Raw genomic sequence first — 72089 nt, forward strand, 5'->3', positions numbered from 1 at the left:
TTTTGTCTTAGAACCTAACCAAATAAATCCTCATGCTTCTTCCCCTCTGTGCTGTAGATTGACTTTAGGTAGCACTGTGTTGGTTGACTGTTGATTGAGGTATATAGATTGTGGTAAGCTAAACCTAGGTGTAACCATTTCTTCTAGTCAAAATAACCATGGTGTTTATTACCCCAAGTCATTAGTGAACATGTGAACACTGGAAGCATTGCAGTGATGTTTATGGAGCACTGACATTTGTCTCTAAAATTTACTCAGGAAGAGCAATTTTCTTGAAAGGATGACTCGGTATATGAATGCCTGCATTTCAGTTTTCATCTTGATCATCTGCTTTGATTTCCAGACTAACAGAAGATTGAAACGGGAGGCTTTGTATAAAAGAAAAGTGGGATATGAATACGGTGATGATTCTGCCAGAGGTATGCCTTGCTTTACAAATTCAAAGCTTTCTTTGTTTTCTACCTCATTTAACTTCTTCCGTTCTGTTTCTTTGTCCTTCCTATTCAGATGTTCTCTTTTTTCAAATTACAGTGAGCTTTATTTTTCATTTTCTCATAACACCTTGAAAGATGATTCTGCAGCACAATTTTCTAGAGGACAAAAGCACACTGTTGAAACATTCTTTTTCCTGCATGGCTGTATTTTATATCATTACAATCCAACTCTGAGTAATACTGCTAATATGAAAAATTATTCATCACAATAATAAATCTCCTAAGATTTCTCTAATTACTGTTAGACACTCTCTTGAACATTACTTGAGTCCTTTGCGTGAATTAACATGTAAGTGAATACATATTAAACCATGGATTTTAAAGGCCATATACAGATGTAACCTTTATAAGGATTTACAAATGCCAAAGAAACTGCAGCCACATCTGTCATGACCAAATGAAACACAATGTAATACATGAGTTAATGCTGCCACAAACCAGGTCAGTCTGCCCTTTGGACACTTAACAGATTGTGCTGTTTGCTCCCAGACCCCTGGGCCTGGTATGTGTTAAGCTTCTGGAGTCTTGAAAAGACTCCAGGTGCTACATTTGTGTTTGAACTGTGAGGTGCAAACTTTAATGCTCCCTTCTGAAACCGAACATACAGTTCAACAAACTGACTTCTGTCCCTGTTGTTGACTCTCCAGGCTCCTTTGTTGTTTAAGCACACTTTAAAGAAGAATTCAATTTGCATGGACATTTTGGGCTATGTTTTAGTTCTTTGGGCATACATAGATGTGAAGGCAAAGACATAGTGAGTGTCAAAAGAACTAAAATTGATCTATATTTACATAGCAGCTTGACTGGTTAGAAGACAGTATCTAAATGCAATGCGCTTTTTTCTTTCAAATCACTAGTAGTCTGTTCAATGTGACAGGACTCCTTCCTGCAATTGCTCTACCTGCTTTGGGTGAAAATGCCGAAATAGATTAGTTATTATTATTTTTTAAGTTCTTAACCCCTCTTCCATAAGACTTCTTTCTCTGTTCCACCTTCTGGAACCAGGTGATATGTGAGTTAAACGCTCCATCTTTTTCTCTTGCTGCAGACTAGAAGGGGTGTTTTCTAATACAAGCATCTCCTTGTCCAAAAGATAATAGCCAAGATGTTACGATTTTATGCCAACTTCTCTTGGAATTCTGCTTCAAAATGCAGGTAAAAAAATGACATATGGGCGTACAAGCAATATTTTAAGTCCAAGGTAAACACAGTTCATAACCAGACAAATTATTCAAATCCTTATAATAGGTACATGAGTACAAATGTGTTCCATGTAGACATAGTACATTCGTAACAATGTTTAACAGTCGTCCAGTTTATCTGATTGGGTTCTATATTAAATGAACCATTTGATATTGGGGAGAAAGACTGACATGATTAGAAGTGTTTATGGCAGAAAGATATCACAACAAAGAAAGATTCATGATAAGGACACATGCGTACAGTGCTCATGAAGTAATGATTCATTCTTACTGAGACATTTTACAGGCTGACGTTTCAGAAAAACTTTCCTGCCATATATACAGTTGCTCTCCTAGTTTCTTTGCCTCCTTTTCTCTCTCCATTCTTCACATGATGATGAAAGGAGCTTTTTTCCTACTCTTCTCCCACCTCAATATGTCCTGTTCTGAAGGCCTCCAAGGCGTCATTCTTGGGGCTGTGTTTTTCAGGATTTCTTCCCCCAGTTCAAGATTGAAGCTTTGCTGAACAGACAGGTAGCAGCCTGGAAACATTATCTGCTGTTACTGAATGGAATGTCAGATTCTGGGTACAATCCCATCTGGTCTGCTCACTGAAGAGTTTGCCCAAGAGATTGAGCTGTCTGTTTCAGACAGTAACAGCAATTCCAGACCTTTTTCCAGGAGTGACCCTTATGATCTCTTTTAGTTCTACGGTTAGGGACTAACCATGTTTATAGTCATAAGAGAGAAATTTTGAGGAGACAGACAGGAGTTGAGGTGACTAAATAAATGGGTCTGACCAAGCTGACTGTGCCCACAGGAAAGAACAGTTAAACTGCCAGCGTTTTTTGGTTGTTTTTCTCCTATTTCAGTTTTGCTGGTGTGTTTATCAGCATAGCAGAGAGTATTGTTCTCAGACCTTGAAAGGAATGAAAGGAAATAAACGATTACTCTAGCATTTACAGATTGATCCTGTTAGCTTACTGGGTTGAAAGCCTCTTAAAAAGGGCTAAAACCTTCAGCTCCTTTTGATTTGATTAAGTGCACTGATCATCTGTTCTAACTTAAGTCAGTGAGAGGCCTGGGTACAAACACTTCACAGGCTGTTCTCTGTATCATTTATTCTCTGACCAAAGCCACAGTAAAGTCAGGCTGAGACAAGAAACTGTCCTAGGCACTGAAGGAGAGATTGCTACTTGGGAGCCAAGTTAGCTGTTCGTTAGCTAACCAACCAAGCAACTCTTGCTGCTGCCACTGTTGTCCAGAAGGGGGGCCATAGGAAGTCACCAATTCTGGGTGTGAAGTATCACCAAGACAGCTTGCAACAACAGCTCTGCTCCTAACTCTGGTTGGTAATGCATCCCATTGCGGATTAAAGCAGTTATTCTGGGAAAATATGAATTCTAAGTTCCTTAGAGATGTCTTTAAGAAAGTCTTTCAGTTAAAGGTGCTTCAGACTTGCACATCTGGCAAATAATTCCATAATTTTAACCTTTAGGAAAATGTCTGTAGTTTGATTAAATATTTGAGATTAGAGTTTTCCCTGGTTTTGAGTTGTTGGATTTAAGCACATTATGAACTGAAATAGAAATGTGGTTTGAGTCTGTTAGCTCTGGTCCATGGGTGTTCTCCACCAAAATACATTTTATAATTCTATACTAGTAAATGCCACCATGGTAGAATAACTTTATTTCATGTATATGACATAGTAATATTCTGTGTGTATAAAAGGTCTTCTGTTTCAACGCATTTTCCTCAAATTAAGTAGCTATAATAAAAAGAATGATTATTCATATGTTACAGAATGGGAAAATGGGAAACTGAAACACAGAATGACATGCCAAAAATCTTTAGAGTCGAGTAGAAATTTTGCAGATTTATTTAAAGTACTTGTTTTTCAAGGATGGTTAGCATCTACATGGCTTTAGTAGTTCTGGGTATTCCTCCAAAACTTATGTCAAAAGGTCTGATACTGAACAATAAGTACTAGAGGTATAATGTATAAATGACTTTTTCCCTTCCAGTGTGTATTTCATGATCCTTGTTCTGTTTTCTAACAAGCAGACCATACTCTTCTGGAAGCCTTTAATGTACTTTTTCAGTGGTGATTCTTATGAACCTACCTTTCAAAGTTTAGTGATTCTGAGGTAACTCACCAATCTATCTTTTAGTATCCATGTGTACGACACTTGTAGCTTGTAACATTTTCATACAGAATGTTTTTTTCCATCTTTTAAAGTTGTTGTGGGCAACATTCTATTTATGAATTATCTTGGAACTTGAAATTCTGTGTATTTGCCAAAACTGCTTAACACTTTCTTATTTTACACTTATTTTAAGAAAATAACTTTTCTCAAAATGTCTTTAGAAGAAATAATTCCTGGGGTAAACATCAGTTACATTCTCAAAATCTGCCATGGTTTTATTAGAATAGAATAGAATAGAATAGAATAGAATAGAATAGAATAGAATAGAATAGGACAGGACAGGACACGACAGGACAGGACAGGACAGGACACGACAGGACAGGACAGGACTATTTCAATTCTATTTCAATGACCATCTAGTCCAACTGCCTGACCACTAAAGGGCTGACCAGAAGTTAAAGCACGTTATTAAGAGCATTGTCCAAATGCCTCTTAAACACAGACAGGCTTGGGGCATCGACCACCTCTCTGGGAAGCCTGTTCCAGTGTTTGACCACCCTCTCAGTAAAGAAATGCTTCCTAATGTCCAGCCTGAACCTCCCCTGGTGCAGCTTTGAGCCATTCCCACATGTCCTGTTGCTGGATACCAGGGAGAAGAGATCAGCACCTCCCTCTCCACGTCCCCTCCTCAGGAAGCTGTAGAGAGCAATGAGGTTGCCCCTCAGCCTCCTTTTCTCCAGACTGGAGAAAAAGCCCGAAGTCCTCAGCTGCTCCTCACAGGACATTCCTTCCAACCCTTTCACCAGCTTTGTTGCTCTCCTCTGGACACATTCAAGGACCTTCACATCCTTTTTAAATTGTGGAGCCCAGAACTACTCACAGTACTCAAGGTGAGGCCACACCATCACTGAATACAGCAGGATAATCACCTCTTTTGACCGGCTGGTTATACCGTGTTTGATGTGCCTAGGATGCGGTCTGCTCTCTTGGCTGCCAAGGCACACTGCTGAATCGTGTTGAGCCTGCTGTCAATCAGCACTCCCAGATCCCTTTCTGTAGGGCTATTCTCCAGCCACTTCTCTCCCAATTTATACTTGTACCTGGCATTACTCCATCCTAGGTGCAGAATCCAGCATTAGGTCTTGTTAAATTTCATCCCATTAATCATAGCAAACAGACAGTCAGACTGCTACAGTTGTTTCCAACAGGTGGGTATGCTTGTGATACAGCCCTCTGTTTAGCTGTCCAAAAATCTTTTCAGGATGAGACAGATATTTTTCTCCTAAATGTGTTATTCTTAGGAGATGGATTTGCATGTTGAGAGCAATAAATTATTGAAAAGCACTCTAGTGGCTCACTTTCCGTTTGCGACAAATCAAATGACTGAAGATATTTCCGAGAGGGCTTTTCTTATTAAAATTTTTTTGTGTTTTACTGAAAAAAACTATTATTAAGCTAAATGATGTATGTAGTAAGTAGAAAACAGAAAGTGGTAGAATACTTGCAGCTTGTGAGAAAGCAACTCAATAGCACAGTGACATTAGAAATTACTTTGCAAATCCTTATGTACAATATATTTACTGTAGTTGAAAACCATCTACTCTCTTGGAAGGAACCTCCCTTTCAACAGTTGTGATTTGGCAAAAACAGTCCTAGGGACATTATGTCCAGGGATTGTTGACAAGTGTGAAAGTCCTCTGTATGTCCTCATCCCTAAGAAAACAAAGTGTTAGTTCACATTTACATTCTTTCTCAGCTTGTCTCTCCTACTGGGATGATATCTAAGAAGAGCTGGTCCTTCTTTGGCTGTAGGGTAAGAACTGTTGCATGTCTCTTCTTCATCTGCCCATGGCAGGGGGGTTGGAACTAGTTGATCTTTAAGGTCCCTTCCAACCCATACCCATCTATCTATGTTCTTTTGCTCACCTGACAGGAGCTGTAACTGCTCATCCTTCTCCCAGTTTTCTTCTCTGTCTTCCTGCCTGATAACCACCTTCTGTTCCATTCCTAATTCTAGAGATCCTAGCAGGTTTATTTATTTAGAGGATTGCTACAAGGTTTCTTTTTCCACATAAGGTCACATCCGGAGATATGGGAAAAAAAATAATAGTAGTTTTAAAAGTAGTTTTCCTCAAATGTTGAACAATTTTTATAGGAATAGAGAAATCACTTTTAAAGTTATCCTGTCTTTAGTTTTGCTTAACTAGAAAGTCCTCAGTCTAGAGTTTCTCAGTATGGCTCCTGATGTTTCAATAAACAATACACTTGTCCTTGTATCTGTCAAAGACTGATACAACAAGGTGGAATTGTATAGTACCTACATTTAAAATTAACAAAATTATATGGAATATAGACGTTTGTTATATAGATAAATATTTTTGAAGTTTTGAACATTGGAATTAGCACCAGATTTTTTAAGGGTATTAATTACCTAAAGACACAGAAAAGCATGCAGCAAAGTATTCAGGTTTCTAGGTGTATGTCTAGTTCCCAATCAAATTCACTAGCACTCCTGAAAACGTCAGCAGTCACCTAGGTCTACCTACAGTCACTGTGTACCTATAGGGTACGTGGATAGTCAATTATCTTCAGAAATCCAGTACTTAGCTCTCTTGTAAAGTTAACTTTTTTTGTTGTTAATGACAAAGAACAAAATAAAACAAATTAACCCCAAACCAGATAATCAGCAAACTGAAAGGCAATAGGCTGAATTATTTCTTATTCATTGAATGACCTCTAGTGGTCATCACAGCTTTTACAGGAGTCGAAATGCCAGTGCTCGGAACATTCTAGAGGACGTGCATTTTTTGCAAAACACGGAGCATGAAGATCAACTTTTTCAAAACTGCACACTATGCACTTTTGCTTTAAATCTGGAAGGCTTCCTCGTTTCACTATTAAAATAGTATTTTATTTCACTTTACAAAGCGAGCACCCTTGTGAACTCTGCACGAGTTTTAAGCCAGAATTCTAGTATCTGCACTACCAGTCGTTTTCTCTCTTTGCTAGCCAGAACCTCCCTCAATCTACCTCTCTTGAACTTTGCCAGAGACAGCCTTCCATCGGACAGCACAACATGGCTGTATGTCCTTTTACCTTGTACGACGTCTCTGCAGCTTCTCTTAACATCATTGTATTACCTGGAACCATCATCTCTCACTGCTGGCCAAAATAGACCACTTCATTCTGAACACTGACAGCACATGGAGTGAGTTTATCTGTCTAAAGAGCAAACTCAGCAGATGGAATACTGGCAACGTAATTGGGAAGAGAGCTCTAATCCTCAGTATTGTGGGACGTGAAAAGAAATCTGAGTTGAACATTCAGCAGTGTCAGAAAACAAATGGTATTCTCATCACTCAGGGTTTTTATTAGCATTTCTGCTGATCTTTCTTGTGGCTTCTTTAAACAGTTGGGCCAGATTGCTCTTCTGCTGGACCTACATATCAGTCCAAATATCAAAGAATTTATTAATAGCTTTAGCTAAAGACCAAAAATACCTCCTCTATTCCCATCTTTCTCAAATATGTAAGTTATATAAGACTTCCTGCATTTGCGTATTTTGTATGTAGATGAGCACACCTTGTCTACAAATCGAACATAGATTACAGTAGCTTGCACTGAAGTATCCACATGCTAATTTTGTTAATCTCAAGTAGTTTTCAGTGGTCATCTTTTCCACTACACAAACCTGGTGACAGAAGAAAAATAGCACCTTCAACAGGAGACCACTGAATAAGGAATTTATGGTTAAGAGCCATTAGAGATTGCTTCATGGTCCTACTTCCAGTGTCGAAAAACACTTGAGAAGAGCTTGAACAAAATGCTTCATCTGTTTAAAAGTCATTCTGAAGTTCTTACTTACCAGAATGGTGTCAAAAGAAGAGTGATTTATGCGAAAAATAAAGTTTGGAAACAATCCTGACAGAACTTTGATGAGCATTTGCTATGTAGGCAGCATCATGTACATTGAAGATGGTATCTTTCTTAAAAAAAAAAAAGCAAAACTGCAGACAGCCTGCATGACTACACGACTACCTGAGTTACACTGCTGTGGATATTTTTCAAGAAAAAATAATAATAGAATAGATGCATCTTTACATGACCATGACATGCCATCAGGATTTGATCAGAATGCTTACCAGAGGAGCAATTCCAGTATTAAAGGAATTCCTACCCTAACTTCTCATTTAATTGAAAGTGACGTCAGTAGGTGGATTCTAGAGAATGCTTCATCAATACTGGTTTTCTTCCGAGAAATAAGAGAACATGCATCTTAAAGATAATATTTATAGATAAGGCGTTTCTGGGTTTGTATATCAGTCATATACAAGTAGATGGTCAGTCTTTAACAGTAGAATACTGTGACTCTAATCTGTAGTCAAGTCTAATTCGGACATTCCATTTATAATTGATGTCTGGAAGCTACTCAAATAATCTTGTCTATTTTTGAACATCCTAAAGCTTGATTTAGCTCTGTTGTTTCAATTGACATTTAGGGGCAGATTGCCTGGTGAAACACTATATTAAAAAGTAAATATCAGACATCGTAATTTTTTAATATTGTGATTAGATAATAAATTTTTCTTTAAAAAGCTGATTTTTCCCCTGCAAATTTGTCCATGTCATTTGTACTGAGATAGCTCAGTAGAGAATTATTGTCCATGTCATTATCCCCATGTGGAATTGAAAGGATTTCCCTATGAGTTGGTCTGGTCAGCATTTCCATATGTAGAATTTGCTCTAGGCTGTCAGTCCTTCTTCAGTGGTATTATGTGGGTGCAGGCTGTTTTGTCTAAAACATCATCATCTGTGCTCAAAGCCTGTTTTTCTGAACCTTCAAATCAGAATCCAACACAGTTTCTTTAGTCCCTGTGCTGGCTATTAAAGACTCTAGTAATTCCTTTTTAACAAATATCTCTATTTTTATGTAATTTCCCTTTTTGAAATTAAGCAGAACAGCAGTGGATGTTTTGTTTTTGTTGCTCCAGCAAGAATCTTAAATCCAAATTTATTATGGTCATTTTACACAGTAGCTCTTTGACAGAAGTATTCAGCATCATCAACTCAAGAATACGAAATCCTGGTGGTTCTTCCAGAGGTAGAGTGGGTTTTCTTTTTGGGGGCTCAGACTAGCCAATGATTTAGCTCATAGTGTAATTTCTGCTGTCATTCTCTTACCAGACTTGAACATTTAATTAGGGCACAGGCATACAGCACATTAGTTCCATAGAGAAGGGATGCAAGAGCACCTGCTGTCATGAGAGCAGTTCTTGATCTCAGGTTGAAAGCAGATTAAGAAATAGCAGCAATTCATTAGACATTGTTTATTGATTTGAATTTCACTAAGGGCTCCCACATAAATTTGCTTTTTAAATTCAGAAAACACCTCGCTCGGATATCTAAATCAATCCATCATGAAATATTTCAGGAAAGTGGAATTGGAACTTACCCCTTAATAGCCATGCAGAACTTACACATAACCTTACAAAGAATTAATAGGCTGATCATTTTCCCCAAATCTTTGTATAAATCAACGTATCTTTGTTTCCTATCTTTAAAGAATTCTCATCTCTTTTTTTAATAGTTTAAGGAGGCTAAGATGTTAGAGAGGAAAAATGCAAGGTCAGTTCTGGATGGACTTGTATGTCAAACTTCTGAAAAACAAAAATATACTCACATTTTCACTGACACAGCGTTGGCAAGAACTGATTAAACTGATTAGCTATGCTTGTAACGTTAGCCTCTGTAAAATATGTAAATGTTAGTTATTGCCTGATATACCTCATCTACATATGCAGCTTTACAATATAGTTAATATTTTACTATACTGTATACGCATACATATGTATGCATTATTTCAGAATTTTAGTGTAATCATAAAAGGTAATCTATTTTAGGAATTGCTATTCAGAAATGTTTTTTTATTACCTTTAAGACTATGTCATCTATCTGACCACCAGTGGCTATATTTACAGTCACACTTCAGATTTTACTTGTACATGGTCCATTCATCAGTTTCTTTGTAATATTTTGTGAAAGGAATCATGCAGCTCCCTGCCTTCAGTCTGTTTGGGCAGTACTGTGCATACATCTTGATTATTACAACTGCATTTTCTTGTGATTTTCCAAACTGTAAATACTGTTGCCTAAAACTTCATCTGTGCTCAAAGCCTCGTTTTCCAAACCTTCAAATCGGAATCCAACACAGTTTCTTTAGAAACTAGCTGGCAAAAAATTCCCATGATGGGGTGGAACTCCTTCCTGGCAAACAGCTGACCAAGGTAAAACTCTGACGTGGACCATTTAGAAAACTGAGAGCATGTGCCTTGCTCCCGGTCAATGTGTGAGTATTACAGGGGGGCCCAGTGTACCCAGTAAGAAGTCACTTGCATAGTTAAGTGGTCTGCCTGTGTTTTTTGATTTAATTTACAACTCTTGCAAACTACCGTTTTCCCACTATTGTCTCTCAGACTGCAGAATGAACAGTATCAATCTATATCAACACTGTTAGAATAAAGTAACAGTACAATTTTTAAAAGAATGTGATTGCAAATAACATTTAGAATAACTCTTAAGCCACATAACACAAATGTGCAAACCGCAGTTAACAAAGCGTACCCTAGACATAACTGAATAGCCAACAAGGGAAAGCCCTCAACCCACTGTTCCATGGAAGCCTGCTGGTTCTCTTTCCATGCTTGGCAGAGCATTGTGTGAAAGATTTTGCTAACTAAAATCCAGGCCCTGCCTCTGTCACTGTTTGTCATTGTCAGAATGTCCGTATACAGCCAGGGACCACCTGCTGAACAGCTACTTGCAGGGCAGCATGCTGTACAGTCTTGTCATTCAACTCAAGACTAAATAGATAACTGCAATTGTATTTCTAGTTACGTTGTATTAATTCTATCTGACCTTCAAATTGCCTGAGAGCATTTCTAATTATTTTTCCTGAATTCAGAGAGGTCACCTACCTTGCGTAAGGATTTTAGGTTTTTAATCCGAATTTCAAAATGTGCTTTAAAACCAACACCATACTATCTTTGGAAGGATGTCTTTCTGATATAGCAGGAGTAAACACTCATCTACAAAGTGGGCCTTTTTACTTCCTGTTTAAACTGTCAGAGAATAAACAATCTACAGACGGATTGTAAATAGGCTAATATTTTTACAGCAAATGCAACTCATGTTAGTACAGTACCTTTTCCGCCTTAAGATCAGCACTTAAGTGCTAAAGCAATTACTTTTTTGAAGTAATGTAAATGGACTAATATTTATATAGCAAATATAACTCCTGTTGGTACTGCATCATCTCCACTTTAAGATTAGCACCCAAGCACTAAAGCAGTCCTTTCTGGAAGTAAGAATCCAAGAACTTCTGGTTCTAAGTTCACAGCAAGAGGCATTTCCTAGAAGGCAGCACAGGATTAGCTCCAGTTGTTGGGGAAATCTTTGTAAAGTGGGAGATTTAATTGGAACAATCCTTGCTTTCCCAGTCACTCCTAACCACATCACCACCAATGCCCACTCCGCTGCTTCTCGGTATCATCACCTCCAAGTGAAAGCTTGGAAGCAAATCTTAAAGTCAGGGGAAAGAGTGCTCTGCTTTTGCTGTGCCTTTAGCTTGCCCCTGCCACAGGAAAATGAGGCGGCCACTTGGCTCTCGCCTCCCCAACTTGTCCTGATGGCCTCATGGTCACAGCAGCCGCCCCTCCGCCGCTGTGCGCTGACTGGAGAAGGTGGGGAGCCGGTTACCGCTGCCAGCTGAGGCACCCTGCCAGCAGGCGCAGGCAAGCGGCCTCTTACTGCTGCCGCCGCCTTCACTTCCAAGCGAGCAGGGCTAACGGTGCCATCCAAGCCACCACACGATACCTCCGTGGGGCCGCCCCAGTGCAGCGTTACAGCGCAGAGCGGGCGGGAATAAAGCCAGTCGCGGGCAGGGGTAAGCCAGGCCTGGTCCCGCCGCCCGCCAGGGGCAGCAGCGGCCGGGCTGTCGCGGAAGTGTCTGCCGCCCGCCGCAACCGCCCACCCTGGCGCGCGTCGCGTCACGGCACGGCACGGCGCGGCGCGGCGCACGCACGCGCGTGGCGGCGGACCTCCGCTCGCTCCCCCCGCCCCAACTCCTCCCCTCCCTGTGAGCCGCGGCTCCTCCCTGCACCACCTTCGGCCTAGCCGCGGGCAGGGGCGCGCACACGGCAGCAGCTCCCTGGCGGCACCGGTGGCTGCATCTGCGCGTCAAGCATCAGTAGGACAGGCGCGTTCTCTTCCTCCTCCTTCTTCTCCTCCCTGCCTCTTGTCGCTGCCCCCGCGGCCATGGAGCTGCCCGAGAGCCAGTGCAAGAAAGTCAAGCTGAGCAACAGGGTGCCGAGCTGGGTGAGCAGGCGGGGAGCGGTGCGCCGCCGGGCAGATGGGCGGGCGGGGGGGAGCGGAACGGAGAGGAAAGGGAGGCAGGAAGGGAGGCAGAAGCGGCCGAGCTCGGTGGTGATGTGGCAGTGGGCGGCAGCGGGAGCCGGGATGTGGGCCCCTCCCGGCGCGCGGAGGGATGCGGGGCGAGAGGGAGCGCGCGGGGCAGCGCGAGCCGTTAACGCTCCGTTAACGGAACGGTCGCGCGGGTTCCCCTCAGGGAGCGTCGCCACGGAGCCCGGCGGGGGTGTCCCGTTCCCGGTGTGCTGGTTTTCCGTCGCTGCCCTCGGGAAGGCGGGGGCTGTCTGTGGGGAAGGGGAGGGAGCCCCTCCGGAGAGGACCGGGGGTCTGGGGGTTCCATCCCGGTCTCTTCGTCGTGAGCCCCTCAGCTTCCAGCGCTTTGGAAGGAGGGAGACTTAAGAATGCGATGTACAATGTGGCCATTCATAAACCTGGGTTGGCCAAAGACTGAGGTTCTTTGTATGGTGGCTGTTATGTGGAAAACTGTCGAGACAGGGCTTAAAAAAATCTAACCAAAGCCTTCATTCTTGTTCATAAAGATGGGGGAAGATCGGTTTACAGCAAAGACCAAAATGCAGCTATTTAGAAGATACATTGCAGCCCTTTGCTGAGAACACTTGATACTTTTGATGATGCAAGATGAGTGAAAAAAAAAGTGTGATTTCTTTCGAACAATGCTGAGCTGAAGCAGACAAGAGATAAAATCCAGAAAACATTTGATATTGAAGTAACAGTGTAAAACAATCTTTGAAGTCTTGCTGTGGGTAGTAGTACAGGCCACAACTTTCTTATTAAAATGACAGATCTATTAAAGAAGAAGAAAAGAGTCTCATGGTTGCTTCACAAATGAGGAAGTTAGTATTGTATTAAGCAGAGTTCAGTAGATGTGCCTGTCCCAGCCTCTTTAACCATGTACAAGTTCAAACTTGTTTATATAACAGAGTAATTGTTAAGTAACATTCTTTCAGTTTCTCTGAGGAAAAAGCAAAATCGAATGTTATGAAGATAGTGAAATAAATCACGTCTGGGTGGGGGTAGCAAAGTGTATTCAAAAGTTTGTCTTCATCATTTAATTTGTCAGAAGCAAAGCCAAGATGGATTTGTCCAAACCAGGGAGATCATATGTTAAAAAAAAAAGTTAACTGACATTAACCGTTTGCTGAGTTTTCAGTTGAGGTTAGCAACCCCCTATATGTTACGTGGCAAGCAGAGGAAGTCTTCCACTTCTCCCTTCAGAAGACCTTGGCTAAAATGTTCTTTATAACCCAATAAGCCTTACCAGGAAAAAAGATGCTGCCGATTCACACGCTCCACGACAAATGTTCTGGCACTTCTGACTCTGCGTCTGTTCAGCTGAGAGCAAAGTCAAAGCAGGCTATTATACCCTGAAGGAATCGGCAACCCCTAGGAGAGAAGGGCAGAGCCTTGTCTTCCAAACCTTCTCTGGGTATCCAGCCTATTCAAAATACACCTCTGTCTGTGGAAACCCCCTTACTAAGCCCACCCCTGAGCACAGCAAACTCCAAGTTATGGAGCAGCACACGACATAGCCACAAATACTGCCATTACACTAGCTTCATAGGAAGACTTGTGGAACACTTTCTTTAGTGTAGCTCATTTTGGAGGTAACTCCTAATGAGAACTTGCTCCAACTTTGGTTTCTGAGAATAGAGGCATTTCTGGCTTTGTTTTTGTCCATTCCCTTTGATGCCAGCCAATGACTCTGCTCCAGCACTGGTGAATAAGCTGTGTCTGCTTTTGGTCACGCTGTTTTTGCAGCAGGTGGCAAGCGAAAATATACTCCTTATAGTATGGTTATCACTGAGTTGCTTGTATCCACAGCACTGTAGAAGATTCTGGTTGCTTTCTCCTGCTGTGATTTTTGAAACTGTCCCAGCATTAGAACATCTGGCAAAGATGAGCTAGTCTGTGTACGTGACAGGAGAGCATGCATTTGGCAGATTGGATGGTGCTACACGTAAAGGTGTTTAGATGCCTTATTGTATCAGTATCACTGTGGCAAACTGTGTTCTGGAGGGCAATTGTGAGAATAAAAGTAAGAATTTTTGTTGTAAGTGGAAGAAAATGTAATGCTGTAGGCTATGGCAGAATATGGATTGGTGAATTGTTAGTTTTTTAGTAACTGTAAAACATGTTATCATTCAGATATAATTTCTGGGCTTATCCTCCTTTCTCAAGCATAGTTGTCCAAATCAAAGCACAAATTTTCAAACCAGAATTTAAGAAAATACCTATTGGAAGGCATTCCTGGCAGATCTTTTGGTTAACAGGTCCTGAAACCTTGTCTAAGTATGCAAACAAAGAGACTCTCAGGTGAAGTGCTGTTGTTTTAGCATCTGTGGTAGTAGAATTTTTTATGTTGGAACTATGCCTGTTCTCCTTGCTTGTCTTTGTATGTAGCCAAAGAAAACGGGCAATGCTCAGTCTGTTCCAGTTGCTGTTTGGCTGTTGAGGAGAGCAGTTTGGAGGGAAAAAACTGTCATTTGGTTGAGTTGTCAGTGCTGAAGAATGAATGTCCTGGCTTATAAGAGGCACATGGTGAGCAAGTTAGCAAATGGCATAGAAAATACCTGAGATGATTGGGAAATGGGAAAGGCATTAAAGATAAGACCACACCTCAGAGGTGATGCTGGATGTGTTGCTACTGTTAGCTTATGGGAGTTGTTAGCTTGGGGAATCAATACTGTCCTTTTAGGGCAGAAGAATATGGAATTAGTCACAGCTTCTTGAGTACATATGGTTAGCATAGAAACCATGCCTGTTCTTTACACAGTTCTTCCCTGATGCTTCCAACCTCAAAGCTCTCTCAAGTTGGTGCTGTAGCTTGGGGAGTCTCTCCTTGCCATTGAAAGCTTTACTTCCTACCCCAGAGTTCTTGCTTTGTGAAAAGTTAAAATTTGATATAAAGTTACTGAAGAAGCACAATGTTTCATTGTTGCTCTGAAGTAATGAAGAATAAATTCAGTTTGTGCCAGTGTAGTGGTTGGTCGTAACTATGGAACAATTAAGCAATAGTCTTTTCTTTCTGCTGCCTTTTGATCTCAGTGTTGTAACTTGGGTTTGCTCTTCTTCATCTGAATGTCTGATCTGAGATCTTACATCAAAGGTGTTTGGCACTGATAGTCAGATTTGGCTTTGGAAAAAATTATAGTTGCAACTGGGCAAAACATCAAGTATAAGGGAAAAAAAAAGGGTCAAGTCTATTGCAGCAAATCTTTACGTAGAGAAATTGACAGAGTTAGTATTTCCTTTTGGTACCCATCCTCTTCCAATAGTTCTTAGATGTCTGTATTCGTTTCCCCAGTCAACTATCTGCAAAACTAAAAGGTCACCTTTATGCCAAAAAAAGTAAGCTGTGGATTCCTCCTTCCTTGCTCTGTTACCATTACAGTTCTTCAGTGTACATCTGTGAAAGGCTTGTGACTTTAATACCCCCAATTTTTTTTATCTTCAGCACAAAGTTATTGGCCTATTATGGCACTTCAGATTTCATGTGAGAAACAAACTAGCATAGTAGGGGAGAAGAAAGGAAGGGTGTATTAGCGTTTTCACCTGACATTAGTGTTAAAACAAAACACAGTGGACTGAAGCATGATTTTTATTTAACATGGTGAGTAGGAGGAAAATATTAAAATGCAGTATTTGTATAAGTAGTGTGGAAGCACTTAAAGTGTAACACAGGGTGGAAGAAATATTTTTGTGGGCAAGTCAGAGTGGAAATTTCCAATGGTTGTAAAAAAAAAAAAAAAACAAAAAAAACCAAAAAAACCAAAAACAAACAAAAAAAAAACCAACCAAAAAACAAAAACCAAACCCCAAAACCCCACCAACCCCCCCAAACAAACAAACTAAAAACCCCAGATAAATAGGCCTTTGAGGTTAATGCCCTTTTTTTATTAGACCCTTTACAAAAATCTAGCGTGTCCTTTCAGTAGTGACTATTATAGCGAGTGTAATTAGGCTAAGAAATTTAAAATAGCTTTTTTAAAGAGTACATCACAATTTTTGTTACACATTTTCTTATCTTTAATTTCGTTTAACATCGATAATATGGGTCTTAAGTGAGTGATACTTTGATACAGTGTAAAAGGAAATGGCTGTTCTTTATTTCTGCTATCGTTTTGGATGGCCATTTAATTTCATCAATTGATACTCATCAAATTTTATGTACCGGGAATTTGAAGACTGGCTAAAAAATTTAAGAGCACAACCAATGTGAGCCAGTGATTTCTACTTCCGAGTATTTTTCTGTGCCACATCAATATTTGTAGTAAGTGTATGTATCAGGGATAGTAATTAAAAGCTTATGTTGTTGAAGATCCGGTGTTCGGCTTTTGTTGGCTATCTAGTAGCAAAGTGGACGTTATTAGGAAACATTACTAATGTTTCTAATACTAATACTAAACATTACTAGTTGTTTTTGTTTTTTGTTTTTTTTTCAGCAAGAGAGAATGACTTGCTAAATTATTAACTGTTTAGAGCACCTCTATGAAAAGCTGTTTTCTATTGGAAGATAAAAGAGGATTTTGCTACTACTTTGCCCAGGAGTAGTACTGAGCCGTCTTTTTTGTGTGCATGCACATGTAAACAAAGGGTGAGACTCCTGGGGACGGATGTGTTTTTGAATGCATGAAGACTGTTTGGGCACTTTAATCTTTAGTCTTAGGTACCTCTTTCTGAAGTACAGATGGATTATTGTCCTGCTTGCGTCCTGCTCTGTTGCCCTTGTTTGCCTTGTATTCTAGCAATCTGTTGGCCTTCTCATTGCTGTGATTTATCATCTTTGCTAATTCATTACTTGATACTTTTTTTTTTCTTTTTTAAAGTTGTGTCTTTTTCATCATTTTAAGAATCCCTCTTGCCTGCTTCTTAGGGTTTCATTTGTTTTGTAAGCCAAGGGCAATACCCTCACCAGTTTTATTGCAGCTTTGCTAGTTCTGGAAAACAAAGAAAACTGATATAACTTACTGAGTATGGACTGGAAGATGTCTCCTTGGATGAGACATTTGACCTCCAAAGTATTTGAGTTTGATAATAAACTCATTGCCAGGAGTCAAAACCAAAGCATGTGTGGTTTTATGTCTTAATGTAAAAGAGCTTACTGAGACAGTGGCATGGGAGCTGTGCTTTGAGACTGAATTCTGTTTATCCAGTGCCTGTACAATACAGTACAACTAGAATTAATGAGAAAGAATGTTGCTGTTAATGTATTAGTTTGAATTGCTGTACACGTTCATTATGCACAGTACATCTTTCTTTTAATTGAAGGTTAAGTACTTAAATTCTTTTTGTCGTTTCTAATTCCACAATTTATGCGTTTGCTCACTGAGACCTCCAATTTTATGTAGTGCATAACTGTCTCTACTATAAGAAGAAAGACTTTTTGATTTTTTTTGACTCTTTGACTTCTGGGTTTAGTTAATTGTATTGCACTGACTTCGTGTGCAAAACAGCTTTGTTTTAGGAGATAAATTATTTGAAAATAACACGATCAGCAAGTATAACTTCATTTTGCATGGTTATAACCTGTTTGCAGGTGTTGGCTTCTTATGTGTTGCTATTTAGTCTTCATTTAATTTAGATGCTGGACTGTCACCATTGAGTTACGGAGTTGTATTAAAAAACTTGAACATTTGTTCCTACCTTGAGTTTCTCTTTGTATTAATTATGAGCCCAGCTGTGTATAGAAGTGGGGACATAAAATCACACGAAATCATAAATTCTAATTAAGTTATAGATAAACTTTTGAAGTTTTTCTGTTTTTCTGAACATTTTTCTGTTAATCCTACTTTGGAGTATCTCTCTAAAACTATGAACAGCTCTCTGCTAGTACTCTGTAGATGAATATCCTCCCTTCTTTGTTTTGTATTAAGTCATAAGTGTTTTTCTTTCCAGTTAGCACTGATACAATAATGAAAGACAAGATAGTGTAAATATCTTGCAATATGTTTGTAAGCAAGAGAAGTCAAAGCAGCATTACATATACCACTAACCTCCCTCCCCGCCTTTCTTTTTTTTTGTTTTTAAGACTTCTGTTTGATTGTTCATGCTCTGATTGGTTATCTATGGTCTTGATCTTCTATGAACAAAGTTCGTATAACTAGATACCATTAAAGCTTAAAGGTATGATGAGGCTGATATTCCTGTGGGTTCCCTTGCCTTAGATAGTGAAATGTCTTCGACAGTGGTGTCATCTTACTTAAGATATTCATACAGCAGCTAATTACGATGAATAAACCATTTTAAGAAAGTCTGTAACTAGCTTTGTTTTAATTAAAATTATATTGCAAAAGTCCCATCTCTAAGTAAATTCTTTAAGTTGCTTAGAAATAGTACTTTCTTTAAACAGTCAGAATATATGATATTCTGGAGACTGAAGATATCATAGGTAAAGGCAGAGTGGTTTGGAGGTGTGTCTGCTGAACTGAACATTGGACCAGACATGCATAGTTTGCAATGAAAAGGCCACTTAAGAGTTGAGAATGAGCCAATGTCTGTCTGTTTTATGACAGAAACCTTTAGCTCAGAGAGAGAGAGAGAATCCATTTGATCATTTTAGATTTAAATTACTTGAAGTCAAGTCTCGCAGATCTAGCCGTTCATCTCTATTTTTATAGTTGATTTTTCTTAAACAAGTGGTATTTGAAAGTAGTAGGTGACTAACCTGGCAATCCCAAGTTTCACAGAAGGAGCACAAAGGATGTGGTTTGCTATGGGTGGCTTTTCTAATTTCCTTTGTGTCCTTTGATCTGTGTTGCATCTGATGGATTTGGTATTGTTTTTAGTTCCATTGGTCTGTCTTCAAGTCTTTCTTTGTGCCTATTTTAGTATGCTTTGCCAGCTCACCCTTTCAGAAGTTAAAGACCTAATCAACTACTTCTTTTACAGGGAATGCAGAGGGCAACCAATGTTACCTACCAAGCTCATCATGTCAGCAGGAATAAGAGAGGCCAAGTGGTAGGAACAAGAAGTGGTTTTCGTGGATGCACTGTCTGGTTAACAGGTACAGTCACAGATTTCTGAGGATCCTTTTGTTTTAATTACTTTTCTGAAAAGCTACTTGGCTGTAGCTCCTTTTTTTCATGCGAAGTTGAATGTTTGTGGAATCCAAGACTTTGATGCAATTTTATTACTACTTTTAGGTAGACTAGCAAGAAATTGCTCTGGGGCAGATAGTAACTTGAGAATGTATTTTGTTCAGTGATCTAGGAGCGTTGTTTATCTGGCACTGTCCACTGCTTAATTCCGGTTGAGTTTTGGAGTGTATGTGGGGTTTTTTTGTGTGTGTATTTTAACCCATTCTGGCTCTTCTTATTGTCCATTTTACCTATTAACAAATGAAACCTAACTTCTTTTTTTTTGAGTCTGTGTTTCTGAATCTTTTCTGTAAATCTCTCTTCTCTTTGGAATGTTCTTGTCTCCTTGGGTTGAAATAACAGTTCAACATAAACCTATGCCTTTGGACAGCAATTGCATGTTGAGACAGTGCATATTGGGAGCTATTTGTGGAATCAGCACTGTGGTTTTTCCACTGAATTGTTTTGATTGTAAAAAGAGGGGGTAAGTAAATTCTGGAAGACAGCTTTGTTTCATGACTGGGAGGGGATTTTTTTTTGTTCTGTCTTTCAAAGTTCCTGGAAGCTTTAACATATTTCCTTTGGAGTTTTTTTCAGTTAAAACTGAAAATAAAAAATAAATATAACAAAATGTATTATTTAATAAGTTTGTAAACCATTTAGAGCACTGTTAAATTGCTATACAAAAGATCTTCACAGAGTATTAGAGAAACTTACTACTCTAAGTAAAATTTGTTTCCACTAGAGTTAATGAACATGTGTGAAAGGTAAAGCAGTTGTTGAAAACAAATTGCTGAATGCCATTCCAAACAGATTTGATACAGTAGCTTGCTGTCACGTATTTCTATGGTAAAAGAACAGAGCCCTTTCTCTCCCTATTTCTGTCATGTAGCTCCAGCCTGTCTCTCAATGCTCGAATGATCTGGTGCGCTGCCTTTCTGTTTCTCCCTGTAATTTATTAATATCCTTTTGAAAAAGGTCATGATAAAAATATTTACTCAGCTATCTATACAGCAACATTTTCCAGTCATCATTCTTTTTAAACAAATGTAATGTTAATGCACAATTTTCTTCTTTTAAGAAGGAATAAGGGTGGTGGTGGAATACAGAAAAGTAGGAAGGCTGTAAGGTATTAAGAAGAGTGTGTTGGGGAAGCTAGGTTATTGAAGATGTTTGAGCACTGATGTTAAGTAGTGAAATAGAGTGTAGGTATTGAAGTAAGCAATACTACCCATGCTGGAATTGTGCAAATATAAGCCTTAAAAACTCTGCTAGATTTTAGTATAAAAGCTGAAACGGTCTTATATTCACTTCAAGATTCTCTCATCTCATCAGCATTATGGGGTGGGAGTATACAGAAAGTTATTTCAGGGATCACTTTTCATTTTTAAGCTAAGATTTATTTGAGAGCTAAATGCTAATGAATGTCTTGTGCTGTCAAGTCAGAGGGTCCTAGTAAAAAAAACAACCTAAAGAATGTATCAAAAATATGGAAGAGCATTACTTTCATGTGTAAAATAATATGCAATTTTGAGAGTGTAAGTTATTTTTAAGACTTGTCAGCCTAAAAGCTGTTTTTAAAATTCGTTCTTGTATAACCTTAACTTTTGCATTTCATTACACGCTGGAGACCAAATGGTGTCAGAAAGGCAAGAGCATTTAAATGAATTGCAAGCTAGATGAGGGAACAAAAATTGCAAGTCAAAAACTGCTTCATTGAGAAGTAAATGATGAAGTTGCTGAAATCTTAATTTGGATCACCATGCTTATCTTCTAGGTTGGGGGTGTACTTAATTGCTGACAAAAAAAGACTGTTCTGTTTCCAGCCTTGCTTGCTTTCTCTTGCCTTGCATGAGCTGTAGTGCTTGCCCAGCCCAACCTTGAGCTCATTCAACTTGCTAAATCATCAGTGAACTTAACACAGCCTCCCCACACACACACAAAAGGAAAAAAAAGAAAAGGAAAAAAAATTAGCAAACTGAGTTGGCTAATAAGCACCAGAGATAGTGGAATAATAGAGGTAGGATGGTGTGAGTGGAGAGAGGGGAGGGCAAGAGAGCAGGGCCTCCCCTTTTGGAAGCTGGTTCTGGCCTAAGTCATAACATTCAGCTTCATCATGTATAGCTGTTGCTCTTTTCAAAGTAGACAGGTAAGCATTGCCACAAGAAACTTGAGTTGTCCAAGAAGATGTAGATAACTTTTATAGATGATGATAGGTCATTATTCACAACTCTGCAATTTTTTGAGAGTTTTGAGTATGAGCCAAACCATACTGAAATCTGTGAGGTGGATGTGGGGGCCTTTCTTGAGAGAGAGGAATTAATTTAAATTCTTATGTAGGTCTTGTCCTACACACATTCTTATGTTTTCAGTAGACTGCTCTGCATCTTCGGGATATTAAATTGAGTGAAGGAGGAACCAATGCAATGACTCCTTTAAATTACCCTAAACTATTGCAGGTGTCAAGGTTTCCTTTCCACTTTATTTTATTTTTTTCTTAGAGCGTGCGTGTTAGCATGATTGTCATCCTTTGCTGTAAAGGTCTTAGAAGTAATACCAAACTGCGGTTTTGTGTGATTTTTTGCTTCTTCCTCTGAAAGCTAGAATAAATCTTAACCACCACTAATAAAGATCAAAACATTTTTCTTCACTCACTAATGCTATTCTTTTTAATTTTATTTTTATTTTTTAGACTGTCATTACCCTTTTTTTTTTTTTCTTACTCAAAGAATTAAGGTCATCTCATGAAGATTTGACTTTGTGTCCCATTTATGAATTGATTGCTCTGTATAAGCTGAAGCACGTGCTCCATATAAACTCTGGAAATCTAGTCTGGAAAGTTATTTCAGTACGTTTCCATCTTAACACAAACAGTAGACTTTTTAATGCCAGGAAGACCTCTCAATTGCTTAAAGGTTTGTTGCCAGAGATTCTGAAATGGACCAAAGTTTAATATTAAAATTGTCTGTGCTTGTTGCTAACACATTATTGAGCCTTCAGTGAGTGAGTTTTTTTGTGTCTGCAGTGTCTAATTCAGTGCTGTTATTCTGCAAGGAGTAAGAACAGTGTGGTTTGGTCTGATCCCATTTCTTTTCTTGACTGAAATTCACTTCAGTGTGAGATCTTCCTCTTCTGATGTAAACGTAACATCTTAACTGGGTTTCTGAATTTAGTTTGCTCAGGTAGTAACAACTGCAGGCAGCAGCACTGGGTGATGTGCACCACCTCTATAAGCAGCAACAGCTCTCAATGCTGAACTCCTTTATCTGCTTCTAATTGCACTCTTAGTGCCTTACTCTCCCTATACCTATTTTCTGTGTAAAAGGCACTTGGCTTATATTGCAGGTAAGCATCTCTGAAAGGCATTGCTGCTGATGCCTGTCGCTTTGGATTTTTCATACTAGCGGTGGTACATGTACTACAATTTGCCCTAACTTGTTTCTATGCTTGTAATTTATATTTATATTATTATTATTGAATATTCTAGGTCTATCTGGTGCTGGGAAGACTACAGTGAGCATGGCACTGGAGGAGTATTTAGTATGTCATGGTATTCCATGCTACACATTGGATGGTGACAATATTCGTCAAGGCCTTAATAAGAATCTGGGTTTCACACCAGAAGATAGAGAAGAAAATGTCCGTCGTATTGCTGAGGTTGCTAAACTGTTTGCAGATGCTGGTTTGGTGTGCATTACTAGTTTCATCTCTCCTTATACTCAGGTAAATGTGAAAACCCTCTAGATAAAGTGTAGAGAAAATGCAAAATGTCACTCAGAATTTTAGTTACAGGAATCCCTCGCTGAACTTATCCAGAATCAAACGCTGGCTTGGATTTTCATGGCATTTGTGCTCTCTAGAGATGATTACTCAAATTTCAGAAACATTAATCTTAAATATAAAAAATGTTTATATTAGTCTTATAACTGACACTGTACTTCAGGCAGAATTATTAATCTAATATTAGGAACAAGCCCAACCGATACTGCAAGAGAGAGTCTGAAAATGACAGTATCTTGTTTGATCCACATAGATTCCAGTACTTTATAAATATGAAGACTAGGTATACATTTTACCTGAAGACTCAGTTAAATTGTTTTTAAAAGCAACTTTTCCTCCAGTGAATGAATGGCATGACCTGTATTTTACCAAGTGGCTTAAGGGAAAAATGATTAATTGCCCGTAGTTGTTTTTACTTTATTTCATGGTGTGTATACAACGTGACATTAGATAACAGTGAAAATTAACCTAAATCCATGTTCACGTTGTTTTGTGAAGACTTTTTTCCTCTCTATATGAGAACATGGATAGGAGAGACAAAACGGGAGTGTGAACACCAAGTATTGTGAAGAATGACCCAGGGGTTCTCGCTTAGACATTTCACAGCATAAGAAGGTGTTATTTATTTGGTTATAGTGGTCCAAACAGTTCTTCCAGTAATAATTAGGGGAACTCAAGATCCTGCAGTAAAACAGAAGTCTTTAGATATGGGGAAAGATAACCATATTTAGTAAGAGTTGGTTTTAGTGGATTTTTTGGAAAGTTTTTTGTTCTCTAAATGAAGGTCACCAATTGTTTCAATGCTTGTCAAGCCACACAAATAAAATAATATTTGGAATATGCAAGTCTTCTTGGATTAATGAATGTAGAGAAATCTGGTGCTCTGGAGAGAAGGGTGGTCATATCGGGAGCAGCAGGTTATATCTCCTCTGACTTTAGTGAGCTAGGCAGATGCAACTCCTAAGATAGGGGCGGGCATAGAAAATTCTGCACTCTATGCCTGGGTTTCTTTTGTGGTTTTTTTTTGTTGTTGTTTGTTTTTTTGGGGGGTGTTTTTTTGTTTTGGTTGTTTTGTTTTGGTGATTATTTTTTTTTTTTAAATAAATCACATTAATGTAAAATATCTCATATTTTCTTGTCAGCTTTTACCATGTGATGAACTGTAGCCAAACTGATGTAGCTTTCAGGGCATCAGTTGATCAAATGTTTCTTTTTTCAAACTTTGAAAACTTGTGTACATTTTACTATCACCTTTTTTAGAATGAACTTTGAAAGCAGAAAGACAATAATAATATGTGGGTGAGATATTCTAGTTTTTTTTTCTGTTTTCTTCCAGGATCGTAATAATGCCAGACGAATTCATGAAGGGGCAAGTTTGCCTTTTTTTGAAGTATTTGTGGATGCTCCATTGCATGTCTGTGAGCAGAGAGATGTTAAAGGACTCTATAAGAAAGCCAGGGCTGGAGAAATTAAAGGTAAACCTAAATATAGTTACATCTTTTTGACATAAGTGAAACATTAGTGTAATTTGAGCATCCGTGTAAGTGGATGTGCTCAAATCTATGAGTGTACCACCGTTAAAAGCAGCATGGACTGGGCGCAGGACCAAGCAGAAAATTGGGATTGACTTCTATCTCATGGAACTAACTAGTTAAACGTATAGGACAGGAAAAGGGTAAAACTGGCTATCCTCACATCGAAAAACCTGGAGCAGATTACATGGCTTCTATTGTAAGCTCTTATGATTGAGGATTAGTCTGTCTCCATTGTGTGTCCATTGACTAGTTAAAAAAGAGTCTGATTCTCTCTAAAGGCTACAAAGAATTGCATTAATCAGAGTTACTAACTTCTTCCAAAAAGTAAAGCACGGTCACCATCTTTCTGTAAAGACCATTAAGAACACTTCTGAAGAGACTAACTTTTGTTTTGAAATTGGGGTTTTTATGCTAGTGACCATGAAAATGATTTGCTATCCCCAGCCTCAGATCAAGATTGAAGTACAGCCTGCAATAAAAAAAGCTGAGATATGTGATCGCTCATTGCAAGTGTTGTTTTAAGTGCTTCTTTGCTCTGTGTTATATTTTAGTTTGCAGAGGTTGACCATAGTGCTTTTTACCTGTTTTATGAAGCAAAGCAGTTTTTAAAATAATCACTTTCAGGGTCTGAGTTTGCAGATGCTGTAGTGATGAACTCACCACTAATCAAAAGTGATATAAAATTCCAGAAAACTAAGACATTCCACATGACTTATTGCTTGATACTTCTAGTACTACTAAACACATCATGTGAAGACCAGGAATAAATAATGCTGAACTAAGGTTTGCTCAGAATCAAAACAAGAAGGCTTGAAATGGCACCATACAAAGATACAGTTCTGTACAGAATCTTCATTTGTGCTGTAGAACTTCCTTAACAGTTTGTTAATTTTACAAGCTCTGTAATGGGATTGTGTTACATGAGAAGTGGTAGTGAGGTGTACAGTGCCTGAGTAAGCTACAAGTGGGTCTAGCAGTGGTTAGGACCTATCTGAAGGATGAAAATAAAATGAACTTGCCTGTTCACAAGGAATGTCAGCAACTGTTATCTTTTTCTCTGGCAATGGTAATGGGACACTTTCTTTGCCCCTATTTCCACTGCTCCAGTAATCAGATACTTATAACGTATACAGTTTTTGGAACAGATACCAGCTTTTCTTTATCACATGGGGTACTGCAGCAATTGATCTTTTTCTTAGATGGGGAATTAAGCTACTAATTTTGAGAGTATTTTAAGTCTGAAATGAAAAACCTGAGTTTTAATGTTTGCATTTGCAATTGTAGAAAATGCAGATGTTCAGTTGCTGTAACCCAGCTGGTAATTCTCCTGCAGATCTGACTTGTAGTGCTTACATGCTTTGCCTTTGGGCTTGATTTTTTTCCCTTCTTGTTTATGCATGGTTAGTCAGGATCTCCTCTGTTCCAACGCAGATTGCTAGCTAAGTAGGCCAGAGCAAGTATCACTGGTGGCTTGTACAGCTATGACAATATTTATTATAACTATAATAAACACACACATCTACCTTACGTTAACAGCTATCTTAAGGTGAGTATATTAGCTAAACTGATGTAATAGGTGTTGGAATTCCTTACCCTTTAGAGTACTGCTTGGTGGCATGAGTGTGAATTTTCATATATACTGGTCATTCAATGTCGGGCTTTGTATTCAAAAAAACCCCACAAAAATCACAGCTAATAATGAAGGGCAGCTGATGCATGACTAACTCTGGGATGATATGAGAGTTCTTCTGCCAGTGTTCCTTTCTTTATTCACAGTATAAATCAAATAGCTTCACCAACAAAAATGTGCTATGTGTGTACTGCAGAATCCTGAAGCTTGATGCAGTCATGTAGTAGGATTAGCAGAAAGAAAAAGCCTGTTGATTTCCCTAAGAAATCCTGTATTAAGGAAGGTAAAACTCTGGGCTCTTTCCTGTTGTGTTGGTTTATATTTAGAAGACTATCTGTGAACAATGTTAAAATGGAGTAATCTTTTGGAAAAAGTCACCTAAGATTTTTGACTTATGTTCTGTAGGTTTTACTGGGATTGACTCTGAGTATGAAAAACCGGAAGCCCCAGAGCTTGTGCTAAAAACTGATTCCTGTGATGTGAATGATTGTATACAACAAGTTGTGGAACTTCTTCAAGAGAGGGTGAGCAGAAATGCAGATATATCTTAGTAACTTTTTTCAAAGCATTTGTACCTGCAATCTGAATGTATGCGCTGGGAAAAGCAGAGACAATTTTTAAGAGTTAAAGGCTTATACATCTTTAAATTCTAGCTTTTAAACTTGTTGTATTGTATGTTTGCTTTTTAAACTTAAACTTTTCAACAACATTGATCTCTAAGTGAAATAAGATTTGTACAAGTGGAAAATTAATTTATATTAATTATCATAACTGGTTACTGGAAAGGAAAGTCAACTGTCTCAGTTGTTACAGAACGAACGATGAATGCTGACTTTAAAATTGGTTGTTAGGATTTGTAAGAGTCTGAAAGTTTTTACTTTGTCTCTATAGTGTGCAAATTAATATATACTGCAGATGTGAGGAGACAGGGATATAATTATGCAGTAATTTGAGCTGGCTTAAATAGGGGTTGCTGTGGTTGTGTCTGGTTTCCCTTGTTTCCACTGTTTTTCTTGCGCTAGTAAAAGTGTTCCTGCAATTGTGTAATGACTAATTCAGGAAGCTGATCTTGACATGGCTGAGTTGAGTTAATGGTTCATAGCTTCTGAAAAGGTGTGTCTCTTTCCTCATTCATGCCTACAATCTACATCATCCCTTTTGAAGCCTCCGAGCCTCCTCCTGTTCTCTGATAAATGGATTTAGCTCATTACCCAACCTGAAAAAACAAACAAAAAAAAAAACCACCTCAACAAACCACCCACAGAAAACAAAACAAACAGACAACCCAAAACTCATTAAAAGTGAAGGCAGTCGTGAGATGGCTTTATCCTCTTGAAAACATACCCCCAGAATTTACTAGTCTTCACATAGAAGAAATGTGTCTCCTTACATTCTTATCTATAGTCAGTGGGTAGTGGGATGACATTTCAGACATAATTTTAATTTAGATACTCTAGTGGGCAATTATTCATGTCTTTTTTTGAGGTGGATGTTCTGGGAATTTAGGGCGTAGGTAGTAGCTTGAGTAAAGCTTTACCAAGGTTTGAAGTTGGTACAAGCAGAAGATCCCATCATGTAGCCAGCGTGGAGTTAATTTTAACCCTCTGTGCCAATACAGCTCTGGAGAGATTTAGTCTCTTGTATCTAAATTTTCAAGAAAACTCTGTTAATAGATCACTGCTTGCTCAAGGTTGCTCGGAAGATAAGGCAGGGCAGAAACCCACAGCAGAATTCTAGATTTTTTTTTTACCCTAATGCTCATATGAATATTTTTTTGGAAGAAAGGAGGAGAGCGCTGTGTAGGAGTCCTACCTACAGGAGGTATCAGTTCCTGACTGTGGGAGGCCCTGCGCCTCCTGCTCAGAAGAACAGTTTAGTACCTTTCATAGCAGTAGAATCCAATGTCATGTGTGCCAAGATAGTGATCCCCAAAGTCTTGCATTAGTACACTTGGCACACACTGCTGAATGCTGGCTCCTGATCCAGTCAGCTTTGCCCTGTCCTTTGCTTAAGGCACATTTTAACCCTTTTTTTTTTTTTTTTTTGGTAGACAACAGTATCATGAATGCCAAGATGTCTTAGTGGTTGCTTATTTTCATGAGAGACAATGAAACCAAGGCATGGCTGAACAGGCATGTCTTGTTCTCAGGCCATATTAATACAGTGATATCTTGAGAATATAATTTCTGTAGATTTCCTTTAGTTGGAACAAGCCGTGTCTGCGTTCTTCTTTAATATTCCATTGTGATTAGTAAAGAAAAAGACTATAGGCCAGCAGCATCAAAAACGATTTGGGATGTTTTTTTTGTTTCAATAGCTGTGAAAAACTTTGGGAAGAAGTCTGCTCGAAGTACTGGTAATCCTTGAATTTCAAGGACTGTTTTTATAGTAGTTCAGGCAATAATGGCAGTAAAGAGAAGACAGGTAGAACTGTATAAATACATGTTGAGATAGACAGGTATGCACACACACATATTTATTAAACAAGAATTTGAAACATTGTTCTTTTATAGGTAGTGGAATTATTTGGTTTTTAGAATTTTTCATAATATTCGAAAAGAACTCTGAAACAAATTTATCAGGTGTCTTCCAGAAGCATGTTCAATCCTTTATGGAAGAAAATGGGAGGTAACCACACAAAAATAGGGGTAATAAGCAGCTGTTGAATCTGGAAAGTTCTTGCATGGTATAACTCAGTTTTGAGTGTCACCTGGTTTGGTTTCTTTGCATGTAAGTGCAACAGATACTTTTTAGGGACCTAGAATGCAAGGTACTGATGAGTATCTCCTAAAGCTATCAAGTCTGAGTCATATGAAAAGTTCCTTTTCGTTTTTTTTTTTTTTTTTTCCCGAACTGCTTTCAAGACTATGCAAATCAGTGGTTGTGCACTTTTTTTCTTTCTTTTTTTTTTTGTCAGAAAGGCTTATGTGGCTTTCGAGCTTTGATAAATTGGCTTTCAGTCTGCTGATATTTTCCAACGGAGTCAGACTATAGCCTAGTGTGGGTGTTTGGCTGTAAAGATTTCATTGTTTTCGTTCTTGTTTTTCCTGTCAACAAATATTGCTGATCTAGTCCATTGCACAAAAGTCATGTTTCCTTATTATGCAGTACATTCAGTATTTAGCCTGGTAAATATTTTCTGAAGAAGTCATAGCTCAGGAATGTCACCTTTATTGTTAAGGAAGTGCAACAGTGTACAAAGAAAGAGTTGCATTTCCAGTAGGTAACTTCTAAAATTTTAACTACCTTTGTATAAAAGTCACATTCTTAAGGACATCAACTTACAGTGGTTCTGCAGATGCCATCCCCTAAGCTGGAACCTGATTATGCGTTTCTACTACTATTTAGATCAATCCACTGTGAGCGTATGTATAAAATTTCTGTCCCTTCTTCCATCTCTCACCCATCCCCAAACAGCTACAGCCAAGTTCTTATCTAAGCTTACCATTATACTTGTTGTTGGGTCCTCATGCTATAATACTGATTTCCTAGCTATATTCACACAATTCCCTGCAATTGTATTCAAATTCTGTATTTTGGAGCAGAGCAGAAGTTAGGGGCCATTCTTTGTTGTTGTGGTTTATAAGGTAGTCTCTTTTAAGATGTGAAGCTTGAAGCTGGTGGTGAAAATATGTAGAAATGGATTCCACTGTTCTGTACATTTGGGCTTTTTTGCCTCAAATTATATTGGAGCTATCACTGTAACAACACGATTCTCTCTGGAGTGAAGTTCTCAATCTTGTCTAGTTCCTCATTCACTTATCAAAAATTTGATAATAAGGAATACTCTGTGTGATCACCTTGGTCATCAACATGAATTACAGCACGCTCTAAAACATATTTCAGTATTTTTTTTTTAGTTAGGAAACTTAAAAACGTGGGAGCTTAGTATTTTTTACTACCTGTAACATTTGTGTAGAGCAGGCATTATAGGTCTTCACCTGACTTTTTCGTCATTTGACTGTAAATTAGGCACTCAGTAGTATAAACCCTTCTATGATTCTATGAATTGATTATACTCAGCTGCTAGGTGGATACTGAATCATTATTTAACATGAAACTTTGTTTCCTGTCTCCTCCTGCTTTCAAAATCATTCCAGCAGAAAATTTGCACAAATACAAATGTTATTTGTTTGTACACAGCATTCAAACCAAATACCTACAGCAAAAGGGGATTGGGTGGGACTAACTGGGATTCAAAAGACAAAGTGCAGACCACGGGGATTTTATAAATGGTTTATAACACTGGAAGTAAGCCTTTTTATGAAATACAGTACAATTACATTAACTTGCAGCATACCTACCTTTTAACTTTTGTATGTGTTGACACTGTGTGGAATAACTCACCTCTTTGATAACTAAACAAAGTATCTCTCTTCCTAAGACAAGAAAACTGAAATAGATTTTTCAGCGTTATAAAAACATTTGTCAGCATTATGAAAACATGTACCTATGCAGCAATGAAAGCCAACTGCATTCTGTACTGTAATAGCAAGAGCATAGCCAGCAGGTTGAGACAAGCAGTTCTGCTGTTTTATGTGGCACTTGTGAGACCTTGTCCAGATACCGTGTCTGGGTTTGTGCCCTTCTCCCTCACCTAGTAGAAGGCAGACATTGGTGTACTGGAGTGAGTGGAGCGGGAGGCCACCAAGATGGTCAGGCGCTTGTTCAGCCTGGAGAAGAGAAGGCTGAAGGATGTCTTGTTGCTGTTTCTAGCACCCCAGTGGGAGGATATAGAGACCACTGATGAAGACTTTTCTCAGAGGTTGGATGAAGGGCAACAGACATGAGATGAAACATGTGAAATTCAAACTAGACAGAGGGGAAAAAACCTTTCACTATAAAGACAATCAAATATTATAACAAATTGCTCTGAGAGTTTGTGGATGCTCCATTCTTGGAGATACTCAAAACTAGAATGGCCAAATTCCTGCGCAGCCTGCTGTACTGGGACTAGTTTTGAGCAGGAGGCTAGACTACGTGACATCCAGAGGCCCCCTGTGATAAGGCTAGTAGTTATGTTGTGTGAAAAGCTGGGGGGGAAAAAAACATGCTCTGTGTAATGGATATGCAAGATTATACTATTACTTTTATACTGTTACAGTGAAGATTTAAACACACAACAGTGAAGACGTTAGCCACAGTGAGCAGAAATCACTCTAAGCTTTTAAGCATAATTTCAAAAAAACCACCTCAGTATTCAACTTCTGTAATTCCCACATCAATACATTTCTTCTCATGCTTAGGAAAGTAAGCAGCACTTCCTGTAATTTAAGTTACGGATTTCATATTTTGGAGGTATGTGTGCTTTGGTTGTGGTTGTTTTCTTCTGAAAATATACTACTGAATCACAGAATGGTAGGGGTTGGTAGGGACGTTCAGAGCTCATCTAGTCCAACCCCCCTTCCAGAGCAGATTCACCTAGAGCAGGCTGGACAGGAACGCATCCAGGCGTGTTTTGAATATATCCAGAGAGGGAGACCCCACAACCTGTGTGGGCAGCTTGTTGCCCCTTGTTCTGTTGCTGGGCACCACTGAAAAGAGTCTGGCCCCATTTTCTTGACACCCACCCTTCAGGTATTTATAAGCATTGATGAGACCCCTTCTCAGTCTTCTCTTCCAGGCTAAACAGACCCCAGACTTTCAGCCTTTCATCATAAGAGAGGGGCTTCAGTCCTTTGATCATCTTTGTAGCCCTCAGCTGGACTCTCTCCAGCGGTTTCCTGTTCCTGGGGAGCCCAGAACTGGACACAGCACTCCAGATGTGGCTTCACCAGGGCAGAATAGAGGGGGAGGATGACCTCCCTCAACCTGCTGGCCATGCTTTTTTTTAGTGCACCCCAGGATACCCTTGACCTTCTTGGCCACAAGGGCACATTGCTGGCTCATGGTAAACTTCTTGTCCACCAGGACTCCCAGGTCCCTCTCTGCAGAGCTGCTTTCCAGCAGGTCAACCCCTAACCTGCACTGGTGCATGGGGTTATTCCTCCATAGGTGCAGGACCCTTCACTTGTCCTTGTTGAACTTTATTAGGTTCCTCTCTGTCCAACACTCTAGTCTGTCCAGGTCTCTCTGTATGGTGGCACAACCTTCTGGTGTGTCAGCCACTCCCCCCAGTTTTGTGTCATTAGCAAACTTGCTGAGGGTGCACTCTGTCCTCTCATCCAGGTCAGTGATGAATATGTTGAATAAGACTGGACCCAGTACTGACCCGTGGGGGACACTGCTAGATACAGGCTTCCAACTAGACTCTGCTGCTGATCCCAACCTTCTGAGCTCTGCCATTCAGACAGTTCCCAATCTACCTTGATGTTACAGATTTCAGTAGCTCAAATTGGTAAAAAAGCATGTATAATTTTGGAGTTATTAAAGAACAAGCTTCAGTTATATTGAATTGTGTAATCATTAAATACTGTGATGGTGTCGTTTTTGTTACTTATTTCTTCTGCTTTCTTTTCTTGTTTTTAACTTTGGTATTCTGGGAAAAGGTACAGACAAGGTTTTGGTTCAGAGCCATTCTATGTTAATTGCAGAGACTCTGGTTAGGCGAGAGTCATACAGTTAGATCTGCTGACTGATAGGTTTGTATGAGTATTTCCTAGATGTTTTCAGTCAAAATCATTTAGGTTGATATAGGTGTACTATGTAAGCTAAAGATGACTTATTTTGGCCAATACAAATGTGTAAAGGGTTTGTTCTTTACACATTTGAGAGAAACAGCAGTGAAAGACTGGGGTCAGAAATTCCTCTTGTTGGCACAACGGGAGAAGTGTTTCTATGCTCAAGTGAACTTAAAGCATGGTATAACACAATAGATGAGCAATTGTGCCTCTCCCTGTTAAGATCATGGCTGTGACTGCACTTTTCAGTTTTCCCGTACTTAAAGAACTGACAAACTTCCCTGCAAACTGTAGGTAGCAAAAATTCAGTGGTTATTATAGTCAAGCAAATACTTCTCTTTGTTTTTTCCATATAGAAATAATTAAGTGGCCTCACACCTCAATTAATATGAACTTACAAGACTGCTCATGCAGTGGTGTAAATTGGATATCACTTGTGAATGCCCATCTACAGGAAACTTGCCTGAAGGCCCTTTCTTTACAGTCTGTTAAGAGTGTTACACGGCAGCAGCAAAGAACCTGCCACTGCAGCCTGAGGAGACACATTCCCATAAAGCATCTAGTTTATTTTTTAATTATTTTTCCATTATTTATAAGGATGCATTGAGAAACAATAAATGTTGAGGAATATTGTGTAACTTGTCTTTTGGGAGAATAAACCTTTGAGTAAAGTTACTACCTTAAAGTGGTCACTAGATGGCTTGCTAGCCTAGTGTTTTCCTAAAATTTGTATAGTTTAAAGACCTATGGCTTCCTCATGCTGCTGGCTGGTTTTGTTTGGTTTTCGTTTTTCTTCTAAAAATATAAGATGATTTAAATACCATTTTCTTGTCTGCAAGGGAGTCTAGGTTTACTAATCCTACAAATTCTCTAAACGTCTGACTCAGTGTTTCTAGAACTGTCTTCAAGCTGTTTACATCCTTATAATGAGGTAGGTTGTTGACAGAAACTGCAATGTGAAACCTTTGTTTTCTTCATTGTTTTGCCTGTAAGTGGGACACTAAAAACAGGATAATATTTGAAGACACCTTTTTAATAGGCACATTTATTTTAAACTTTTGATGGTTTGTAAAATTAGGACATTGTAGCATGGTAATGAACTACGGTCCAGAGGGGAATCTTCTGTGAAGCAGTATAATGTATACTCAGTCATTGTACTTTGCTTATAAGGCGTGCTGTTCTTTACAGCAGGCAATACATTTATTTGATTCTGGGCTTACTGCTGTGGCAGGAGTCTGCTGCAGCTCTCCTGGGCTGTAACGCTGCTGCTCAGGCAGAGAAAATAGAAGGCAGGTTTTGCCTAACTCACTAGCTAATAAAATTAGCTTCCCGAATGATGTCTGATGTGCAATGGACCAAGCTTTTCCTTATACAACACAATTTCCAAAGGCTAGTCTAATTTGTTTTCCTTTTATTCATCTTTGGAGATGCCAGTGAGCCCACATCTTTTTACTGCTGCAGTCATATTATGTCCCACTTGCTTTCATCACGCCACTCCCTTTGTTTTACTTTCCATGGAGGTAGTGCCCAACATCTGATAAATGCTTGAATAAATGTTTTAAAATGTTTGGGCAAACTTTGTGTTTCCTACAGACATACCTGTTTACTCTGGGCTGCATATACTGGAAAAATAAAGATAATTCTTTATTCTTGTTATGGGTCTGTATATACCTTGCCGTAAGGGTGAACTTTTTTTCTCAAAAAGTAAAGCAATACTTTACAAAAGTTTCCAAAACTCTGAAATGCTTGTTTTAAAAAGAACTGTAATCTGCTTTTCACTGTTTTTTTTGCTGCTGAATGTCACTGGAACATTTGACCAAGTTTTGACATTTTACACCATTCTTTGTCAGAGGAGACTCTTTAAAGTTTTATCATGATGTCCATTTTTTTTTTTTGTTAAATTATGTTTTTATCCTTCTATTCATATCTTATGAAAATTTTAAGGTCTTGACATCGTGGAGTGAGAATGTCTTGTTTAAAATGCATAGAAGAAAACTGATTTTTTTCAAATACAAAAATTCATATTCTGTGGTATTCTGGTTGTAAAAGTGGATTTCAATGCATTGCATATATACACATGTATAGATGGCCTCACATTTAAATGTTCTAAGTGTTAGTATATAGATTAGGACACCGGTGTCATTAGCTGTTGATAATATGTTTAATTTGTACTTCTGTATTAATCACTTTCAATTGAGAAAGAGATTTGTTTTCTTTTATACTTGTATGTTACCACTTCTAATGTATGTGGCATAGTGGATGCCTTAAATTTATAAATGCTTAGTCTCTAAAACTTTCTTTACTTCTTTAGCAAGTATAAAGTCATTATAAAGGCATTAATAAGTCATAAAAACTGCACTCAATTCAGTAGTTAAATATTTACTAGGTAAATGTTCTGTGGGGTACTTTAGAAAAAATCTCGTCGGAATATTTCACTTTAGTTACTCAAGCCAGGAGCTTGACTAGCAATATACCATAATCTTGGAACAGAGCTGGTTTTTAAATGAGTAAAAATTGCTTAATGAATAAACTCTTGCTACAGAGCAGTGCAACATTACAATTTTACTTCTTGATTATGTGTTCAGTGTCCGAGAAGCATTCTGAGCAAACATTAAGTTCTGCTTATTCCTTTTATACAGGACATTGTACCAGTGGATGCTTCTTATGAGGTGAAAGAGCTTTATGTGCCAGAAAACAAGCTACAGTTGGCCAAAACTGATGCTGAGTCTCTGTTAACCTTGGAAATAAATAAGGTATTCTGTACTCAGTTATCTCGTTGCTGAAGTTGAAAGACAGTCCGCTCTGCGGAAGTAGGTATAGTCAAAATACCTGTAGTGGTATATCTCAATATACAGTTTCCCTCTTTTCTTGAGAGAAATTACAGCAATGGTGTTTTCTTTGATCACTTACTAGAGATAATAATTAAATCTTCATAATTTCATAAATAATGTGTGGTATACAGTTACTTAGTTTATCCCAAGCCTGGAGATTAAATTTACAGTGGTTCCCTCCCACACTTCCCCTGTACCCCCTTTCCACAGACTAAACCATGCCTGGCATGTCTTATATGAGTAGTTGTTTCTAGAAAAATTACTGATTTTTTCTTTTCTAGTTTACTTGCAGAAATCATTTTATTTTTGAATTGTAATGACCAAGAAATATGAAGGAAATCAGTTACTGCTTCTTGATTCTCCTTGTTGGTAACCTTCAGCTGAATGATAGTAACCTTACATACCTGGCTCAAACAATTGCAAACTTAAGTCTACAGAGAGAAGATCAGATCTACTTTATTGTTGTCGTGTTTTTTTTTTTGTTTGGTTTTTTTTTTTTTTTTCTCTCGTTAGAACATACTCATGCTACTTTTCTGGCTTCCAGCAGAGGAAACGTGGAAAAACATGGATCAACTTGATCAGCTCTGTTCTTATTTTGCTTAAATGCATTCTTTTCCAACTCAAATAAATTAGACAAAGCTGCTTCTGGCAGCTTTTTCTGAAGAACTAGGCCTAAACACAGATAGAATGCATTAATTTTTTCACTGGCTTTTTGACAGTATTGCCAGAACTTAAAGCTAAGCATTTGATCTAGGAGGTGACTAAGCTCAGAGTTGAGCATCTGCAGCAACTAACTTGACTCTAAAGGATTGAGACAACATACTAAGCACTGCATTACATTGTTTTAAAATCTGCCTACCCTTCTACTAATAAATTTTAATACTTCCTTTCACTGCATCTAACTAGATTCCTTTCACATATGTGTCTGTAAAACTGTTTATTGCTTTGATGATGAATAAATATTTAGGTCACCATTATTAAATTTTTTTATTGTCCCATTCTAAATTGCTCCCTATCTAGAAAAACAAATCCTTTCCCCTTCCATCCCTAACCAGAGGTTTGTTAAATATCAAGCAAGTATATAACATAACCTTGGGAAGACAATGTGTTGTACTTGCCTCAGCATAAATTAAACAGTGTAATAAAATTAGTCATGCTCTTTGCAGAAGAGATTTGCACAAGCAAAGCCTGTCCTTGTCAAAGACTTGACCAAGTCTTAGTAATGCACTTGCAGAAATAATAGAGGCCACACACTAAGTCATAACGTGACTGTTTAAATACTAAGGAAGGAAATTCTCTGTGAGCTGATACCTCTTAAACTAAAATAAGTACTGGTCTCAAGAGAGTTCTACTTATGAATTGTCTCACTAATTTCTGCAATAAAAATTTTCTTTCTAATCTGTTTTAAGATTAGACCTCTTAATTTTCACCCCCACAATTCTGATATTTTTGTCATAATTGTACGTGTTTTTCTTATTTTTTCTTTTTTTTTTAACCTCTTGGTTATCTTTGTTAAAAAAATACATGCAAGCGGGACTCTTAATTCTGTTAGGTTGAACTTTATCAAACTTTTAGAAATAAAGTTTATTGCGGTTTTTTTGTTTGTTTAGTGTTTTTTGTTTTGTTTTTTAACACAAGGAAATTGATCTAGTGTAAGGACTTGAAAATAGCCAAAAATATGAACAGTGAGGAACAAGTTGTTCTTTTTTTCTTACTTGTAGAAACTTTGAATTCTTTGTGATTAAAAACTGTAACACTGAGAAACCTTTCATTTGTCTTGTCCTGAATTTTATGGGTAAATCATGATCTGTTACGATTAATACCTGATGTCAGTCATTAAGCAACAACTTTTATCTGCTCTAAGTCTATTTCTCCATTTCTTTTCAAGGTGGATATGCAGTGGGTGCAAGTGCTAGCAGAAGGTTGGGCAACACCCTTGAATGGCTTTATGAGAGAGAGAGAATACCTACAGTGCCTTCACTTTGACTGTCTCCTTGATGGTAGGGTGAAACTTACCATTTGTAAAACTGAGCAAACTAATCCTACTTCTAAAATATTGCTGATGCTTTGCTTAGTGGTGTTGTGGTAACACGTTACCAGGCTTTTGCACAACCTGGGGTAAGAGAATAGGATATTATAATCAGTTTTATACTTGATGGTTTTATTCTCTTTATACCTACGATCGTGTTACAGTTTGAATGTCTTGTCTTTTTGCCTGTACAAACTATGTATTTAAAAAGTTTTCATTTTTTGAAAACATTTCAACCTAAAATCCATGCTTCTAATTTGTTTTGAAGAAATTGATTTTACGATTCAGAATTGCAATTTAATTGCTGTTTAACTCTGTGTGCCAAAAGATTTGTTCTGTAATAGTAACCAAGAAAAGGACAACAAACTGACTTGAATGCTGGAGCTATTGCAAGTATGAAATCAGAATTGGAGGAGGTGGCTTGAGTATGGACAATTGTCACATGTAATTGAATTACTATGACTAAGTATTTATCCTGTGATGATTTAAACTAACATATTTTATTTTGCATTACCAGTTGGCTAAGAGCAAGCATTAGTTAAGGTAGTCAACAAGTGATAACGTCTGCAGGTTTTGGAATTTGATTGTGATCCTTTGTAATTTTTCACTTATTCCTCTTCGAAGGCTCTGTTTTACTCCAGCCTTTTAGGGTTTTTTTTGCATCCTCTCTGTGAAAGAGAGATAGTAAAAATTCCTGTCTCCACACTTCCACTTCCTTCTGCATTACTCCTCTCTTGCTGGAGACCAAATAGCAAGAAAAAAAAAAGTCACTTGTCTTTTGATTCTATGATGCAGACATCTGTTGTCCCTTTTATATTTTCTAGTTCCCTTTTCTATAAGTCTCAGATACTATCCTAGGCAACATAATGCCATCCTGTTATTTTGCAGTATCTAGAGTTTGCAGTACCATTTTGGACTGCTAGTTTTGTTTTCATGCCTTCTGTGTGTCCATCCAGGTGAAACATACTCTGCAGATGGCATGCTGTGCATTCAACTGCTAAAATAGCTTTTAGCTCCTTATTCTGCCTTGTAGTCTTGTGTAAATCAGAATTTTTATGAGGCTTTTAAGACCTTGTGTAGGTGACTGTTTCAGATATGGCAATATTACAAGTTTTTAAACTACTCTTGCAATTATTTTTAGTACCTCATTTATGCTATACAAAATATGAGTAATGAAAAATAATGAATAACTTAGTGATGGAAAAAAATTTCAGTCCTAAACTTGAATAGAACAGTTGTGTTCGGCTAGATGCTACCATACTTCCTCCTCTTAGATATCTATTGCAACATTTACGTATGAGAACCTTTTTAGAAAAATGTGATTGCCTTAAAGCTATCTTGCTACTTGAAGCAGTGACAATGGTTAAGTCAAAGCAACATCCTGAAAGTTTCCTCCCTGGTTGGTGTGTTAGTTCTGGAGTCTCACAGCAGCAGTCATTTTCCAGGGTTTTGATTTTCAAGAGAGGAAAATTGTTTAATACCTGCAATGCATCCCATCCTTTGGGCTCTAAATGCAATGTTCATACTGACTGACTTCTACATTATGGAGATCAGTGCAGGTGTGTTGATATTCTCACTTTAAAGCTTAAGTTATCTGAAATAGTCTCAAGCTGACTCTGCTCATCTGTGACTTAAGAAACTCACTCTACTACCTTGCCTCAGTTTCTCATTTGTACAGCGGCTGAAGACGGATGTCAAAGATATTATTTATTTATTATTGATCTCTTCCCAGTTTGAAATATTTATTTACTTGTTCAGACAGGAAAAGGATTTTTTAAATTATGAAGCTAGGGGTGGCAAATCACCTTCTCTGTGACTGTTGCCATGGTCAATTTTATGACCTAGTTGCTTTAAAAATAACTCTGAGCACTATGACTGAACTTAGGACATGATGTGCAGCATACTTTTCATTTTGCATTATGAAGGAAGGGGGGACCTATTTTTCTCTTAAACTTTTAATCCAGCTTCATAATTTTTAACTTCCTACCACACTTGAGGTAAAATTGAGAGAAGGTTATAAAAAATGTGTTGCTCAAATGACAGGGAAATCAGCCTTATTTAGAGTATTGGCCCCACTAAAGCCAACAGCAAAACCCCCTATTAACTTCATGACTTTTCTCCTGGAGACCACCCAAAAGTTTTGCGCTCTTTCTGCAAGTGTATGCTCATTAGAATTCAAACTTTGTATGAGATTTACGGTATTTACTCCACTGGGGTTTCTCAAGTCTCACTGTTGTGGTCAAGAAAAACAAGACTTCCAGCAGCTAGCAGTGAAGTAAATGCTTAAAAATGAGGACCACACATAGCCTTAAAATTCAGATACATTGGTTTAGTTTTAGAAGTAAAGTAGCTGGTAAGTTTTCAACTGAATAAACCACAAAATGTCTGCCTGGCTCAGCTTTTTTTTCTGAAATATATATGCTTGAATCTGAATACAGTTTTAAGTAAACAGCAAAGTCACCTTTTGAAGTAGTTGAATTATATATGCTAACTGCTTGGGTACATTTAGCTGCGTCTATTGCAGTGAGCTCTTCTTATGGACTGAAAGTACGGCTACTGAGAGTGCTATTTCCTTTTTACTCATTATCCACTCCAGTAGCAATATTGCCTAATATTCCTAATATTTTAGATAATATTTTTAAAAATGTCAGTTGTGTATTTCTGCTTACTATATAGCTTCTTGAACAAGGTATTCATTTGAGATCCTGAAAAAGTAGTAACCTCACAGTCTAAATACTAAATATAGTGTGCAGCTGTAAGTACTTGCTGTTTTCAGTACTGTCTTTGCTCTTCCTCAAACCTCAGTGCTTGCACATTTTTATAGCATGTGTATCCTATGCAGGATTTCATTCTAAAAGTTGCTTTTAACCCCTGTTAAAATAAGTACTTGAGCTATCTGTTGTGTGATACACTTACAGCCTGGACTGTAACTTGTTAGGAGGGCAGATTTTCATAGTATCATTAATGACCATTACCAAGGATAAGGGCTTTTTTTTTTTTTTTCCTTCATTCCACAGGGGGAGTTATTAATCTGTCAGTTCCTATAGTGCTAACGGCTACTCAAGAAGACAAAGACAGACTGGATGGGTGTACAGCAATTGCACTGGTGTTTGAAGGTCGCCGCGTGGCCATTCTCCGTAATCCCGAATTCTATGAGCACAGGAAAGAGGAACGCTGTGCTAGGCAATGGGGAACAACATGCAAGGAACATCCCTATATCAAGGTGTGTGTCCAAATCTAGTCCTATTAGCTGTATTGTTTGTGGAGCTGCATATTAAGTGAAGTTGACGTCTGCGACTGGTGTATTTTGACAGCAAAACCACTTTGAGAACTAATTAAAACATTTGAGCAGAAACAAAGGTATTTTTTTTTTTTTGTTCGATGCAGCTGTTGAATAGTCTGCACTTAGTGTGAAAATCTAATGTCAATATGTACACATGAAATTAATTTAGGATGTACTGTAGAATCTGTGCTACAGAAGAGGGGTCTTTGCCTTCTAGTGTGTCTAGGAAGCACATCCCTCTGTGTAGCCAGATGGATCATCAAAGCTCCTTAGTCAGCGGATATATACATTGTGAAGGCAAGAAAACTTCTATTCTGCCTGTGTGTGGAGCATGTGAGAACTGCCTGGTTTAGATGCTTTTGAAATAGGCCCCGTTCCTGGAGAGTTCATCATTTAACTCTCTGGGGAGTTATTTCCCATCCATTGTGTTCAGTATATTTTATTATCTTGACCTTATGTGTACATCATACTGAAATATTCTAATTGTAACATACTCATTGCAATGCTGTGTTTGGTTTTGCAAGCTGATGTAATTGTTGCATCTTAGCTCTGCAGAGCAAAAATATGTTTCCTTCCCCATTTTTCTCTATAGTATCTTTTTGTTGACAACTATGCCTTAAAATCAGATAAAAAGAAATCAAACAAACCTCAAATTATGAACTTGCTCTTAAAAAGGGAAAGCCTTTGAAGTGTCCTAAAAGTATCTGTATGACTAATAGTTATATGTATGTGAAAAGTATGGATTTTTTGACTTCTTCATTTTATTAATGGGTAAACAATTATTTTATTAATGTGTAATGTCATCCTTTCACTGACTGAAGTTGTGTTCAGGAGTATATCTGAAAAAGGACATCTCCTGCTAGATACAAGTAACAGTAGTCTGGAAGATTTTCAAAGCCCTTGATGTGTTCTGTATTGATGAATGCAAGATTACCTCTTTATTGAAAACTTAACCCAAATTTAAGAAATTCTAAGAAAATCTCACACAGACAAGACTTGAATGACTTATTATAATGCATGAGCAATTACAGAATGACATGTCTGAAACTAATGTAGAAGATGAGGAGCTATGTTCTTATGTCTGTACTGAGTGTATAGTAGTATCATGACAGTATATGAATGTGCGCATAGTAGTATTATGACAGCACATGAATCTGGTGGCCTTTCTAAATGAATCAGAAATCTTTGGGTGCCTGAGTGTTACTGTAGTGCAGAGTTTTCTCATCTTCATATCTTTATCACACCTTCCTCCCACCTTGGTAAGATGTCAAAGTCTGGCATTTTCTTTGGGAAGGGGGTGGTGACTGTAGCATGATTCAGTTCTACTAGGTCATCTATCTCAAAGCAAAAATAAATTGAAAAATCCAGACTTAATTTTAACATCTTGGCTGTGAATTTAGTATGCAATGTCTTACGTTACATCATTATTTGTTGTCATCTTTAAAATAAGTAAGGATAAAAAATTATCAGAAATGTGTATGAAACTTGGAAGTTTTTTGTGGTTCCATCTTCAAAAGCAAATGCATTCTCAGAAATTAACAATTTCTGAGTGATTTCTATGGCCATTGCTAGAGTATCTTAAGCAGCTTGCTATAATTATTTTTTTATTAAGGGTGAGGTGATATTTGAAGATATCAAAAGAATCCTAGTGAGTGTGCAATATATGTTACCTTGGTAAAGTGTTGCTGTGAAACAAATCCAAAAGCTATCCTACTTCAAAGATTCTGATTTTATTTGTAAATTAATGTGAGTGAGTAGTTAATAGAACTGTTTTATTTGTTACTTTATTGCTGACCTGAATCTTGTAAACTGCAAGGAGATATTGCAACTGCATTTGCTTTGACCAACAGCTATGAAGTGTCTAACTTCATTGTACTTAATATATTAGGCTTTCCAGCCACTATCTCTTTTTGTCATGTAATAATAATGTTTGTTAAGAATACTGGCTACTTGCATTTCTATATGTTAAAAAAATCCTTTATTTTGACAGAAAGGCATATGCCTACTGAAGATTTGTGCATCTCCTGCACCGTAGTATAATGTGTCTGGACTATGTACCAGTGATTTTTTTTAATTTTTTTTTAAACATTGATACTTGACTTGAGAATGACAAATAAAATTAACCCAGAACTCTTCCCTTGGTAAAGATGTGTCCCCATTGCAATGCTCTAGATGCTTAGGAGAAGCTGACAACCAATCCTAAAAAGGATTTTTTTTTTTCTTTTTTTAGATGGTCATGGAGCAAGGGAACTGGCTTGTAGGTGGAGATCTACAGGTCCTTGATCGTATTTATTGGAATGATGGACTTGATCAGTACCGTCTCACTCCAGCTGAACTACGGCAAAAATTCAAGGAAATGAATGCCGGTGAGTAAATTTTTCTTCTTCTGTTTCTTCCTGCAGATTTATCCAAATGCCTGCTGCCTCAATACCACAGGGGCTAGCATTGTTTCAAGGATGAAGATTTTTTTAATGCTCTCTTAGGTGGCATTCTTTGCCTTTTATTGGTATTAATTTTTATTATCTTGGGCATTGTATTGCCTAAATACATGATAGAAGCTGGTAATGCCTGAGGTTCTGAATTTTATCTTTCCGTGCACACTAGACATGTTACTAATGTAAGAAAAGACAATATAAACTTGTCAGAACATGATTGAAAAATTATCAGGTTTGACTAAACCACAGAAGTATAGTTGAGTGCTGAGCTTTCATGCTCTTCTATTTCTAGGTGTGTTCTGTGCTGCTTGTGGGGAGCAAAACTTATGACAGCAATGCAAGTAGATTGATGCAAAGTGGAATCTATCACAGTTAAACATTGTGAGCTAACTGCTAGCTTTATATTGCAGAAGGAACAAAACAGTTTTTTTCACAAAAGCAGTTGTGTTAGGCAGATAACTAAGAGGTAGAGCAATAAAGCAGGGAAAGCTCAGGGAAAAATCAAACATACTGCCTTGTGGCAGCGGCTGGCAGGCAGCTGCTAAACACTTCTAGACACGAGGGAAGAGATTAACATCAAGAACGCAAACAGAGATTGGTCCTGAGCTCCTGTCTCTTTTCAGTGCGGTCAGTATTTCCAGGATCTGCAGTTTTGAGATACCAGTCTTTGTTTTAGCTACCCTAGTTATGGTGATTTTGCTGTCTTGCAGGTTACCTTACTTTATTTTAATTTGCAGAAGGGAGAAATCCTGGTTGTGTCAGGGTTTTTTGACAAAGGGTTTGTAATACTTTGGAATAGCAGTTAGCCTTACTTTGTTCTTACTGTGTGTAAACTCTACTAAGCTGTTTAGGTGAGGGAAACTTATTAAGGCACATTAAATCCCATTTTATTTGTTCTGTTGCAAACATGACCATTTGTTCTCCTGATAATACATTGAGCCTTTAAGACAGATAGCATAATTTTATTTCCTCTTAGAATTTAACTTTATATTATATGCTCATGCAAGTGAAAAATCCAAAGAGAAGATTACAGCTGTTGGAGAAACTAGAATAATTATGCAGAAATCTCAAAAATTAAGGAAGCTGATTTATGTTTTTTTAGTATGGTTGTTTTTTATTCGTTTTGCTTATTGAGTACAATGGTTTTATAATAAATCATAATCCTTTAATGACCTGTTACTACTGCTATTATACTGGTTCAATAGGGTTCAGAGGAAAGATTGTACTATTTAAAGATTTTTCTATAGTTGTACAACTCCTGATAAAATAGCTTGCTTTCATTATATTTCTGGTTTGTTTTTTTTCTCCATAGATGCTGTCTTTGCATTCCAGTTACGCAACCCGGTGCACAATGGGCATGCTCTTTTAATGCAAGATACTCATAAGCAGCTTTTGGAACGTGGCTACCGGCGCCCAGTTTTACTCTTGCATCCACTTGGAGGCTGGACAAAAGAGGATGATGTTCCTCTCATGTGGCGCATGAAGCAACATGCTGCAGTACTGGAGGAAGGGATCTTGAATCCAGAAACTACAGTGGTGGCTATATTCCCTTCCCCTATGATGTATGCTGGACCAACTGAGGTAAATACATCAAAAGTTTTAAACAAAACGCTGAAGTATTTTGTACTATACCTGATGTTTGTGCATTGTGTTTTTTTTAATGGAGAGAGGAGACTAATTTTCCTTGTGAAACCAGACCATAAAACTTCCCTTTGTCATCAACCGAAACATTCTTCTATGAAGAAACTTCTGTATTGGAGGATTTTGCTGGAAATGGTGGGAGACAATATTGGATTTATGGGCTCCTTTCTTTATAGTTGTAAGGGTATGATAATGAATTAATTTTGCCTCCTTTTTTACAGCATTTTTCAGAAGGAATTACGAGATCTGTTAACATACCAAATAGTTGTCCTGAATGTTACAATACTTAAGTTTTATGACTGTTATGCAAAAAGTTTGTATGTTGGAGGGCTATACACAAATTAGAAAAAAGAAAGTCTTTGTTTGGTTTTTGGCAAACTTAATTCAGAGAGAATTGTTTAAAGGCTTTTGTATGAAATAATTCTTTGGCCACACTTTATTTAGAAGCCAGGTCTTGGTTTGGAATCCCTAGAGGTTTGTGGGAAGCAGCAAAGAGAATAAATGCTCTCATTTGAGGGCAGTTCCTTTAGGGGATATTGGCTCTCCAGCTCATTACTTCCCCCCCCCCCCCCCCCCCCATCCCTCAATTAGTCACAGGAAACTCAAATTCTGACCAGGCTCAAGAGGTTAACTCTGTGGTAGCTTTTTGATAGATAGGAGATCTCACCAGTGGAATTAAATTCGACAGGTGTCGCCTATTTCTGCTGTCTACTTGACTGATCAAACAGAGCTTACACTGCCTTTCAGTCCAGAAAAAACTGTTGTCCAGATCTAGTTGAGGCATGTGAGTGAGTTACTGTAGGGAATCTTGTACTGCTCCCCATGGACCTGTTGTGAGAATTAACAGAAATCTACTTCAGTCTTGTATTCATGAGCATATGAGGAGATACAAAATCCACAATCCTTATTCATCACACAAATCGTCTCTGCTGCTTCTTCCTTTTCAGGGGGAGGACTCCTCACAGTCTTGCTCTGCTCCAGTGTGGGATCCCTCCCACAGGAGACAGTCCTTCATGAACTTCTCCAACATGAGTCCTTCCCACGGGCTACAGTTCTTCATGAACTGCTCCAGCGAGGGCCCTTTCTGTGGGATGCAGTCCTTCAGGAACAGACTGCTCCATTGTTGTTCCCCCACAGGGTCACAGCCACCTTCAGGTGCATCCACTGCTTCAGCGTGGGGTCCTCCATGGGCTGCAGGTGGATATCTGCTCCACCATGGACCTCCATGGGCTGCAGGGGGACAGCCTGCCTCACCATGGTCTTTACCATGGACTGTAGGAGAATCTCCGCTCCAATGCCTGGAGCACCTCCTCCTTCACTGACCTTGGTGTCTGCAGAGTTTGCAGAGTTGTTTCTGTCATATATTCTCTCCCTTTTCTCTAGCTGTAGTTGCTGTTGCGGAGCTTTTTCCTTTTTTTTTTTTTTTTTTTTTTCCCCGCCCCCCCCTTCACCCTTCTTAAATATGTTATCACAGAGGTGCTGCCACCATCACTGGTGGGTTCAGCCTTGGACAGCAATGGGTCCATCTTGAAGCCGGCTGGTGTTGGCTCTATCAGTCATAGGGGAAGCTTCTAGTAGCTTCTCAAAGAAACCACCCCTGTAGTTCCCCTGATACCAAAACCTTGCCATGCAAACACAATACATAAATATTAGTATTATTAATATACATTAATACTGTTAATATAAATTAATATAAATATTAAAGTTATTAGCATAGCTATCAGCATGCAGATGCTTCCATAGCACCCTGTATGCTTGAATAGCAGTGGAATCTATCATGTGTAGTATCTGGCAGTAGTCAAGATGAAAACTGATACCAATGGTATCCTTATAACTTGTGACTGGTTCCTAATTTTGTTATCTAACTACTGATTTACAGAACCCTGTCCATATTGACTGCAAAACTTCCTCGAGTGGTTTCTATAACGATTAGTTATAGAACTAATGAGGAACTAACATTTAGTTACTACTTTGAGAAATCACTTTTGAGCTTCTTGCCTAAAGCTTATTAACAGAACAGCATGCACAGTGATGAAAATACGAAACACTGTGATTTGGTTTTATGTAAAGATATGCAGTAAGTAGGCGGATGCAAATTTTTAGTTGTAATGGAAGGAAAATTTATCCATCACATTGTCCATTTACTATAAGGTAGTGGCAGCAACTTTTGTCCTATGATTTGTGGGTTTTTTCCACTCCTGCTTCCCCTTCTTTTTTTTCCCTTTAGTGCTTGACAGATATTTTGACAGATGTTTGTTATTGTTCAACTTGCGAAGCTATTTTACACCATGTAGTTACTGGGTAGGCCCTTCCGTTTGTGTGAAGGTAAGGCTGCACATATAAGAAAATCCTGCTATATACTTGCTGGTTTTTAAAACTCTTCTCTGAGTATCCTCTGGCAGATAGTAAGCTGTATAGATCATGTCACAATTCTTTTAGGGGAATGTTTCGCAGTATGAGAACATATTGTCATTTCCTGAAGTGGTGTGTCTTTGTTACCTAAAGTAATGTAATAGTTATTTTCCTTTTCCTGTACTGTACATTTAAATTTTCTATTGAAAATATTACATATAAAAATGAATAAAATTCACCAACAGTGCTATAACATAATAAGTCTAAAAACCGTTATAAGTGTAACATATCTAACAGTCTGGGATCTAGTAAATACTGCAGTCTTTGGAAGAAAAAAAAAATCCTTTCACCATATTTAAATACGATAATTTGAAAGAATTTCTTTGGTTCTAGGGTGTGGATGATTGAATAGTCTGCGTGCAGAATTTCCTTTGAAGTATCTTGGGTTTTGGGTTTTGGTGGTGGGTTTGTTGGTGTGTGTGTTTTTTTTGTTTTTTTTTTTACACCTTCAGTAGTAAGTGATTTATAAGGAAAAAAGTAAAAATCAAGTTATGAAACCATTCATTTTGAAATGTGCAGCGAAATAATGTGGGAAAGCTGTTTGTCAATATTTACAGTACGTCAAATATTAGGTGGAAGGGGGTTGGTACATCTAGAACAAAAATTCAGTAAACCTGAAGTTTCTGATTTTGATGTTGGTTCCTCCCCAGTTCATACAGATGTGTTTAAATCAAATTATTTCAAAGTAATCAGGGCAGAAGTGACTAAATATTTACCAAAACTAGAGTTGCTTTATCAGCTTTCATCTTGGAAGCTTGTTGTATAAATAGGCAGTCCTAGCGCTCTGAAAGCCTCTTCCAAGCATTCATGTGCAGTATGTACCTAGTTTATATGTCTTTTGGGTCTTAACATTGCTGCATGCTGTGTATTAAAGTTCTGCCTCGGACAACATCCTTGCCACATGCACCAGGTGAACAAGCTGAGTATGGGTAATTTTTCTTTTTTAATATGTAGATAGGTTGATTAGATCACTTGTGAACATTGTGTTTAAGTAATGTATCTTGTCTTTTTTCCAAAGAGATGTTTGTCAACTATCTATTGGTCGGGGTGTCTTTTTAGAGAAATTACTGTGACTAAAATAGAACAATATATGGCTAGATCCCACTAAGCTTCCCAAAGCAGTTGCTTTTGCGTTAATCTTCTTATATAAAAGGAAAGGGATGGAGGGTGACAATATCGGGAGGAACTGAGCCAAGAAATAGATGAGCTCCATCTTACTTGCCTTGATTATACTGTTCCAAACACTGTGTTAAAATAACTTTTTTAGCATCCTAATTTGCAAATTAAATGGCAGTAGTATATCTTTGCTGTAAGTTTGGTAGTGATTCACATAATTTATTCTTTGTTTTGTTGTGGCTCCATAGTAAAAATCATGTCTGATTACAGAAAAAGTGGTAATTATACAATGCATGCACACTTTAAGGATCATATTTTGATAATTTTCTTCTGTTAACTGTTTTGCCCTGTCTGTCTTCTAGGTTCAGTGGCACTGTAGATCACGGATGGTTGCAGGAGCTAACTTCTACATTGTAGGGCGAGATCCAGCAGGGATGCCACACCCTGACACTGGGAAAGATCTGTATGAACCAACCCATGGTGCCAAAGTGTTGACAATGGCTCCAGGCCTCCGAGCACTGGAAATTGTACCCTTCAGAGTTGCAGCTTATAATAAGAAAAAGAAGTGCATGGATTATTATGACTCTGATCAGTAAGTTGTATTTTTGTTTTAAGACTTTTTGAGCAATAGCTGCCTTATACCCCCCCCCACATTAAAAAAAAAAAAAGTTTTAAATTAAATTCGTACTGCTCAAAGGTGGCAGTGTTTAGATCTCTTTAGATGCATCACGAATGCAACTTGACATCAGCATGATTTGGGTGCAGTTTCACAGCACAACTAACATGACCCAATTTTAGCTGCCACTGGAAAGTCCCCTTTTCCCTCCCAGGTGCTGAAATATGTTGGCACAAATTGCTAAATCCACAGAAAAATGTTATTATAATGGTAAGACTAGCTTTCTGATGGTTTATCTTTCTAAATATGCTTCTTAGCTGTCAGGTATGCATCAGATATGATGGAAGACAAACAATGAGAGAGTGCAGCAGGGAGAAGATACTGGACAAGAGAGGGTGACAAATAGCTATTTGCTCTATTTAACAATAATGTAAAATGATGCCCTAAGTCCATTGTATGTGCCAGGGTTTTCATCTGGGAATTATTCTTTTTTTTTAAATCCAGTTACAGGACAGGTAATTTCACCTTCTGCATGTTCCAATATTATTTTTCACTTATGTGGCATAGCGGAGTCCAAAACTCACTGCATGTGTTGCTGTGGTGCCAATGAGTGGGACTGGGAAGATGACTTGTCATTTTAGTTTAAACCTCTTTATTCAGATTATTGAACTGTACTTTTATTTTACATCAAACTGCAGTTGAAGTTAGTATGGAAATACAAACTGTTGAGCAAGGTGTTTTTCAAAAAAAAGTTGTATTTTTTTATTTTCTGACTATTTCCTACTGCTTCTAACTGAAGAAGTACGTCTGTACAACACAGTTCATCTTTGAAAGTATGAACTCAGCACGGGATGGATTGATCTGTAAAAAATGAACCCATCTCTTATCTTTTCTTCGTCAGCTGCTTATGCTGCAGTTGCACTGAGTATAAAAGTCTCCAAGGATGTTGCTGTGGCTTGTCACAGTCAACCATCAAATTTTATTCATCAACTTGTGCCTTTCTTACCATGAATTATAATTATTAGTAGATAGCGTGCTGGTTTAACCTTGATTGTAAGTTATGTAACTGCTTTATATTTCAGCAGTAAATTCCAAGTACCTGAATTGGTCTGCTTTTATTTTCAAAAGCTGCAAAGAGTTATTGTCTCTTACATAACTAAATATAACTTTATGGTATGTTCTGTTGTTTGGAAGTTGTAAGCAGCATGATAAAGGCAAATGTGTTGAAGCCTGACAAGACTTAAAATAGTTTCACTGTGTATTACTCTATGACGTCCATATGTGTTTAGAAATTTGATGATTTGCTACATTGCAGATGTTTTAAAATTGGAGTTTATCAGGGAGGCTTATTTAGCTGTTTTAGTTTGCTGATGTTATTCTTCCTTCCTCCTCCATCCCATATAGGCAGCATTCCAGCCTAAGGTTCGCCTTAGTGCTGTGAAGCTTCTCTTTGGATGGTATTGATTCTGTGATCATCGATACTGTACTTTTGGCAGGATAGAGTTGATTTAGATCAAGGGGAGTAAAATGGTACCTTTGTCATTAGCCAGAGCGAATGATAAAAAAAAATATCTGTGGTAACAGGTTTTACCTGTTGTCACAGACTGCATTATGCGCACCTTATTATCCTTTCATCATGCCTACAGGGGAACCCTTTGGTTTGAGGCATTTTTTTTCCCTGTTTCTGCCACTGTCTTAGAAAAAAGACCATGTTGCTATTATATGCAGTTTTGTCCTGCTGCTGTCAGAATGTAAGACCACTTGTCCTGCCCTTCCCCAGATACGGTTTGTAAACTACAGGGCGGACTGGAGTATGGCAGCAATCCTCTAGATGGCAATGCGGACACATGCAGACTCCCTGAAGAGAGAGCCATTGTTGCTCCTGCTTGCCATAGACAGAACACTGTGGTAGGCTCCAGGAAAAGTTAGAGCTTGGGTGGGTGCAGTTGGCTGCATTTCAATGTAGTCTGTGTAATGCTGAAAATGTGGCAGACTCCTGGACCATGTGGTGTTTGACTCTGTAAGGAGGATGGCAAGGAACAGAGGATTGGAAATATGAGAGGATCAGTACTGGTGGAAGACCCTTGGGTGTGAAGTAGTGATGTTTGTAGAAATCTTTCCTGAACTCACCACTTACCTGATGAAAAACACAGCATGAAAATGTGGGGAAGTGGTTTGTATGCATAGAAGCATTGCTCTGACTTGTTATGGAAATTAGTACCTTGATTTCTATTGCACCTTTCTCAGTTTTTTGTGGCTTGGAAACTTGGCAGCCAACTAGGCAATTCAAGAATTCACATCACTAATGGATGCACACAAGGTTATGGCAAGTGGGTTTCCCTTGGACTGAGCTATAGCTGAGCTGTGTGTCTTAGCTTCTGGAATTAGTTATTCTCTCCCCGAGTGGTCATCTCTTCTATTCTTTCAGGCTTCCTAGACTCCTCTATCTGGGAAGGTGCTTGTGAGAAGCCATAATGGACACCATGTGCTGTCTTGGGTGTCTTTCTAATTTGGCAGAGTTGACCCACACCTGGCTTGGTAGCAAAGACATGCAGAGGTTATTGCAGTTGGACTCCTTGCTGATATTAGTGAATTATCTTTCTTCTGAGGGCAATACCAAGCCATGGGGATGATGGGGGATGAATCTTTGGCTAGTGGTGACAGGTTACCAAAAGCTTGATCCAACTGCTGGAAGTTGGGGCTGCAGCATTAGAAGTGGCAGAGAATTGCTTTGCTTGTGACATCTCTAAACATTCATGCTCGGCTTTTATGAGAAAGATGTAACGCTTGCTGATAGCATTCCATGTATGCCTGTGGGAGTGGAGTAGGTTTTCATATGCTGGGTTGGTACCGGTCAGCTACATACCATAAGATACTGGGCAACTATGTGATACCTTGCTGTGGCTAAGCTGCTCATGACCTGGTGGCAAGCCTGGGAAGCATCAAAAAGTCTCCCAATGGCCCTGCCTCCAAATTAGTAACAAAGGCCCTTACTTCTCAGTTGTACTGCCTGTAATTCTAAGAGGTCATTTTTTTTTTCAAGGTCTTCATCTCCCAAAGGTGTCCACACAAGTGCAGTTTTGTGGAGTTGGTGCAGAAGTTACGTTTCTTTCTCACTTCCGTTAGTATTCTCCAGAACACAAGCTGCCCTTGGAGTTCCAGTAGACCCAGTATCTCTGCTTGGGAACAGTCTGGAGAACATGACTGTTAGCTTTGCGTGTCAGCGCCTCACGCTGCTGGTTGAGTATTGAGCTGCTACGTACAGTGCTGTGTTGGAGCTGAAGTCACTTAGCAGCAGGTGTATCAACATGTACCCCTTTTATAAGTAAAGGCATTGATATCCCAGTTGCATTCAGAGATAACCATAGAGCATTGCGTGTGAGGAAAAGTGGTAAGAAAAGACTGATGTAAAAGCCTTTATACTAGCAGCACAACAATTGTTGCAGAGTGGTTCTGAAATTCCTTCGGAAAAACAGTTAGTGTGTTTCTGCAGCCAAAAAGGCCTCTCAAACAGTTACTACAGACGAGTGTAATCTGGGATTGGTGCCTTAATAATAGTAGTAGTTCGGGTGAGCAGAGATTCCCAATTCTTTACAGAAGATCAGTCCTATAAAATGCAGCCACAGACTGCTGCTGAGGGAAAAAACTCAATTAAGAAAGGAAATTAGTCTGGCAATTAAAAAAAAAGCCACAGCAGTGTCTGGAAAAGTATATTTTTTTTTTTTCTTTTTTTGTCCTGGAGGAAAACTGATGAGGTCATTTTGGCTAAAAGGAACCCATAAGTAAGGTTATCAGAGCAGACTGTTCATGCTTTCTGTAAAATGTGAATGAAGCATGGGTATCTGTGAAAGAAGAGATTTTAACTTTATATAGTTTATTCCCAGGACCTTTAATTTGGTTGTCATGACTGTTTAATACTAGCAAGCCATACTTACAGGACAGTTGTTCCCACTAAGTACATACTGTTCCCAAATTTGTTTGGTGTAATACCTGATTTTTAAAGTGGTAGTAAGAGGCTGAGACAAGCACGCTTGTCTGCCCTCCTTAATTTAGCTATGTGAAATATGGTTTCTCAATTAACATTAATACATAATTTAAGATACATTGAAACACTACAGCAGCTTAGAAGACTTAAAACCTTCCTGCCAGTCAGGAAGGAATTTCATTCACAGCAGGTAAAGGATTAGCTTTGCATATGTTGATGTTAATCACATTTTTATGTTCTACTTTCCCAAAGAGTTTGTTCATGGCCAGTTAGGTTTTGAACCTAGCTGATACTAGCTGGTTTGTTCAGCATCATGGGGGATTCCCAAGGCGTAACACAGACTGACATAACAAAGACTTGACACTGTAAGGGGCAATGTTCTGTTCCTGTAGGATTTATGGTCTAAGTCATGACTTGATGCTGCAAAAGCAAATTTAAATTCAGTGAAAATCCTTCTGACAATGGTTGTAAGGTTAGATTTCACCTCATTGACATATCCTGTTCAGGAAGCATGAAGCTGGAGAAGGAGAATTGTTAAAGGACTGAACCCCAGATAAGGAATTGTCCTAGCAATTAATCTGAGCTAAAGTTTACAAGCTAAGTAGAACACAGCAATTGTTTTGAAGCAAGAACAGGGTGAATAAGTCATGTTATTGTTTTATTTTCATACATTTGTTTCAAAAAATGGTATTTTTATGAATAAGCAAAACTATGAATGACTCTTGTATTTAAGAGTAATTTCTTAAGACCACCAGACATTGCCCTGCACAGAAAATGGGAATTCTAAGAAGGTCATTTGCACAGTGCCAGATACCCTAACAGGTCAGGGTTCCCAAGATTATGACTGATCTTTACTGCTCCCAAGTGAAAAATCAATTACCTAATATATTTTATACCTAGATTAAACATGTAGAGACTAGTTGTTGAAGAGGAAAAAAATATTCACCTTGGTCACTGTTGTTAAGGTACTGTTGGTGCCTGTATGTGCATAGAACTCTGCCTGTGGAAGATGGGCACAATCTGAAGTGGAAGAAAAAATTCCTTTTCTCCTTTTGCTAGATGTATGAGAGCACAGGAAAGTTAGGTATTTTTTGTCTGCCTAGCTCTGTCCCGCATAAGTAAGGAGATTTCGCAGCGTGTGTATGTAAGGCTTTTTCCATACTGTGAGTGTAACAGGGTTCTAGGATGCTATGCCACAGAGCAAGTATCAGTCCCAACTTAATATGTGTCAAGACTGGTTTTCTGTTGAAAAGGTTTTGTTGTGGATTTATTTCTGCCTTTTTTATCCTCTTGTTTTTGGAGAATGCTTTTAATTGTATTAATACTAGTCAAACTCAATTGGTAGTGAAAGGTCAAATCAATGTTAAAAGCGTTTACTAACATACAGCATGGCACAAAGAAAGCTAATTCCAGCAGCCACTGAGTAATAATTTCAAAGTCACTTAAATCCCATGCTCAGAAAAGGCTTGGGTTAAGTTTCATTGAGAGTCATTCCAAATCTCACTTGAGAATGGAATTTGGATGGCTTTGGCATTTATATTTCATAGCAGCTTTAATGGTCCAATGTTTCCCCCTCTCATATACCGCTCAAATCCATTTTAAGTAGAGTAGTTCCTAATATCCTCAAAATTCTCCGTGAACAAAATTACTTGACTTTTCTTCCTGATTTCTTTTTCCACAAAAGCAAATTACTCATACTCGTAGGTTTTATTTCAAAATGCTTGTGGTTCACATCACACCACAGTGCCAGTACTGATAAGGTATTTCTGCTTAGTGGAAATCTCAGTTTGTGATATTCAAGAGATTTGATTTTTACCACTGGTAAAGACAATGAGTATTGAGTGGTTATTCAAATGCTCTGTTTTAAGTATGGAAGTGGAGACTGAACTGGAAACAATAAAATTGCAAATGCAGTATATTTTAAAAAAATGCAAAAATTACTGTGTTGTTTCAACACACAGTATATATTGCCAAAGCTCCATTTGAGTCACTTTAGTGATTACTTGTTAAGGGATTATTACATTTTTTTAAAAAGAAAAATCCATTTAAAATAGAAGTTTGGGATAGTGAGAGGGCATCATTAGTACTTTTGTACTTTATAATAGTACTTTTGAAACATTTCTAGAAATGTTGTGAGATGCTGAATGTGTGCTTGCAGCCCAGAAGGCCAACCATATCCTGGGCCGCATCAAAAGAAACATGGGCAGCAGGTCAAGGGAGGCGATTTTCCCCTTCTACTTCACTCTGGTGAGACCCCACCTGGAGTACTGCATCGAGCTCTGGAGTCCTCAGCACAAGAAGGGTGTGGACCTGTTGGAGTGGGTCCAGAGGAGGGCCACGAAGATGATCAGAGGGCTGGAGCACCTCTCCTATGAAGACAGGCTGAGAGAGTTGGGGTTGTTCAGCCTGGAGAAGAGAAGGCTCCAGGGAGACCTTATAGCAGCCTTTGAGTACCTGAAGGGGGCCTACAAGCAAGCTGGAGAGGGGCTTTTTTCAAGGGCATGCAGTGGTAGGATGAGGGGTAATGGCTTCAAACTGGAAGAGGGTAGATTTAGATTAGATATTGGGAAGAAAATTTTCACTCTGAGGGTGGTGAGGCACAGGAAGAGGTTGCCCAGGGAAGCTGTGGATGCCCCATCCCTGGAAGTGTTCAAGGCCAGGCTGGATGAGGCTTTGAGCAACCTGGTCTAGTGGGAGGTGTCCCAACCCCCATGCCCAGGGGGTAGAACTAGATGATCTTTAAGATTCCTTCCAACCTAAACCATTCTATGATTAAATGATTTTCACTTACGTTTTTCTTTCCTTTTCTTACAATTTCTGTCTTCTTTTTGTGTTTCTTTATTTCTTGATATCTCCAATTGCTAGAGCTGTATTTTATGCATCTAGGGATAAGAGGAAGCTAAAGGAATTGGGGGTCTTATTGAAGCAAACTTATATGGCATATCTAAATTTATTGTCTTAGTACCTTTATTTCACTTGTAGGGTATAGGCGGAAGTTGAGTGTAGTTCTGAAAACTTAACAGGCAAGGAAGGGATAAAACAGCTACATTTTTTTCATGCTCGAGCTTTGGTATTGCTAGCTGTGGAGAAAACCACACGTGGAGAAACTTTATAGCACTTGCTCTGCTTTTCTTTTCTTGATCTTCTGAAAACTTAGTATTTCTTCACTAGAATTAACCAGGCTTATCACTTCCCCACATATATTTTATGGAAATGGTTCATCGCAAAGAACGCAAGTTACCTTCAATCAGTGTTAGTGAACAGTAGGCATCTCTCTGCCAAGGAACAAAAATGAGAGCAATAAGAAAAGAGCGTGTATGGCAGTGCTGCTGTGTAAATGTGTACAATCCAAATCAAAAAGTTATGGGGCTAGTGGTTTTGTGAAACGGAACTGTGGAACGCTATCTGCATCTTGCTAACTTCCATGTCCTACTGAGCATAGCTCAGCACTTAGAGCCAAGTTCTGCCCTCTGATGCACACACTTGGCTCTTCTTTCTATCTAAGGCATGTTCATCTGAGATCAATATTTGGCTTTTATTTCAAACAGACAAATAAAGAATGAGTAATGCATACATGTTGCAAATTGAGCAAATGGTGTAAGTGAAATTGCATATTTAATTTAAGAATAAATAATTTTTCCTTTGGAGTCTTTGGTAGAACTCTGGCATTCTTGTCTTGCTTTTACTGTTTCAGTCCTTTGAGGAGTAAGACTTTAGCTTGTGGATCACTTATGATCACATACCTGAGAATTTAATTTAGATTGTCATGTTAACAATGATAAACAATCCTGATCTGGGTTCATTTGTGCACTTGTGCTACAGAATTCTGTTTTTTTTAGGGAAAACAGGGAAATCTTTAGAGGAAGGTATTTTTATTATTCCCCTGCTTTTTTTCTTTATTATGAACTGTATGTGCCACGTTACTGATATGCATATATATGTATATACATGCTCAGTGGCTTGCAGTGGCCCAGCTGCAGCAGCTGTGGAGCTTTCCTTTGGACTCTGGGGCTTTTACATTCTCTGTTCTGCAAACTGTCCTTCACTAAGATTTTGTGCAATGTTGTTTTTTCATATTCTCTAATGGCACTGGAATGATCTCCAACCAGCACATTGGGCTGGTCTGCTGCCATGGCAGTGCAAAATTGGATGGCTGCTGTTTCTTGGCAGAGGACCGAGACAGGAGGTGGAGGAGATGGTTCTCTCTCAACAGCAGCTCCCTGTTCCCTCAAAGAGAGCGAGCCAGGCTAGATGGAAGCATAGGCTCAATTCATTCCGCAGGAGAACAGTTGGATCATGCTACTAAACCTCAGGAGTTACCTAAGCTGCATATTGCAGAGGGTGTATATTCTAGAGATTTACTGACATTGCTGGCCAAATGTCTGGAAATGACAGTTCCTATACAGCATTATACTCACGAGAAGAAATTTGTATAGTATCAAGAAAGCAGAAGGAATGTGAACAACTTTGCCTGCTTTTAAAATATGTTCTTTTTTTCCTCTCCCTCGTTGCCCCCACTCCTACTCTCTCAGCCATGAAGACTTTGAATTTATATCGGGGACCCGCATGCGCAAGCTGGCTCGAGAAGGACAAAACCCACCGGAAGGCTTCATGGCTCCTAAGGCTTGGACTGTGCTGACAGAATACTACAAATCCTTGGAGAAGGCTTAGGCCTCTTATTAACTGCAGATCAACCTTTGACGCCTGATTTATTTACGAGAAGGGGACCACACAGTCACCGTTCATGTTGCTTTGTTGTGGTGTCTGTCAGGAAGTTCTTCTCTGAAAACAGACTCTTTCTCCCTAACTTAGCATCATTCTTTGCCTGTCCTTATGGGTTCTATTATGTCCTGGCACCTAACTAGCTGCTGGGTTTAATGTCTTCTCTTTTATTACAGTTAATATTCTTGCAGTAGGATTTTTAACTCTTGTCTTTTTTTATATTTTATTGCCTCTGTCCTATGAGTTCTGCAGCTGTTAAATAGATGCAGCTTTTTTCATATGTTATTTAAACTGCTGGGTAGTGTCTGGTTTTAGTAGTTTGTAGGAGAAAATGTAATGGTTAGACCCTTAACTATGGATAGATTATCTATAAATCAAAAACATAAATAAGCTTCAAAACATCCATAAAAGTGTCCTCATCTTTATCTCATCATCATCTCCAAAAGCACTTAATGTTAATTTCTCACTATATGTAATCAAAAAGCAGAGTTTTTTATGTAGCATAACTAACCTTTTTTGCTTTTTTTGTTTAGTTTTGGAGTCCATTGAGTTGTCTGGTGATTCTCTTCTGCTGTGGACCTGTAAAGATGGCCAAGTAATGAATAAAAGAAAATATCTAGTTTTCGTTTCATAACTACTCCATTTTTTTTTTATATATGTTTGTTGCCATAGGCGTCAGTAGGGAATGGTTTATTTTATTTGATGTAACTTGCCAGGTTTTGATTCCAGATATACTTGTTCAGTCTACTACAACTTGAAAAAAAACTAATGGCAGACCAACCTTGAATTCATGTTTAATTATTGCTAGAAAAATAAAAAAAAAAATCCTTAAGTCTTGTAATTTCCTGTGGTACAAATGCTGAGTCCTGAGGTTAATTTTCTGGCTGTTTTTCAAGGTCTCCAAAGAGTAATCTCCTTCTCTTGGTTCAGCTTTGTTTGCTTGAAGAACAAAGCATATGTTCTTCTTCTAGGATTCTTCAAAAACCCCGAAGTTGTCTAATTCAGTATGTGAAACATTAACTGCCAAAGGAAAACAAAAAAATCTTTAAGTGTAAGGTAACACTGACCTATTGGGATCTTTTCAGTCGTTTGCAGGTAATCAGTGAACAGTCGTAACCTTTATCAGCTACAAACTGTCTCGTATCCTTCTCGCGAAAACTTACTTTTCTGTTTTGTATATAGGAGGAATGAGCTCAACATTGTTTTCGGAATGTTGATACTGGCCTGCTACTAAGCCTGGATGAATCATATGTTCATCTAGATTTTTTTGGACAGGAGGAAGGTTGTGATGAGGGGAACTGTGTATGAGACGAATGCTACTTGTAATCTTAGTTTAATTGTTCACAGTAGAATTTAAGACAAATGCTTTCTCCCTCTGTCTTTGGAAGAAATGTAGAAAGTACCTTGTAATGGGATTCTTACCTCTGACTGATAGAAAGTAAGGCAGAATTAGGAAGAGACAAGGGGCATGTTTATTAGCGAACCACAACAATTACATGAGACTGTGTTTTGGTAGTGTAAAGATTATTTCTTCAGAATTACTGAACAGATTTTCTTTAAACTTGGCTTTCTTTTTAGATTGTATCAATATGTAGGACGTGCAAAATCCAGAAGAAAGAGTCAGTTCATCTGTGTGCAGCTGTTCATGCAAAACTTCAAGTTTAACTATGAAGGTGAACAAGAGTTATCAGCTGCTAAAACGGGATTTGCTGTTGGAAGTTGGAGTTTGGACTCTTTGCTGTCAGGTTTGATTCTTCTGCTAGGTATGATGAAAGATAATAAAAATATTTTGGCAGAATAGCAAACACAGGTGAAAGTCTACAGAAGTTAATGTTTTAAAAATGTTACATGTGCTATATGAAGTCCAGAAAATAAGTAGTAGTGATGAGCATGAATGTGAATCATCCTGTAAAGTTAATTTAGAAGCAGGAGTGCCTTCAAGCAAATTAATACGGTGATAACAAGCAGATCTAGTTTTCATACTTAGCTGGTTTGATGCTGAGGCCCTTTGCTTAGAGAGCTCCTGGAAAGCATTCCTTGCAAGTCTCTGTATTAAAGAAGCTTTCAGGTTTATTCTAACTTTAAGCCAACAGCCAAGGCATTCACGGCATAATGCTGATTAAGAACAGGAGCATCTGGTTGATTTGTGGGCAAGGACTAGCTCTATACAGTATTTTCCTGTATCATGTGAGTTTTCACTGTAGAGTTCAAATTTCTCCTCTTGTCTGCAGCTGCCTTATTTAAGGAAGCTATACCCCAGAAATTATTCTTTTGTCAGTGTTTCTCTTTCTTTAGCTTTTCTCTGTCTTATCTCAGTGGGTAGCATTGCCAGTTGTCCAGTCCTAACATGCTGTTTTTAACAGTAGATTCAACTTCCTTAAGGGTGCTATGGCATTTGAGGCTCTTCTGAGACAACAGTTGGGTGTCTTCCAGGACTAATGGGTAATGGGGGCAACAGGACTAATGAGGTAATGCTGTTTGCACCCAACACCTGTCTTTCCACACCTGCTCTATCACCAAAGAGCAATGACCTCAGAAACACACCATATAGAAGTAATAATACTCTTGAGCCATGTGATGGATATGAGGACAAGCAGGAACTAGCTTTCCAGCTGGGAAAATAAAAAGCTCCATTGCCTCATTTCTTCAGTTCCTAAACCAACTATTTTTTACTAGAAAAATAGTGATATGTACATGAATCATGAATCTAAGCAGTTATATGGGTGTGTTGTTTTGAAGAACTGCAAAATCAAACTTCCAAGTATGCCCTTTTTCTAAAGGTCATTTTGCTTTAACAATCAAGAGGAGTTTTACTCTGTTCATTAAGATGAAAAATGTCAAAAAGTGTTCCCTTTGTCTCCTACCTTTTGTCTCTACATTGATTTACCTTATAAATGGTTCTTTACCTACTACTCTTGCACAGAATAATTTATGGCTATTATCCTGTGCTTTTTGTACAGTCTCAGCATGATTACTTCTAGTTGATCATTCTGATGTATTGGATGTGTGATGTATGAAAGTAGTAACACCGTTGATCTGTTTAGCTGATACAAGGACAATCTGGACCCAGCTTTCCAAAATACAAGGATTAATGAGGTAGATGGAGATTACCAAACCCTAATCCTCAAGGTTAAATCAATGGTATGAAATTATTACCTCTCCTAGGTGAAATTATTAATTCCAGATGAATTTGATTCCTACAGTACCTATAAGCAACTTGAAAAATGCAAGTTTTTTGTGGAGAACCTCATGACTGAGAATTCTGTTCTCCTGTGTGAGCTCCCATATGCCTGTTTTTGACTAACGTGAATATTTTGGGTAACTTTTCAAGAAAGGTTCTGCAGGTTGTGATGGGAAAAATAGTAGATGAATACTGAGGATGCTGACTTCTGTCTGATTTTTTTCCTTTCAATAGGGGATCTGAGCACAAACAACTCAGTAATGCATCAGAGATGCAAAATTGAAAATGTAGACTAGGTCACATTTTTTTATTTTTATTTTTTGGATGCAGTTTGGAGCTAACTAAGCTTCTGCATCTGGAATAATTCCATAGAGGAGGGGGAGGAAATCAGTGGATGTCTTGGCGTGGTGGTGGAAATACAACAGGTCTACCATGAGCTGTGTAGCCAATACTGTAACTGGCTTGAGTTTGGACCTCCCTTGCATTTCATATTTCCTTAATTTCAAAAAGTTCCACAGGTGGGTCACACAGAGGGTTAAACTTACTGTCTTCCCATGCTACAAAAAGAATAAAAGTTACTTTGAGCATCCTGACCAAATACTAACAGTACTCCATATCCTTTTCCCTTCCTGATGGATTAAAGGTGCTAATCAATGTGTTTCTCCCTTTCCCTGTAAATGCTGACAGCTTCAAAAATAAGTTTGTGTGTGTGTCACTTTCAGTATTTACACCCGTGGCATCCCTTCTATTTCTGTTCATGAATCTTTAAACTTTTGTGCTAGGCACTGTAGGAACACAGAAAAAAATCTCTCATCTCTGCTCACCTGTGAGTCAGAAGATAAGTTTACTGCATCTATGGCACCGTCTTCAAAGTCAGGGAAAGGGAAGACTATTCCTTCACTTAATATATGTGAATCTACAGGAAAAAATAAGATGTAAACTGAATCTTCATTTAACTTTACATGCATGTCTACTACTATAGGCACGGGGTTTACTGTGGTGGTTGAATACTAGTAAGAGTTGTGTAGGAATGGTATTCTATTCCTCAAACCTGGCACAGAATCCTTCACCACCACCTGTAAAATAATAGGGACTTCAGCCTGGAGTGAGTTGGCTGAATTAAATTGTGGAATGAAAGCAACTGATAGCTCAGAATTAGTATTTTGTGGTACTTTATAAATTGGTCTCAGAAACTTGCTTACCAGAACTCCTGATTTAGATGCTGTCTAAGAGGAGAGCGACACTAATTCCGTTTTTTTCATGTTTAGAGTTTTTTACAAGATGGAGCTGAGAAGCTAGATTGCCAAGGGTAAATTTAAAGCCTTCAGTGGCCAACTTGTTTGATATGAGAGTTCCTTGCCAGCAGCCAAACAGGTGTTGGAAAAATATGTGATTTAAAGGAAGACTGTGCTGAGGTTTCTGCTCGGTTGTAGTGTTTTACCTTGAAGAAAGCCTGAGGGCTGGAATAGAAGGGCCTCTTTTAAGTTTGCTTTCTCATTTCACAAAAAGCTTTTTGATTATGAATATAGCTGGATTTTTACTAGGCTTTTGAAGTGTCCATTGAAGGGGTTTTTTTGTGTCTCCTGCAAACTCTATGTCTGCTTTTGTGGTATTAGGATTTTTTTTTTACCTGTATCCCTTTTCATTATTTAGTCTTTATTAAAATCACTTTTTTCTTCTTTATGGGAGGGTATATACGTGCACGAGCCAGAATCATGCCTTCAACATTTCCAGAGCTGTTTGCCCTAGAAACCTCATCTTGATATCATTTTGAAGTTGAGTGGGGAAGGCAACTTCACTGAAAGCTAGAAAACACTGCTTTAAAGCCACATCTGGAATTCTTAGACAGTAAATGGCTCCAACTTAAAACAGAAAATGCAGATATTTCATATGCTATAAAACTCTAGGAGCCTTGGATTCAGTATAAGGACTGTCACCCGACCTTCATGTTAAAATCCCTCTACATAATGCTTTGAAGTATGATTGCAGTCAGAATGCTACCTGTCTATGTATAAAAGGAGGAAAAAAATAATATCAGTTTCAGTATAAACTTCAGTGGGGTGGGAGTAGTGTCCAAATCTTCCTTTTATCCTCTGCAAACAAAGCTGTTTTCTCTGCGGAGTCCTACACTCATCACTCTAAATTGCACTGTATGAGAATAACACAAACATTTTGGCCACATCCACTTATTTTCATCTCGTAACAGCAGTTATGATTGCAAGTAAAAGAATTTTAGGTTTTGCTGAGTACCTGCAGATTTCCAGGTTTTCTACCCAGATGACCTGTGCCTGAATTTTTGTGGTCTAAATCAGTTATTTCTGTAATGATTGATAGTAAAGTTTGTTGCAATAATTGTGATGAGACAGATGAGAGATACCAGTATCCATGTGTTAATATTGCCCGAACATCATTGGTGCATTTTATATATTACAAAACATGACATTTTGTTCAGGAGGACACTCCTGAACATGGAAACATTTCTCTGATTTCAGGAGTGCTCCTCAGGGAAAGAGAAAACGTTTAGGTTTTTGTACTTAATTTGATTTCATCAACAGCTTTCTCAAAGGCTTAAGTGGAAGTAGGAAGGACTCCTTAACCCTTAAACATTGGGTTCAGATGGGTTGCCCACTGTAGAATGGAAAACTGAAACTGGATAGTCCACAGAAAGTTGTTTGCAGGATTGGTCACGTGTCACTGAGTTTTGCCTTGCTTGTAGTTCATCTACCACCTGTGAAAACCAATATTTTGATCATTTGATTCAATTATTTCCAGATAATGAAGACAATCATGAGACAACATCATGTTCAAGCATAACTTTCCACTAGGAAAAGTTTAGCACTATTATAGTTTATATTTAAACTAGGATACAGTCTGAGAGATAGTGTTACATGAGGAAAAATTTCCTATCATACTATGTGACAGCAGAGCAATAAACATGTCATCAGAGTCAACATCAGAAGTACAGTGCAAAATGCTAAGTATTATTGACACTTCTTCATTAGAGACAGTTATAAATAACTCCTTTGTTCATTATTTCTTCAAGGAAAAATACTGCTTCTTTCTGAAAACTGAAAATCTGTTTGCCTTACTTGGTAGTTAGAGACACTCAGAATGGCAATGATTCTTCATAGTTTTTACTGTTTTGCTGTGCGTATTTTTAAATACATGCATGCTTCTGAGTTCCACAATGAAATGGCTTTGCAAAGAACATTAAAGTTTCAAAGTTTTTCTTTGTAAACATTCTTGGCTATTTTACTTACAGCAGTTTGGTCATTTTTCCCTCTGTACAAATTAAAAAAGGGTCTCATAAAGGTCAATCTTATGTAGAGATTGGGTACAGAATTTTCATCTGCTATTAAAACAACCGTAGCTGGTTTCCTTTTCATACAAACTTCTGGTTCAGGGATGTCCTTCATTTGTGTCATGAGGATTTCTTGTCAAACACTTCATGTGCTGGAGAAAAGTGTATTTAAAGATGATGAGTTGATGGTGGAGAATTCCAGGACAGTCTCATTCAAGCAATAACAATGGAAGACCAGATCTTGTAATATGTAATTATTTCAAAAGAATATTTTGCCTTTTCTATAATCATAGTTGGGATATAAATGCAAATTCAAAGCAGCATGTTCTGTCTAAAAGATGTATGGAAAGAAACAAACATTCTTCAGTCAGTGGTTTTCTGGAAAAAACCCCACTTCCTTTTCACATTTTTAATGTACTTGAAAAATGAAACATAAATGTCCTGATCTTTCCATTTCCATATTTAAAGATGTGTCTTGATGTGGGACCAATGTGTTTTCTTTCTCTTATTCAAACAGTTGCAATGTCTTCAGTTTGAGGATTTGTGAATATTGGAATGTACTGAAAATCGTGGTATATCTCGACCAATCCTACACTACACAGTTTCCAACAAGCAAGTTCATCTTTTCATTTAGACATACTTAATTTACTTTTTTCACCTGTATGTAACTTGCAACAATTCCTCGTTTCAGATTTTTCTACATATATGTGTAACTAATGAAAGAAAATTCAATCTCTTTACCCATTCTTGGTTTGATTATTATCCTACATGTGTCTGTAGATCTTGAAACTAATTCTAAGGAAGTAAGTGCCTTTCCACATTGATTTTGTGACGTTAACTCTGGAAGATGTCGTTGATGTTCATTAATGTGAACTTGAAGAAAGATCTGGCTGCCTGTGGAGAAATGAATCTGATTGTATCGAGATCAGACACTGCAGAGTGTCTGCTAACTCTCCTCTCTCTAAGTCTGTGCCTGAATGTTAGAATATACAGAGTTTTTATTTTGACAGAAAAGGGGTAAGTCACTGTTTTCTTAAATGTGATGCAATGGGGTTTCCAAAGAAATAGATTTGTCTTAACTAGTCAAAGAAAAAAACATAAGCTAGGAGCTTTTTAGACAGTGGTTTACAAAATGATCAGTACACATTAAAGAAGGCCTGCCCACTAAAACCCAGAGATTTTTGCCTGTGTATATCCCCAGGGAGACTACTACTAACGTGAAGAATTTCAGCATCGAAGAGGATTTTATGCAGTATGAATTTATTATGCATTTCATGGTTCCTGTGGAATTTTCAATGTCTGCTCAATCTACATGTGCAATTTTAATAAAGTATCTGCTTATACTATGTTCCGCTTTTGTATCTTTTTCTTCCTTTTCTCATAAAGCACTCTGTTATTGTTTCAGGCTGAAAATTTTCTAGACTTGGATGTGCCAAGGGAAGCATTGCAATTTCCAAAGGGAGCTCATGCAGTTCACAGTTTCATCAATCAGCCATGAAAACTGAGAGAAGGGGCCGAAGAGTGTTCTATGACAATGGAGTTTGATTTTGGTCAGGGTCAGTATAACAGGGGCTTACAATCTTTTTTTTGTTTTTTTTTTTTTTTTTTTTTTTTTGTTTGCAGACTACTATAGGTGTGTAGGGTTTGGGTTTTTTCTCCTTTGATTTTTTTTTTTTTTTTTTTTAGTAAGTGTTAGTCAGCCTGTAATCTTGTTCTTGTTTAGTTATCTTCTGAGGTTCCTTTAATGGTAGTCTGTGAGCCTTTCTGGGAAATGCAGCTCACAAGTTTAAAACCATTGCTCTAGAATAACAGTTTAAAAGTTTTTGTGATTTTTTTTCTGTATTAAATTATGAAGTACAGAAGCATTTAAAGAAACAAGAATAAAAGGAAAGAATAAAAGAAGATTATAAATGGATTAGGCAGTACTTGAAGGCTTAGCATGTTCCCATTTAGGACAAACTCAATTTTACATCCACCACGTACAAGAAAGTTGATGGTATGTGTTGGCTGTCTGAGTTTGTATATTACCACAAATGCAGGTAAGAACACAGTGAAAGCTAAGACAACAGCTCCAAACCAACCAAGGCTTAGAAGGCAAGCTTCTGAAGGAAGGACAGCTCTTGCCCTCCAGTTAAAGAAGTGGAGCAAAAGAGGAACTGAGACCCTGAACTTTGGAACTGGATCTCTTGTACATTAGATACGGAGTAGGAGCCAAGACAAATAGCACTGCTTTGTCTGGTGGAATGTTCATCTAAAACACAAAATTTTGAGCCTTGTTGGTGTAAGAAGAAATCATGTAGAGTACTAATGTTCTTCCACTTGCTTTTCTCATTAGAAAAGCAAGCATTGTCTGCCATGTGGTTGCTGCCTTAACTTTGGCTGCTTTGGGATTGTCTTAGGCCTGACGGCCTTGACCTTTCATACTTAGGGCTTTCCTGGACTCTAGCTGTCTTTGTAGGGCTCCAGGAGCTGGTTCTCTTTGGACTCTAAGCTGCTTTCTTACTGTGGCAGATGCTGGATCTCTTTTACAGACAGATTGTTTGGGTTTCGTGAGTGTGCTTTTCAGTGAGCTTTGCTATTTTTACTGTCTTTGGAGCATATTTTTGTGGTCTGTGGTTTTTGGGGATGTGTTGGTTTGTTTTTTTGCTCCCCCCTCATATTTGTGGAGCTGAAAGCAACAGTTACTGTAGTATGAACCAGTGTCCTAGTTCTCCATCTCTCTATGCTTCTGCTTTTCATGTCACAGCTTCCAGTCAACAGCATGCTTGCTGAGAAACAGAAAGCCTTGATATTGTGCAAGCACTGTCCAGCAATATCCAAAACATCAGCGTGTTATCAATACTGTTTTAGTCACAAATCCAAAACGCAGTGCCATATGGGCTGCCGTAAAGAAAGTTAACTCCATCCCAACCAAACTCAGTAAACCTTTGCTTCTTAACTAGAGCTGTGAAGGCTGGAGCAGATGGAGCTCCAGAAATCCCGAGATTTTTCCATATTGGGCAGAAACTGCTCTTCTGATGTAGCCAGAGAGATGGTAAAGACAGTTGCAATTGCATGTGACTGCTCTATTTCTATGTGCTTCTGTCTCTACTTCTATATGCTTCTATCTATGGAACACCAAGTGGTAATGGAAATGTGAAACCTGCTGAAAGGCTTTGTGCCAGATCTGGAAGTAGAGCACTGAAATCATTTGTAGGAGGGTTTTTATTCTTGCCGTGATATATCGCGTTGTTAGTACAACAATATGAATGGTTTCTCCTCAAAAATGAGGAAAAACAGTACAAGCTTAAGTGACATGGAAGTAACTGAAATTATGAACTGAAATTAAGAAAGTGAAGAGTTCTGAATTGACCTTTTTCTCTTAATAATACATACTTCATCTTTTGACCTCATCTCTCCGTTGTTCTATACTTTGTTTTCTCTAATGCTTCTGTGATGAGCGGTATGGATCAAAGAGATTAAACCTTATTTACTACTAATCTGACATAAAGGCCATCATTCTTCAGTATTTCAATGTAGAATGATAAATAATCATGATAGTGAGGAAAGCCTCCTTGTTTGAAGTATAACACAATTAAGTTTTATCTGGTGGTGCTTCATTTGCAAAATGTTCACAGAACTGTTCTAACCCCATCCGTGGTACTGATGCACAAACTGGGAAATAATCAAAAAGTTACAGGGTTCATTGGAAACAAAGAGCAAAAGAGAAGCCTGCTGTTCTCCAAGTAGAAATGTACCAATCCTGCAATGAGCAGGGGGGATGGGGGAACATTAAAACTTCAAATGGGCACAGACAAAGAACTAAAGGAATTTAGCGTTTTCACTATTGGTCTTAAGCAGGTTTCTTCACTACAGAGCTGATTGCATAAAAGCTGCAAGATTAAGCTTGTTCAAAGAACTGAGTATCACCTTTTCTTGTTTTCAAACTGACTCAATTATTCCAGAGCTGCTAAATTTGCTTTGATCAATAGCACTTTTAAACTGTAGTTGGACAGAAAAGTGCACTTGGAAAGTGGTAAATTTCTTATGTTTTAGATTTTTTGCTTGTCTCTGGTACGATGAGTGTTTTCAACCCAGACTGAAAATATAAATCTGAATCTGCAGATTGACGGTTATTAGATGTAATCATGTCTATGAGCTCTGTCACAGCCTCTCTGTGGACCTGTTGACCTTGCACTAACTAGAAGATGTCATTCCCAATGGGATAAGAGCAGATTTGCCCTTATTGCTCATGCTTCAGGATTAATTTAATGGGTACAGTGCAAAATGCTACGAAGACTTCTGTGAGAGCAGGCTGCTATGGGATCAGCTGGCTTAGCATGTTCTTGCCTTGGTAGACTTTCAAGCCACTTGGACCTTCTTTCTGTGGCAGTCAGTGCTGCCAGATGCCCTCCTATGTTCAGAGGTGAGTCTTGTCCCTGGAAAAGTCATTTTGTAAGTGCAAAAAAAGGGCATTGCGGTTTCACTGCAGGAGTCAGTACTTGATCTTTTCCTGATGCTGCTGAACAGGCCTTGCTGTCTTGTATATTAGAATGACTTAATTGGAAGGTTGGAATATTGTCGAAAACTTCAGTGGTTGCTGAGGGATTTCTTTTTCCCCTTCTGTCCTATTTGGTAAAATTCAGCATTCTCTGTGAATATGTGTAGAAGAATAGAAATCTTCCCTTTGCAGAGTTCTGCTGAACAAGCAGGACTGTATTGGTCTTCCTCAGAATTAAATACCAGCCAGACCTGCTGTTCATATGTGACACGCTTATTTGCATTTGCTCTGATCTTTTGCCCAAATAAAAAAGCAGGAACTGAATAGGATTTAATTACGGGCCTATTTAAGCTTTCTTTTATGCAGGCAATTGTGGAGTGTGTATTTATCTGAGTAGAACTTTTGAAACATGGTCCTTTCTGCTCTCCATTTTCTCTTTTTAATAAAGAGCTATCTAGCCACTGATGTTTGATTTTTTTTTTTTTTTTTTTTTTTTTTGTTTCATTTCCTTCTAACGGAAGCCTGTATTTAGTATAATGACATCAGGGTAATTCTAACATAAAGAAAATAATGAATTACATTATTTATTTTTCTCTCTCTGTAAGTCCTAAGCAAAAATATTGGCATTTTTGCTTCTTGGGTATGTAATTTTATAGGGTTCCATTTCATCTTAAGGAATTCTTATTCATCAGAGTGTAGGGGACATAAAATTAGGCTAGATTAATCTTTCTACTCTTTGATAGGGCTTTTCATTGCTTATCAGAAGAACTCGCCAAATCTAACCTCTTGGTTTTTTTGTTTCTCTGGATTTAAACTAAATGATACTTGTCACCCGTAAACCAAACTGTTTTACTTGTGGCTTAGCCAGTTCAATTAACATCTAAACCAGACATAAATCTTCATCCATCTTTAGAAGCAAATTTTTTTTTTTTAAATGAATTTGCACTCATTTTTCATATTGTGATGATTTTCTCATTTACTGGGAATGTGCACTAGAAATGCTAGCCTGTTTCCACAGGACAAGTTGCCTGATGGGTGAGCCAGGTGTACTCAGTATGGTGAAATCGTGTTACTAGATGAGTTTTACACTAACTTATGATCAAGAGGTGAGTTTGTAACTGATCCTTTCTGAATTGCAGAATTAGTTCTGTAGAGTTCTAGTGCTAAGTGTTATTTAGTACGAGTCACATAATGAGAAATACAAGACAGCTTTTTTTAAAAAAACTCTGCCTGTAACAAAGATTTTTTTGATAATGAAGTGACAATTAGGAGGCATATTTTTTTTCTTCAATGTTGTTCACATTCAAGAGATACTAAGGTATTTGTGTTTGTATATATGTGTATAGATGTATATAGAGAGAGATGTGAAAAGAGAGAAAGTATCTTAACCACAACATATGTTTCTATTGAGTTCATCTGTTTTCTTCAGTGACAGAGCCACATGATTATCCCTATTGGGGTTGCAGGCTAATACAGATATGGAAGAATGAGCTGGATGCCATACTGATTAATCAGGCAAGTGGTTGGTTACTCTGGTTATTTTGTGTAGAGGTCAGATGCATAGCCACTGGCAGAAATAATATGACATGATTTTTCAGATCCTGTCCTTCTTTCTCTGCTGGCAGTTGGGAAAAAGACATATGCTATACCACCAAGCTTGGCGTATTGAAAGTCAGTAGTATGAAACTCAGAAAGGAAGAGCAAACAGTATTGGAATAATGAGAGTGTTGGAATGTTTCTTGGAGATTAAGGGAGGATACAGAATATTATTTTAAGCACTTTCAGGTTACTCACTTCAGTTGTAAAAGTTACCTAGACAAACTTCCTAGGTATCTTAATATTGTCCTCAGAGAACAAAGTCAATATGTAACACATAAGGGAAGCTTATAAGAATTCAAGATGGTGTCCTCCCTGCCCAGAGAAGCACACTCAGTCTGGTTTTGCAATACTTTGATTTAACTTAATGGTGCATGTACAATGTCAAAGAAATATATCACTTAGAAAAGTTTTCCTGTTAAGCCAAAGGTAAAGAGACTTTCACTGCTGTTAGATTTAGTTACTGCTCAGGATTTCATAAAAGTAATTTTAGATTCAAGCAAAGCTTGTAAAATTTTTTTACTCTTGTAATACATAACATAGAAAAATCATGGTTTGAATCAGCTTGATATTCATGGAGAGTATAGTAAGGAAAAAGTCCACTGTTAACTTTCATTTAATCACTTGGTAAAATTCATTTTGATCTAACTTTAAGAGATTAATTCTGCTCTATAAGACTGAGGAGTTCTGTGAGAATTAACTTTCCAAGTAGATATAACTTTTTCCCATGCTTAGGATTTTTTTTTTTTCTATTTAAGCCAATGGCAAATCTTGAGGGCATCATATCCCTGGTGATACAAGGATATTTTTCTCCATGTCCAGTTTCTTAATTAAGTTGCAGCATAAATGAATGCTTAAGATTTCATAGGACTTGATTGTCCTTTTTTCTTATGCCAGAGAATATGCTGGCTACATTAATGAGAAACTGTTTCATACCTGAAAGTAGTAGTAAAGGAGAAAATGAGAGACTGATATGAAAGAAAATTCACAAATGTATGCATTTCTACAACAACAAAAGAAAGCCTGTTCTATTGCTATGTAACTGAAATGTCATGAATTAAAAATAAGACATTAACTGAATCGGCAGATCATCCTGGAAAGAAACGGGTCATGTAGAATAGTCTGTAACCTCTGGAAAAAGAAATCAAGGTAGTTTCCTGGAATTAGTTTAGCTTGGGATCATAATAGTACCCCTGGCTAAATCCATCCATGACTCTTTTCCACCTTCTTTTGTTGTTACTTTTCTGTTAACCCCATTTCCCTCTCTATTTTGATCTTTTTGTATTTTTTTCTGATGTGTTTTATGATTCTGTGTTCAGGGCTATTGTGGTTAAGAGATAAGAAACTTGTTATTGTGCACAAACTTAGTATTTGCTGAAGTAAAATCTTCTGCACTTGATTATGTGCTAGCACTTAATGTCCTGGATTTTATTTAGTACTTTAGACAATTAGAACACATCATTTGAATACATTATTTTGCAGCTATCTTATCCCACTTTTTAGTTTTTGTCTATGTGTTAACCTTTGGAACTAGATAATCTCAGAGAAAACCT

At 38.1% G+C, this 72089-nt stretch overlaps 1 protein-coding gene across 1 annotated transcript; it reads left to right on the plus strand.

The window, feature by feature from the left end:
- Positions 1 to 11900: 11900 nt before the first annotated feature.
- Positions 11901 to 58819, plus strand: PAPSS1 (3'-phosphoadenosine 5'-phosphosulfate synthase 1). The gene is made up of 12 exons (XM_074589402.1): positions 11901 to 12195; positions 19156 to 19270; positions 22831 to 23066; positions 24460 to 24598; positions 26694 to 26812; positions 35548 to 35661; positions 37628 to 37739; positions 40786 to 40991; positions 43282 to 43417; positions 44799 to 45067; positions 49018 to 49247; positions 57789 to 58819. Exons 1-12 carry the CDS (start codon positions 12136 to 12138, stop codon positions 57925 to 57927), a joined length of 1875 nt encoding a protein of 624 aa, XP_074445503.1. The 5' UTR covers positions 11901 to 12135; the 3' UTR covers positions 57928 to 58819.
- Positions 58820 to 72089: the final 13270 nt, after the last annotated feature.

This window comes from Larus michahellis, chromosome 5 (genome assembly GCF_964199755.1).
Source record: "Larus michahellis chromosome 5, bLarMic1.1, whole genome shotgun sequence".
Lineage (NCBI taxonomy): Eukaryota > Metazoa > Chordata > Aves > Charadriiformes > Laridae > Larus > Larus michahellis.

Bases quoted from the DNA above. Each gene is read 5' to 3' on its own strand.
- PAPSS1 (XM_074589402.1), top strand. From the start codon at position 12,136: ATGGAGCTGCCCGAGAGCCAGTGCAAGAAAGTCAAGCTGAGCAACAGG. The intron at 23,067-24,459 runs GTAAATGTGAAA...GTTTTCTTCCAG, and splicing joins TCATCTCTCCTTATACTCAG to GATCGTAATAATGCCAGACG. The intron at 49,248-57,788 runs GTAAGTTGTATT...CTACTCTCTCAG, and splicing joins GATTATTATGACTCTGATCA to CCATGAAGACTTTGAATTTA.